The sequence below is a fragment of the Ambystoma mexicanum genome, chromosome 6q (assembly GCF_040938575.1).
Source record: "Ambystoma mexicanum isolate Mex_15411 chromosome 6q, UKY_AmexF1_1, whole genome shotgun sequence".
In the NCBI taxonomy this organism is placed as follows: Eukaryota; Metazoa; Chordata; class Amphibia; order Caudata; family Ambystomatidae; genus Ambystoma; species Ambystoma mexicanum.
The window spans coordinates 1,310,479,130-1,310,551,218 of NC_090937.1; positions in this window are offsets into that span (position 1 = coordinate 1,310,479,130).

Here is a 72,089-nt window from a genome sequence, read left to right on the forward strand (position 1 = left end):
CATCTCCCAGTCATTGTTCTGGGGTGCCAGACCCTTGGTTTGAGGGGTTCTGAGTCGCCATGTTCATCTGAGGGTTCTGCTGAGCCCTCAACATGCGACTCAGATCCTGTGTTGGGTTCTGGACCTGCCACTCCAATTGGGACATCCGTTCTGGCTGGTACGGTGCTCTTAGTTCATACCTAGGGGGTTCAAAGGAAGAGAAACTATCCCTTCTCCTGAAGTACCCTGGGTATTGGGGATTCTAGTAACCCTCCGCCCTTGGCCTCCCCTCTCTCAGATTGGGTGGTCTGGACTGAAAGAAAGGAGGTTTCTCCTGTAGCTTGGGGTTTTGTAGATACCGGGAAAAGAAACCTAACCCAGGATTTGGGGGATTACTGCCCTCCTGAGTGAAGTTAGGAGGGAAGATTTCCAGGGAAGTACTTACCTGGTTGGACCCCCCCCCCCCTTGGACTGGGGGAGTCCATACATGCCCCCAAGATAGGCTGGTTGTCCTTGTATCTGGGATTTATATAATCAGGAGAGTTAGGGATCCCATTGGTGGGATTATCCTCCCTGACTGCCAGCTGTTGCTGATTGGTTAGAAAGCCTTCTTTGCCTCAGATTTTGCTGGTTTTGGGTAGGTGCATCTTTAGGCCCCTCCATTTCTAGGTCCAAAATGGGGGCAACCTTCACCTCCGCCACCTTAGCAGCAGCAGCAGTGTTGTTGGTTGGTTTGGGTTTTTTTACCTGATTTTTATTTTCTGCAGGTTTTTGGACCTCATAGATGCAGGTAGACTGCTCTATTACCCAGTCCAGGGTCCTTTTATCATGAAAATCCCTCACCAGCTGGCTCATGATGTATTTTGGAAGCGCATGAAAGTAGGTAGTTATAAACTCTCTGCTATCCGTGCGCACCCTCCTGGTAGTTTGAACAAAGGTGCGTTTTAGCTGCTGCACAAATTCTTGTGGGGCCTGCCCTTCCCCACATTACAAATTGTAGGCTGCTTTGCGACCCTATTGGGGGTTTCTGTGGGTATAAAAGTGCTTCAAGATGGCCACCTTGTAAGTGGGCCATCTTGAATGGTTTTGGTCTTCCAGTCCAGCAAAGAAGCTGGAGTACTCCAGAGAGAACGTCCATTTGACATAATCTATGCAGTTCTGGCCATATTTAGGGTGAAAAGGGTCTATCATTTGTTCATAGAGTTCCAAATGCTCTCAAAAAGAATATTTTGCGTTTTTGTGGTACTTTGTTATGAAATTCCTAATGGCCTTGATCTGCCTAATGGGTTCTTTCACCATAACTCTCCTCTGTTTATTTGCCTTCTTTTGCCGCATTACCTGAATCCACTTGCCCTCAGACTCACAGGCCCTACTATTTGACGTCCCCTAAGGATATTTTAGGTGCTCCCTTATTCTGTGAGATTGGGAGAGGCTCGCAGAATGGTGGGGCCTAGTTTCTTCTCCCCTGTGGTGCACAGGAGAGTAGTCATGAGACTCCTCCCTGCTACCAGGGTTGGCAGAGGATCCTCCCCACTGCCCTGTTTAGGTGGAGGTCTGCAGAATGCTCTTTTGGGATCTGATCTCCTGCTGTTTTTGTGCAAATCAAACCAAATGGTCCCTTTGGAGATAGCGCTTTTGCAGATCTAATTCCCTGACTTTCTCCTCATAGGAGGATTCCTGGTCAGAGACATCAACCCAAATATTTTAGTATCCATACAGGGACGCCTGTGCATCAATTTCCGAGGGGCGCTGACCTGTCATCTTGTTACGTTTTCCACGACATGCCCTGTTCCTGCCAGACAACCCACAGGAACACGTGCTAGCCCCATACGTACCAACCCCTCTACATTTCAAAACAAGGGTATCCCACGCACACTTTCTGGTTTACGGAGGTTGCGGCCTCTCACCCGTTATGCCAGGACATGGTCTTTTGGATCAGGTGTTTACCGGCCTTCGCATCGCTGGCGTCTACAGGGGAAACATCTGCTGGCCCGCAACGCTACACGTTGTCAACGAAGATCTACACGTCACGTGATCGGGCCAAACGTCATGTGACGACAACATCTCACCTGACTGCATCACCTGACGCACGTCATATGATCATTCCAGCATCAGGTGACCTTCCCTATTGGCTTAAAATGGCGTCCTGAAATCGATAGCGTTGCTTCACAGCTGTTTACCTTCAGGACTTTACGGCGTTTGTTCGCATGCTTGAACCTCGTTACTACGACCTCAGATATAGTCTACCGGATTGCCTTGTCTACCTGGACTGCTTTGTCTACTTCTTGCTTCTTACACGTTACCAGACCTCGGACTCTGTTTACTGGATTGTTCTGTCCACCCCTGGCATTTGTTACCCAACCTTGGTTTTTTGGAATTGGACTGTCTTACGGATTTCATTTTTTTGGATTCAGTGACTTTGGCCATTGGCCTTCTGCTAGGCGGTTGCCTGACCTACATTACCACAAGCCACGTGTGTGCCGCCATCCAGGGTTTGGATCCCACCTACATTCCTCACCGAGAAGCTCACCAAGCCCTTTATCTCGGGTTTCACTGCCTCTTCCATCAGGGTGTCACCTTCCGTATTTCTAGGTAAGAGGTGCTTTATCTCTCTGCTGGGTATACCTTATAACAATCGCACATTTTCTGATAACCACTCATTGCCTTACAGCGCTCAAGGGGTCCTTCTGGCAGTTCCCGGTTCCAGACCTGACGGCTCACAAACAAAACCTGTGGCCTCAAAGACTGCACAGACATTCTATACCAATTGTCTGTGTGGTACTTGGGGACGGAGGCATTATTAATCTGCACGACCATCAAGATCTTAACAGTCTGTGAAGCCTCTGGTCGTGCTGATTATGGAGGCCTCTGCCGGGGACCCTGTGACCGCTTTAATGCAGGCTGTTGTGGCCCTTAGGACCGACATGGCCGCCGCCACCTCTGCTATCCACCATCGTCTTGACGCTTTACAAAGCACACACCAACCATTGCCCGCTGACGCCGAGTTTGGGGATCCCAACCCTCCTGTTCAGCCTGCCCCTACTCCACCTCCTGCTCCCACTCCTGTGTTACTTCCGACTTCTTTTCCTCTGGCTGCCCCAGAACGCTATCAAGGCGACCCACGTAAATACTGTACCTTCATCAATCAATGTAAACTTCACTTCTTATGTAGACCCCAGGCCTTTCCTGACTCTGTTACCAAGGCCGCCTTCCTTCTATCCCATCTATCTGGCTTGGCAGCCACATGGGCAAATCCATTCTTGGAGAACGACCATCCTGTTTTATACGATTTTGAACTTCCAGTGACTGAAATGGCAAAGGTGTTCGATACTCGTTATAGGGCACAATCACGAGACCTGGAACTCTTAGAATTGTCACAGGGTAAACATTCCCTAATTGAGTACATCACTTGGTTTAACCAACTCGCCGCGGAAACATCCTGGCCAGAACAGAAAAAGGCCATTGTGTTTTACAGAGGGTTATGCAATACCATGAAAGATGCTCTCGCCGTGGTTCCATCGCTTCCTTCCGTTTTCTCTGACCTGTCGATCTCACATTACAGCTAGACGCTCGTAGAACCGAGCGTAAAACAGAGACTTCCTTTTCTAACCTGCCTCCTTCAGGTTCGTCTGCCACTGGCACTGAACCCATGCAAATCGGTGGCATTCGAAGTTCTATAACCCCAGCTGAGCGAGAAGGCAGGAGAACCAGTAACGCCTGTTTTTACTGTGGTATAAGTGGGCATTATGTGAAAGAATGCCCCCGTCGACCAAAAAACAAGACTCCGGATTTTCCGAAGGCTCGCCCTTGAGAGCGGGGGCACCGGCGAGCCCATCATTGACCCCCACTGAACCCATGTTCGGCTCCATCAGGCCCGTAGTGGTCCATGCATTGTTGAAACCCACTAGGGACATTGAGCATGATGTGCGCATCGGGATTGACTCAGGGGCCACTGGCTGTTTTATAGACATCACATTAGCTCGTCATCTCAATCTGCCCCTGGTTCAGAAAGAACATCCTGAGCATGTACAAGCAGTTGACGGCACCTCCTTGTCTTCTGGCCCGATCAGATACCAGACTGCCCCTTTGGAAGTGGTGATTCAGAATACCCACAAAGAAACCATGTCTTTCGACCTTATCACCACACCCCAATTCGGCATTATACTAGGTATTCCCTGGTTAAGACAACATAACCCCTTGATCAATTGGGGAACTGGGCAGGTAACGTTTGAATCAGACATATGCCAACACTTCTGCTTAACAGAACCCGACTCACTAACCTCTCCCTCTGCTATTCTTGGGGCCATGGCCTCTTCCCGACTGGAAGACGTAGAGCCGTGCACTCCAGCACATACCGTGGGAGCTGTGTTGACCAACATTCCTGTTGAATATCACGACTACATACAGGTTTTCGACAAAGCTACGGCGGAGGGTCTACCCCCCGCTTAGGCCTTACGTCTGTCCCATTGATCTGATTCCTGGCACACCTATACCAAAGGGCAGGATATATTCTTTATCTCCCTCTGAAGAAACGGCTTTGAAAGATTATATCCAACAAGCCTTACAGTTAGGCCATATCCGTCCTTCTTGTTCTGCCGCTGCCAGCCCTATCTTTTTTGTGCCCAAAAAGGAAGGCGACCTACGTCCATGCATAGACTATAGGCGGTTGAATGCCATCACTATAAAGAATAGGTACCCTATTATGCTTATATCCACCCTGCTAGATAGACTGACACGTGCTTCCATTTTCACTAAGTTAGATCTAAGGGGGGCGTATAATCTAATCCGTATGCGCCAAGGAGACGAATGGAAGACAGCATTTTGCTCCCGACAAGGGTTGTATGAGTACACGGTAATGCCCTTCGGGTTATGTAACGCTCCTGCCACTTTTCAGCGCTTCATTAACAAAGTCTTTTCTGACATCCTTGACATATATGTCGTGGTGTATCTGGATGACATACTGATATATTCATCCTCCCTGGAAGAACACGTCATGCATGTCAGAGTGGTCCTATCTCGCCTCAAAGACAACGCCTTATTTGCTAAACCAGAGAAGTGTTTATTTCACTGAAGGGAGGTGGACTTCTTGGGATTTCATATTACGCCCGGCGGTCTTTCCATGAATTCATCAAAAGTCAGAGCAGTTGTAGAATGGCCTGCCCCGACCACCATAAAACAACTCCAATCCTTCCTTGGTTTTGCTAATTTTTACCGGCGTTTTATCGCCGGTTTTTCTGCCATTGTTACCCCACTCACGACCTTAACCAGCCCTCTTGTTCCGTTTTCTTGGACACCCGACCATCAGAAGGCGTTTGATACCCTCAAGTCTAGGTTTACCACGGCTCCGGTGTTACAACACCCAGACCCAGAACTCCCTTTTATCTTAGAAGCCGACGCCTACTCTTTCGCATTAGGGGCAGTTCTTTCACAACCTTGTCCATCTACCGGCCACTTACATCCAGGGCCTCATTACACGGATGGCGGAGAACCATGGCGCTATTAGCGCCATGGTTCATGCCGGTAAAATACCGGCACCGCCTTGGCAGAAAGGGGAATTACCGCCCCATTCCAAGGTTGGCGGGGCGGTAATTCCCCCTTCCACCATTGCCCTTCCCCATTCCCATTTTTGCCCCATAGGGCTCAATGGGAATGGGGAAGGCGCTAATTACGGTACCGCAAATTGCGGTACCGTAATTAGCTCCCTGGGTCCCTTTGCGGGTTGGTTTTTAACGCCTGCAAAAAGCAGGCGTTAAATCCCCAACCCGCAAAGGGACCTCGTAGTAAGGCGGTAAGGTTTTACCGGTACCGGTATTTTACCGGTACCGGTAAATCCCTACCGCCATCCATGTAATGAGGCCCCCAGTCTCTTATCATTCCCGGAAGTTCACATCAGCCGAATCCCATTATACGGTGACCGAAAAGGAGTTGCTAGCCATAAAAGATGCCCTCCAGACATGGCGTCATCATCTCCTCGGGGCAAAACATCAGACAGTGATATATACTGACCATAAGAACCTGCAAGACCTAGCCACATTGAAGTGCACAAACAGTAGGCATGTGCGTTGGCATTTATTTTTTGCCGCTTTCGATTTCATCGTGAAACATTGGCCTGGCCTCTCCCATGGTAAGGCGGATGCACTTTCTCGTTCCCCCGGGGGGATTCTTTGCCTCTGTTTCCTGATGCAGTGTTAGAGAAAGGTCACGTCATCTGTGTATGCACGCCATCCCCTCCCATTCTTACCACTATCAAACACTGGGTCTCCCAACACCCTCATGCTTTGACAGAATGGGACGTTCTACTTCAGGAGGGCTTGCCATTTATTCAAGGTAAACCTTTCCTCCCCACTAGTGAGGTTCGCAATCAGGCACTCACCTGGTCTCATGACGCTGCAATCAACGGTCACCCGGGGCAAAAGCGCACCCTAGAATTGCTACAGCGGTGGTGCTGGTGGCCTTCAATGAGAATAGATGTTAAGAATTACGTGAACACTTGTTCGATCTGCGCCCAATGCAAATCGTCTAGAGGCCGACCTCCGGGATTGCTTCAGCCGCTACCGGTCCCACCCAAGCCTTGGCATACGATCTCTATGGACCTTATCACTGATCTTCCCCGCAGACGGGGTTACAACACAATCTGGGTGATCGTTGATTCCTATACAAAAATGGCCCGCTTTATACCTTGCACAGGAATACCTTCTGCCCCCACATTGGCCCGTCTGTTTTTCCAATCCATTTTCTGTCTCTTTGGTCTCCCACGGGTTATTGTTTCAGATCGAGGTTCCCAGTTCACGTCCTGTTTCTGGCAGTCCCTTACTGGACTACTGGGTATTGATTCTCGCTTCTCCTCTGCCTATCACCCTGAAACTGACGGGCAAACTGAGAGGGTGAATCAGGCCCTGGAGCAGTATTTACGCTGTCTTACTCTCCAGTACCAGGATTCTTGGCTTGACCTACTCCATTTAGCTGAATTCGCATATAACAACTCATGGCACTCATCTACTGGTTTTTCCCCCTTTTACTCTTTGTATGGCCAACATCCTCGTACCCTTTCCCTTCCTGATTTTCCCTCCACCACTCCTGCTGCCGATGCCTGCGCCCGCAATTTGGTCACAGTCCATGCCCAAACTCTTATCCATCTACGCGAGGCTCAGGTGGTAATGAAAGCCAAAGCGGACAGGAAGCGGGTGGCAGACCCTGAGTATCGTGTGGGGGACCGGGTTTGGCTCTCGACTCGCCATTTGCACATTCCTGGATGTCGCAAACTACTGCCGCGTTTTGTCAGCCCCTACAGAATTTCTAAGATCCTGAATCCTGTAGCTTTTCGCCTTTCCCTTCCACCCACTTGACGGATCCACCCTGTGTTTCATGCCTCGCTCCTCAAACCCTGTCCTGCCCCTACACGACTCAATGCCCCTCCTGCCTCTGTTTCTGTCTCCTCTCCCGATGAGTATGAGGTCAGGACCATTTTGGGTTCTCGTTTCTTCAGGGGCCCTGAGGATCGCTCTTGGATCCCTTCCCGTGATGTACACGCTCCGGTTCTGGTTGCCCGTTTTCATAGGGATAACCCTTCCAGCCCACGGGGTTGTGGGCCTTTGAGGGGGGAATCTGTTATGTTTTCCACGACATGCCCTGTTCCTGCCAGACAACCCACAGGCACACGTGCTAGCCCCATACATACCAACCCCTCTACATTTCAATACAAGGGTATCCCACCACACTTTCTGGCTTACTGAGGTTGCGGCCTCTCACCCGTTATGCCAGGACATGGTCTTTTGGATCAGGTGTTTACCGGCCTTCGCATCGCTGGCGTCTAGAAGGGAAACATCTGCTGGCCCGCAACGCTACACGTTGTCAACGAAGATCTACACGTCACGTGATCGGGCCAAACGTCACGTGACGACAACATCTCACCTGACTGCATCACCTGACGCACGTCATATGATCATTCCAGCATCAGGTGACCTTCCCTATTGGCTTAAAAGGACGTCCTGAAATCGATAGCGTTGCTTCACAGCTGTTTACCTTCAGGACTTTACAGCGTTTGTTCGCATGCTTCAACCTCGTTACTACGACCTCGGATATTGTCTACCGGATTGCCTTGTCTACCAGAACTACTTTGTCTACTTCTTGCTTCTTACACGTTACCAGACCTCGGACTCTGTTTGCTGGATTGTTCTGTCAACCCCTGGCATTTGTTACCCGACCTTGGTTTTTTGGAATTGGACTGTTTTACGGATTTCGTTTTTTTGGATTCAGTGACTTTGGCCATTGGCCTTCTGCTAGGCGGTTGCCTGACCTACATTACCACAAGCCACATGTGTGCCGCCATCCAGGGTTTGGATCCCACCCACATTCCTCACCGAGAAGCTCACCAAGCCCTTTATCCCGGGTTTCACTGCCTCTTCCATCAGGGTGTCAGCTTCCGTATTTCTAGGTAAGAGGTGCTTTATCTCCCTGCTGGGTATACCTTGTAACAATCGCACATTATCTGATAACCACTCATTGCCTTACAGCGCTCAAGGGGTCCTTCTGGCAGTCCCCGGTTCCAGACCTGACGGCTCACAAACAAAACCTGTGGCCTCAAAGACTGCACAGACATTCTATACCAATTGTCTGTGTGGTACTTGGGGACGGAGGCATTATTAATCTGCACGACCATCAAGATCTTAACACATCTCCACCATGCTAGGCCTATTTAATTCTGATGGCCTCATGGTTTCTGGCTCACGTGAACCTGTAGACATGAAGTCAGCAGTGCACAACATATTAAATAGGTTTGAGTCCCTCAGTACAGAGGGACCCACCCTGGGATCAGGGGTAGCCCTGTATCTCTCTAATTGTTCAGGGTCCCTCAAGTTTGGGTTTAGCCTGGCATACCCTCTCTCCAACCTCCCTAGCTTCTCCTTTTCAGCCTCTACCTCTTCATAATAGGCAAAGGTCCAAGCTTTTTGCTCTGCTATCAGGGCTTGACTGGCCTCTGTGATCTGCAGTTGAGCTGCCACCGGCTTGTGGAGTCCCTTGTTCTCCTCACAGAGGGCTTCATTGTCTCTTTGCGCTGCATGTATGGTTTGGGAACAATGAAACAATTTTTGTTGCAGGAGATTCACCTGCGCATATTTAGTTTGGGGGTTCTTTTCCAGAGCACCTTCTACTCGTCTGGTGTGCTCCAATAACTTTTCATATTCATTTTTCAGTTCATTTAGTTTCTGGAGGCCTAACTCTCTTTCCTGTAAATCTGTTTTTAGGTTGCTCACTTCCTGATAGAGGACATCTTTCTACTGATTTAGGGTGCCCCTCTGTTCAGCTAGATCATCCCTTTGTTGCTTGATAACATTTAATTTCTGGCGCTCTTAATCAAATTCTGCTTAGGAGTGGAGTTCTTTAATAATTAATTTGTTATTAACCTCTTCCAACTCTATGATCTGATTTTGTAAAGTAACTATCTGCTCTGCGCAGTCTGTTATATTTTATATGTTGATTCAGTTTATGTTGACTCTCTTTTAGAGAGTCAACCTTTTCCTGACACTCTACTTTTAATGCATCAAATTGGGCCTCTTGGTACGATTTATTCTGTTGTTATAGAGCCAAGTCATCTTTAACTGTTTGATGTAGTTCTCAACTTGGACCTCAGAATCTTGGGTCTTTTGCAATTTATTTTCTGCTACTTTTAGCTCATTCTGGATTTGAGTTAAGAGTACAGATTGATTTTGTGCAAGAGTTCTATTTTCTTCATGCTTTGCTCGCATTACTGCCATATGGAGATATATGTAGGCTGTGATTCTGACCATTTTAATCTGCTCCTCTTTAATTTTCGGAGTCATTTACAACTCGCTCAAAGCTTGATGTAATAGGCCGCCGTCCTGCCACATGTTCATGTCCAAGTCAGTGACCTGTTGCATCATTTCTTCTAGCCAGACTTTCTCACCTTGCTCTGCCCATTTCCCCCTGACAAATAATTTGTGGAGAAGGTGCTCCCTGGCCATATTTATCTCTACTGTGGTCATTTTGGAAAGTGTTGTTTCTTTATTGATTTATTTATGTAAGGGTAACCTGTATTCTGTTGTTGTTTCTTTTATGTCTATTTTGGGGTTAACTTTAATTTTATGCATGGGCGTGGTACTTAGGGTCTTTGTTTTGGGGAGGTGCTTTCTACAGCGTAACACAGTGTTCCAACCACACAAATTATCACTACCTTGAAGGTTAGCCTGCTGTGTTAAACTGTCACGGATGAATACACAATCCCAAATCCTGGACGATCCCTCAATTTGTTAAGGATTCCAATCGGGCGTCATACACCGGACCAGGACCCTTGCCCTTAGCCTAGGATGTAGCGCTCAATTAGAATACTTTTTCTTTATTTCCTCGAATTCAGATTGATCTGGCACCCAACCCGTCTCACACCCCCTTTTACAAATACCACGGGTCACAATGGACCATGAACCCTTGCCAGTTGGTGGGAATACAATATTTATTTATTTTAAATTCAAAGAAAATCACACAATTTTAATATTGGGCAGCAATCACCAATGGGGTGATAATTACAATATAAACTGATGAAATACATTTTGCGCTTGTGTTCCTTTACATTTTAAATTAGTGCCTTTTTGGCTCCTCCTGCTAATTTCGAATCTAGGTACCTCTGATTCATGCGTCTATTGATGTCCCATTGCATTTTAAGTTAGTGCCTTTTTGGCTCCTCCTGCTAATTTCGAATTTAGGTACCCCTGATTCATGCGTCTATTGATGTCCCATTGCATTTTAAGTTAGTGCCTTTTTGGCTCCTGCTAATTTCGAATCTAGGTACCCCTGATTCATGAGTCTATTGATATCCCATTGCATTTTAAGTTAGTGCCTTTTTGGCTCCTCCTGCTAATTTCGAATCTAGGTACCCCTGATTCATGCATTTATTGATGTCCCATTGCATTTTAAGTTAGTGCCTTTTTTGTCTCCTCCTGCTAATGTCGAATCTAGGTACCTCTGATTCATGCGTCTATTGATGTCCAATTGCATTTTAAGTTAGTGCCTTTTTGGCTCCTCCTGCTAATTTAGAATCTAGGTACCCCTGATTCATGCGTTTATTGATGTCCCATTACATTTGTGCCTTATGGTCGCCTACAGACCACATTGATTATTGTGTTGTGCCTTATGGTCGCCCACAGACCCCACTAATTGCTGTGTTGTGCCTTATGGTCGCCTACAGGCCACATTGATTATTGTGTTGTGCCTTATGGTCGCCTACAGACCCCATTAATTGTTATGTTGTGCCTCATGGTTACCCTTTGACCACATTGAATTTATCAGTGTTGTGCTTCTGGTCGCTAACAGACCACACCTGCTACCTTGTGTACTAGCGACGCCACCCACAGCATGTATTGGTACCTATCGACTCTCATCCACCTACTGCATACCTACAGTAGACACTGGTCTAGTCAACCCAACCCACACTTTAATCAAGACACATCCACTAGTTCATCGTTGCCCAGCACCATGACACCCGCAAATCCGTACCTGGATGATCCAGCACTCTGGATACGCCACTTTGCTACTAGACCAACACCTAACCAACCTTGCTCCATTGCCATCAGAAACACTAGACTGAATTCTAGAACTAGACTACCTACTTATCCATGCTCACACCACCCTAGCCTTTCGAATAGAAACGCTAGATTGTATTCTAGAATCGGCCCACCCACCTCTCCCTACTCTCACCACCCTAGCATCTTATCCAGAAACTCTAGACTAAGAGTCCGTAGCATGAAACACTTGCGTACTGACCATAACCTTGGCAATTCCTCCATTGACTCAGACAATCTAGCTCACAGCCTTCGGCATAGTCGACCGATACCATCTGAAAAATCTCCCAAAAAAGACATATTAATTAAAGCAGCTCTGGTGAATGCTAGGTCTCTTCCTGCCCATGCTCTCGACATCGCTGACTTTATAACTTGATCTGGATCTCCTCGCAGTCACAGAAACTTGGCTCAATGCTGCATCCGGCCCATCTCTGGCCCTCGCCATACCTAAGGATTACGCTATCATTAGATCCCAAACGAAGGGAGGTGGGCTCGCCCTCATATTCAGAAATACCTTCGACATTAAAGTCATCCAAGACGCCCAAATCCCTTCTGCTGAATCCCTATCAATTAAACTACCTCTTTCACCCAACCACACAGCAACTGTGCACCTTATTTACCGTCCTCCAGGACCCATCTCCTCTTTTATAGAGGATATTGCATCACTTATAACCATAAATACCAAACCTAATTCCCAAACCATCTTACTTGGGGACTTTAATCTAGGTTTCAACGACCCTAAGGACTCTAACGCCCATGACCTAGCCAACACCTTATCTGAACTGGGTCACACACACATTATCCATGAACCTACTCTTATTAAAGGCAGAACACTAGACTGGCTCTCCCACCTCAACTGCTCCATTGACCTCCTATCCAATGACCCTTGCATCTGGTCGGATCATCATAAATTAACCTTTACTATCAAAGCCAACACACCCCTCCCAGGGCCCAACATCGCACCTGCCACCTGCACGAGAAACAAGAAAGATATCACTCATGACAATCTCATACCTATACTACTCCCTATCTTGAATAATATTGACTCAGACGCCGACCCCACAGTCTTAGTGGATACCTACAACCAGGCTATTCTCAAAGCACTAAACACCATTGCCCCTCTAAAATTGCAGAAACCTAAACCACAGCGACACCTTAACACCTGGTTCACGCCACAGTTAAGAGAATTACGCAAAACTAAAAGAACCGCTGAGGCTCATTGGAAGAAACACCCCACAATACCTAATAAAACTGAGCTAACCCTAGCCTCCTCTAGCTACAAAGAAGCCATACTTCTTGCCAAAAAAGATACCTATAATAAAAGGATTACACAAGTGGTTTCCAACACAAAGGAACTCTTTAAGATTCTGAAAGAACTAGAGTCCCCCAACGCCCCCATAGGCAAATGTGTTACTGACACACTATGGTGTAGCAATATTCAGAAGGCATTATTAGACAAAATAGCTTGCCTTCAAATCAAAATCAACGCTAAAAAATCCTTACTACTAGCTGACCCGTACTATAAACAACTACCGAACAAACCATCTACCTTTAAATCAACCTGCAAACCTTTCAGCTTTTCACCCCTCGCAATCTGGGAAGTAGAAAACATCATCAGGAAACTTAAACCCTCAAACTGCCAAGGTGATGCCTGCCCTGCCCCGATCATCAAAGTGGCAGCTCACAACCTGGCACCATTCATTACCAACCTCATCAATGCCTCCTTCAAATCTGGAATAGTACCTGACAACCTTAAAGACGCTTGGGTCATTCCACTTATCAAAAAACCTACTCTTGACCCAACCAACCCGTCTAACTATAGGCTGATAACTACTGTACCGTTCTTATTAAAAATATTAGACAGAGCAGCCTATTTACAAATACAGGCCTACTTAGAATCAAACAACCTCCTAGGACTCAGGCAATCAGACTTCCGACCAAGACATGGTACGGAAACTGCATTAATAGACCTTACTACCCAGATCCAAATCCTGAAAGACAATGGCAAACTCGCACTCCTCTTACTGCTTGACCTGCCAGCTGCTTTCGACCTGGTCAATCACCACTCTGTCACCATTTGAAATCTGCAGCACACTTTTCAGACGCAGCCACGGCTTGGATTAGTTCCTTCCTGGCGAACAGAACCAGGAGGGTCTTTTCTCCAACGGATTCTGCCGAACCTTCACCTGTACCCTGTGGAGTCCCGCTAGGCTCCTGCGTGTCCCGACCCTTTACAATGTATTCACAAAACCCCTGTTCGATATCCTTGATTATCTGGGTGTCACGTATACCAATTATGCTGATGACACCCAGATACTCATTCCCATCACGGGTGATTACGAAACTGACAGCACCACCCATAATGAAATCTACTCTGTAATACAAGCATGGCTGGCACACCATGGACTGTGTCTCAATGATGAAAAAACCGAGTTGATCATCTTGGGCACTCATGCCAAACTCAAAAATCTTAACCCCTCATTCAAAGCCTTTACCATTGATGGCAATCTTATCCCAGTGTCAAATAACACTAAAACCCTCGGTATCTACATCGATGCCACCTTATCCTTCTCCAAACAAACCAATGCAGTAGCATCATCAGCTGCATACACCTGCAAGCTGATCACTGCATGTAGACCGTTCATCTCTGCACCCAATTGCATTACTTTCACAAGAGCATTAGTCCTATCCAAAATAGACTACTGTAATGCTCTTTACTTGGGCACTAGTCACAAAAATATCAACAAATTGCAAGTTGTCCAAAACAATGCCATCAGGGCTGCCCTCAACATTCCCAAAAAGGCACATATATCTGAGACCAGACGTAAACTACGCTGGCTCCCTGTCGAACACAGAATATCCCTTAATACGCTGGCCCTTAGACACAAAGCAAGGGCCAACCTTGCGCCAGCATACCTTATGAACCAACTTACACCCCACACCTCCTTAAGACCACTCAGAGCAGCACAAACTAACACCATGACCATACCGAGATTCAAACTTCATAACTCCGGTGGAGCTAGCTTCCCTGTACAAGCTTCCAAGTTATGGAACACTATCCCTGCTTCCTTGCGAGCAAAATCCTCATTCAGCCTGTTCAAACACAACACTAAGTGCTGGCTTCATAATTTGGACTCTATGACAGCCTAACCTCTTGACTTTCGCTGACACACCTTGTAATTTAATGTATATCTACGCACTTGCAATACTATGTTTGTACCTATCTGTAACTGTAACGTAACCTTTGTTGAATGTGTTAATTGTAACTGTAACCAGATCTAATTTACGCGCCCCTATGCCCCGGGGCCTGGCTGCGCTTTATAAATAAATAAATACTAAAATACTAATACACTTGGTAGACCTTCTACTAGAACATATCCAAAGCACAGATGACTAGGAGCAATTTTACTGTTCGGGTAGATAGCACCCGAGTTAAGATTTCCCCCTGCAATGCTCCCTCAAATACCAATTAATTTTGAGTGGATAGAAAGGAGCAGCAAGGAGTCAGGGAAACTAGGCAGCAAACAGAATTAAAATCTGACCTTCCCTCACGAAATGGGAGGCAGAATTGGGTTTGAAAACCTTTGCAATTGCATAAATGACACACAGAATGGCTAAATAATTAATTTATCTGTGCGGTTAAATAAATGGGGTAAATATGATTTCTAACACTATCATCGATGTAAGAACACTAGCAACTACAAGGCAAGGTATCAGCAAAGGCCATACAGTTCAAAAATAAACTTGAAAGAAAGGCACGACGCAGCCAAAATCACATGTTCGAAAGTTGCAGTTTCTGCTTTTTACAGGTTTAAATGTCAAAAATGGTTTAAAAAAAGAAAGAAAGAAAGGACACATATTATTTAAACTAGATTATCAAGAAGATAGTGCTGCCCATGAAACAGGTTAAGGGGTGGTCTTAACCCCCTTCACGACGCGTGTCTCTTTATGTGGAAATTCATTGAATTATACAAAATATGACTAAGGATTTATGCAAGACGGAAATGAATGGAAGAATTGCGCTAACACTAGAAAATCAAGGAACAGAATACACAGGGGATTCAGACTATCTTCAACAAGTTACCAGGGTATGGATGAGATTACTTAGAAGGTGGAACAAAGACAAGGGGCCTCATTCCGAGTATGGCGGTAAGGGATAGCGGCCACCGGTAACGAGACCGATGGCGGTAATCCCTTACCGCCATACTCCGAGTTCCCTTTGCGCCCTCGCCCTTAACGCCTGCTTTGAGCAGGTGTTAAAGTCGAGGGCGCAAAGGGGCCTCCAAGCCAATAACGGTGACCGTAATGAACGGTCACCGTTATTTGCATCTTCCCCATTCCCATTGAGCCCTATGGGGGCTCATTTGGGAATTGGGAAGAGCCTTGGTGAATGGGGAATTACCGCCCCGCCAACCTTGGAATGGGGCGGTAATTCCGCCATCCACCAAGGCGCTGCCGGTCCGGGTACGGCGTGAACCAAGGCGTTAATAGCGCCATTGGTTAGCGCCGTACTCGGAATGAGGCCCAAGGTATCCAGTTGGGTTATACTATGGGTTGCTGTGGGATGGGGTAATACTCACCATCAGTGCTTGAGTTTGGTATTTTGGGTTAGCCAACCGGGTTCCTGGACAGCAAGGCAATATCTGGTTACTGATCACAGTGGTGGGCTCTCACAACAGAAGACAGCTGGGCAAAGGTCTGGCCACGGCACCTCAGCTGGATGGAGCGGGTAGCAGGGCAAGCAGGCTGCACTGGAGAATCCCAAAGCGGATTCAGCCACCTTTCCCTTTTCTCCCTGAATTTAGTGGGATTTTGTTATGGGGTTAATTCCGAAGGGTGGTTCTGCCAGGATAGGAGGGCCTAAACCAACTATCCCTTTTCTGGCAGTTGAGTCTGGAATCTGCATGGTGTATCTGGAATGTCTGGATACGCAGGTGCTGGAAATTTCAGAAGAGAGTGTCCTTTGTCTCTGTGAGCTCCCCTTTTTATAAGGCGGATGACATCACAGGTTTATACGGTGGGGCAGGCTTAGGCTCGGCATGCCTCTAACAACTGAATTGGTCAGGGGTGATTGTTACCGCCTTGCTGTCAGCCGGTTTGGTTCCAGGGGCAGGACATCAGATTTATGATGTGTGCTTTACAATGCATAGGGTTATCCCTTAGTTACTTTTGCTAAAACCATTTATGGCACAAACATGCACCTTTTTACAGTTGTGGCACTTTTGAAACTTAAATAGGCAGATTACATATTTCACACAGAGCATGGCAGTCCAACTCCCAAGTTTGTAGGACTTTATTTTGTCTGTCTAGTGATTTATCTTCATTTTCAGTGAGAAATATGTTACCTAAAATTCTATACCTTTATACATGGGTACATATTGTCATACGGCATGTTAGTATCGAATCTCAAAGTGGCACCATATAGACTTTCCACAGAATATCCAATTCTTTGCCATTTCCATCCCCAATATGCCAGTGAAGGCTACCACATCTTAATTTAAAGCCACCAAAATTGCATCTAAACCGTGAAACCTTTGCATTACTGCGTTGCCAATTGCAGAGATTAAAGTCTTAAAGTTTATTAATAAAATAGTCTTTTGAGCTAGATGGCCAGCACTGTCTACCAAATAAGGGCATACTTCCAAGGTTGCTCTGGAGTTGGCTTTGAATCCCCCCAAAGTTGAGGGGGGATGTTTTTCTGACAAGTGTGTTACATTCTCCCCATTAGTCCATCCAGAGATTCCCTGGGGCTGGCCCTTTGGGGGGCAGTACATTCTGTTCTCAGAAAGCAAATGTCCTTTGAAGCCAAGGGTCTAAAAACCTGTTTTGCTGGTTCCCCAGTACAGCAAATGCATTTTTGAAATACATTTTTTCTGAGCCAAATGCAAGGCTTTTGGAATAAAACATTATATTAGATTTCAAACGACCCCCCCTTACATTTCTAGGCAAGGACAGGGCCTTATTCAACATTACACTTTGAAAACAAACTTGTTTGCAAAAGCAACCCTTTTTACACATGGTGAATTCTGCCCGGATGTCACTTTCATATGCGGCCTTCTTACATCCATTTTCTGAATCTTTCAAAAGCCGCAGTCATGTTTTCAATGCACAAGCATCTGTCAAAATAAAGATCCCTTGAAAATGACGTATGCACAGAGAGATAGGGTTTCTTTTGAAGAATTGATCTGGGATATTTTGTAGCAAAGAGTCAAGCATTTTTCTGTACGGTTGGGAGTAAAGTTGTTTGTGATTTTACAGATTTTTCCTGCCACCGTCTGTCAATCAGTGAAAAAGGCTTTCCTTTGCTGTGGCACAACCTGCATATGGCTGGGCATAGCCGGGTCTCACTGGATCAGGATTGTGTGTTCTTAAACAGATGAAAAAAAGCACCTGGGCGGTATCATTTTAAATGTAAAATATTTCCTTTTGCAATGGGAAATTCTGAGCTAGCAGCAAAGCAGCACTGCTTTTAAATTATCTTCTTTGGTGCGCAGTAGGAAACCCACTGGCAGCCTTTCCCGATGTGTTCCCTGTTTCATCTTGCTCCATAGGTGCTTGGCAAATACAGCGCAGCCATTATTTTGGTGAGTGCAAAACGCAGTTTTAAGGCAAGGCAATAGAGCTCAACAGTGCCAGCACAGCCATTTTGCCGGTAACTGCTGAAGTGCAGATTGGTGGTGAGGGGAATCCTACTGGGTGGGTAAACGTACCCCACAAATTCTACCCAAAGACCTGCCAATGTGCCAGGTACTGTAATAAGTAATGCGTTCATCATCAACGCATCAAATCCATGTTGGCTCCATACAGCAGAAAGACTCAATCTTTCACATACGTGCACTTTATAAAACCCTATGCATAATGCAGCAGAAAGAGGAAGCCCACCAAGGTTAACTTCTGGCATCAAAACTCCAAAGGTTCATCATATCTTGTTACCGTTCCGTTGTTCCTTGGTGGTGTCCGGGGTCAGGAAGTTTCCTTGAATAACGGAGTCTTCAGAGTTCTCCTGGAGCCCAGGAGGCTGCTACAGCTTCTCCGTTGGGGTGGTTCAATGTGTTCCGAAGTTATTGCATTCAATAATAATTACTCACCTGGTAGTCGTCCTGGCCAAAAATCAACCAACACCCAAATTAAGGGCCAAAGCTCAGCAAGGGTGCTACACGTAAACTTGGCAGCACTTTTAACAACCTTGGCGGCCTGCCAGGCATTGAAAAAAGACAAGAAAACTTTGGGAGCGGTGAAGGAGAAGCATATGAGGTGTCAGGCAAGTGCATCTTGTTTTAATCGTAAAAGGCAGTTAGGAGCAATGAAAATAGCGGGCAGTGGAATATGAAGCTGGGAACTAGCATGGAACGCATGGCATGCTTATGCCCGAGAAGAAAGCTAACAATGACTGGCCAGTGGCTCCCCCCTTTGCCATGTTTCGGTAGCTGCTGGGCGTAATCGGGTAACCCACTCCAGGGGAGATAAAGGCAGCCTAGAAATGTAGAACTGAGCAAGAGTGGTGAAAATGAAAAGAACATTGTAACTCATCACTATATTAGTTGGAGATAATACTAATGTTATATAGAAAATGCTTTATCCCAGTAATATCTTATGGGTTAGAGGAGTTAGTCATTAGTGAACTTAAATGGTTAGATACAATTGAAGGCTTTTTTTGGCGAACAACCCTACGATTTCCTTGTTCCTGTTCTATACAATATGTGAGTCTTGAATTAGGATTACGTTCGCTAAATGCAATGATTCAATTACGTAGAGACCTTCTTCTACTGAAAGCCTCCACCCATCTCAATTGCCCAGTATGGAAAGTCCTGGGAGAAAACATCATGTCAACTGTTAAACCGAGTTACACAGACCCATATTAGAAGCTTGTTGATGAATTAAACTTAAAAATAAATTGGTCTGTTGCTAAATTATACTGTGGCAAATCCAAAACAATGAAAGGGGCAGTTACACAAAGACTCAAGAAATGGGACTGGGTAAACAACCATAGTTACCTAAGTAATTTACACAATTATACCCAAACCGAGGGATTTGTACACATCTTTTTTCACCCTCAAATGTATCTGTTAAAGTGCCCAGACCCTGCCGTGTGTACATTTAGACTGCTTTTGCGCACTAACCAACTTCCTGTTAGAGCACTTTGGGGTGAAAAGTGGAAATTACCTGAGGACAAGAGAACATGCTGCATGTGCAAGACTGAAACTAATATTGAAACGAAAATAATGTTCTAGCCCAATGTCCCCACCTAGGCTCAATTTATATGACATTGTTTGCGCCCTTCGTGTATGACTAAATACGTTCAAAACTCTGGAGCTTTGGCTATACTGCTTAAATACTGATTTAGGAGCAATGCACATTGATATGATATGATATGATATGAGAGTTTATTTATATAGCGCCTATACACAATGTGTTTCAAAGCGCTTCAAGGCAAGGGAGGGAAAAAGGGAAAATACAATGGGCCTCATTACGAGGTGGGCGGTAAGGGATTACAATGAGAGTTGAGAAAGGGAGACACACCGTGAATCAATGAGGTCCATAAAAGTCAAATCCAGCATTGGCCACTAGACGGTGATGGTTGAAACCAGAATGTATCAGGACAGACACCTGCAGAAGTAGGCTGGAGGGGAGGCGGAGACAGGGTAGAAGAATCAAGCAAAACAGGCAACACCTGTGAGCGGGAAGGGGGGGCACAAGGGAACAAGGGAACATCACAGGGGGACCAGAGGGGGTGGGGATGGCATGTGGGGACAGAGGGAGTAAACACATTTTGGTGCATGTCTATCTGCTGTCTGAGCAGGGGTACTGGCCCTGGGTCCTCCTGTTCTGAAGAGGTCTGAACAGGAATTGCCCTTTTCTTGGTCTGCCATTTGCTTCGGACGCCCTTTTTAGGGAGTGACAAACGCACTATTGCTTTTAGAGAATGATTCATGATTCATGAAGAATGAAAAGGAACTAAATCCATGAATTCCATTTTTTATGCTTTGAATGTAAAGATTTGTAAGATCGACAATGAATTGCACATGTTTTAAAGGAATATGTTTTAAGTGTAAACACACAATGGGCCTCATTATGACCCTGCCGGTCCGGAAACAAGGGTGCCGGAAAGCTCACTGGCACTGTTGTTTCTGGACCGGCATATCACAGGTCTGCCTGCCGGAGCCGCTGTTCCCGACAGGTCTGACAGTGCCGGGCACAGCAGCCATGGTAGGCAGACCAGTCATGGAAGCACCGGCACTGTTAGCAACGGTGCCGGTGCTTCCGTGTCCCCACTACCATAGAGTCCTGTCGGACGCTATAGGAATGGTGACTTACATTTTACCGGCGCCTGACTTTCCGGGCCGCTGGAGTTGTAATTCCCGGCTGGCCTTTTTCTTTATTTGTATGGCAGACCTCCGCCAGACATCCCTCTATCTAGAGATGCAGGGTTCAACAACCTCGCACCTGAGGTGCGAGGGTGATGATCGATGGAAAGGGGTGCTTGGCAAGGGACCGACGTTGCAATAAGCGGCAACACTTCCCTGACCTGAATGCCACCTCTTAGGCCATGGCACTTTTTGCAAAATCGAGTCAGGGCTCTTACGGGAGCCTTGACCGAAAAGGGGCATGGCCTTACAGGCAGGTCAGGCAAGAGTTGCCTCTTAATTGCGGTGCTGACTTCCTGCCAGGCCATTCCCATTTTCAGCCACGCTCCCGTAAGAGCCCTGGCTCGATTTTGCATACCACTTAAAGCACCGGAAACTAGACATCAGCAGAGGTTACACTGGCACCTGCATGATAGCAGGGAAGCCTGGCTAAGTTGCCTACCATTGCCCTCTTCTACCTGACCTCATGTAAGGCGAGGAGCGTTTAGTTTAGTTTTATTTATTTATACCACGCGCCGAACACTGTGGTAACTGGGCACCGGACACTTAGAGGAGGTTACAGCAGTATATAGACGCCCACGGAGACAGCGTGAGGGGTCGCCTTCTCAGAATAAAAGTGTGTCTCAGAGCACTGTGCATAGGAAGGCATCTTCCTATTTTATATTGTGCCACCCCTGCGCTACCATCTCCCCAGAACTCTGACTGTCCCAATCCTCCGTTCCTGACACAGGAGTTCTGTGGTGAAGAACTAATGTGAGCAAATTAACCCCCCTTCCTCTTGACCTCCTGTCATAGACAGGCAAGCACAAACCCTGGGGGTCTCGTATCCCATTACTCTACCGCCACATGGTTCCAATGACCTGACAATAAAAGAACGTGCCACCTACCACCCTTCTTGACATCTTTACTCTCACCTTCCCGACGCCCCCTCAAAAAGAAGCCACCGGGCACCACCCCTCCCCACTATGGCTTCAGTATCCCATTCCCCAACAGCGGGTTGACTCAATCTTCCACCCTTCCCAAGGTGATTCATGGAGTGCTGTTAAATGAGGTAATTATAGAATAGTGCACTGCAGCGCTTAGAAGAGGGAAGAATCTGGCATCAAGTGGTAAATAAAAATGTGATATTACATTATTATATCCTGCTGCCCTGCACCTCAACCTTCACCCCTGTCCCTCTGCAACAGAATAAAAACATACACAGGCAAGTCAACAGTTTTGGATTTTCTAGTGGTTCACGCCATATTACATTTATAGGAAAGAGTTTATGTTGGATAAAAAGAAATGGGCCCATCTTAAAGAACATGTTAGCTGAAATTTCATCACGTGACAGATTAGGTGAGCTGATAAATTCTGCTGGCTGATTCAATGCTTCCAACATTTTAAATCAGTAGCTGAGGCGAAAAGCCTTCCGCTTACACAGCCTGTCACTTTGTCGCTGTATCACCCAGAATGGCATCATCATCCAGCCTGTCACATTGTTCAGTCCCAATTACCAGGCCCAAAATGTAAGTCTGTGCCACTGTAAAATAGAAAGCAGTCCCAGGAGCAGGTGGTGTGGCCTTAGCCCCGGTTGGCCTGCCACAAGGCCAGGCAAGATCGATGCTTCCAGGCTGCAGATGCCAGGTGCGGTCCAGGAGCTGGTAGTATAGCCACTTGAAGTCTGCCTACCCGGTTGCAGGCGGGCGGGGCAGTGAAGCGCTGGAAGTCCCAGTCTGCTGCATCCTTGCAGCCCGGTTGAAGAGTGGAGTGCGCTGCAGCGCCGCAAAGAGAAAAGGAACGGAAGATGGAGGGGTCCTGGGAGGGAGCTATAATAAGGCACCAGCAAAGCAGTGGTGGAGATGGCATCTCCAAGGCAACAGGACGCTGACTTAGGTGGAAACAAGCGACAGAGGCATGGCAGTGAGTATGGCGGCCACCCAGGATGTGGGGCCACTCTTAGAAGGGCAAAAGAGCATGGGCTGCATGGCCGTGACTGCGGTGCCCCCTAGGTATGGGGTGCCATGTAAAAAACCTGTGGCACATGGCAGTGCGTGCAGCGCCACACTTGATGCACAGTGCGCCACCATGATGAGAACAGTGCCTGGGGGCTCGGGCCAGCCCTTCAAAAGCAGAAGGGAAGGCCCCACCCTATGGCACCACAACAGCATACAAGGTATGACTACGACCCATACAATGTATATGACATTTTTGTATGCATTTTATATATATTAATTTACTTAAATATAAATGCCTTCGTGCTAGCGCAAGGCATAGTTAAGTTTAAGATGTAGTCTCTATAGCATTTCAGAAAATGACTTTTCTCACTAACGTTCGAACACTTGCATGAAAAAATCTGAATATATTCCAGAGTAATATTTCGAGGCAGCTGCCTGTTCATGCCGAATTTCAAAAGGTTACATTAATAGCTTCATAGTTTAAAAAAAATGTCTACTTTGATCTCATTTTGAACAGCTTTGAACATGCAATTTCCCCATAGGAAAAAATATTTGTCCCAAATATCTAAAAATTGGCCACTTCGAAATTCACAATCGTTTGAAGGCGCCTAGATCTCATCTGGAATTTGTGAACTGAAAAAATGTTGATAATCAGCTCAGCCAATTTTGAGAAATTAACGTTTGAAATGTATCTAAACATGGCATATGTGCAGAATGAAAATGCATATTTCATACGAACTGTACACAGAGCATATATATTTTTTTTTATTGATTTAGCTGAAATAAATCAACTTTACAATCATTTGTCATAAAACTAGAAGAGAAAAAAATATTTTATCAAATAAATACATAAAACATAAATCCATAATTCTACACTTAATGGTATGAATTTCATCATCACAGTTAAATTAATTGGTCAACATAAAACATCAATGCTTTCAAATTTCTTAAAAAACGATTTGCACCTATTCTCAGAGGAGTAGACAACCCCCACATAATCATCAGATCCAAGGTTTCAGAAGTGATTTCTCTGTACTCATTAACAGCTGGTTTTAAGTGCAAGGAACGTTCATCACATAAAGCTGTACATTCTACTAATAAATGACGCAAGGGGCCTCTTTACAACCCTGGCGTTAAGGGGTTAATGGCGCCGTAAAAGGCTGCGGCGCCATTAAACCCTTAATGCCAGATTCACACTTTAACGCCTGCTTTTTGCAGGCGTTAAAGTCCATCCCGCTAAGGGACCTTGGTGCTAATTACGGCACCGTAATTTACGGTGCAGTAATTAGCGCCTTCCCCGTTCCCATTGAGCCCTATGGGCCAAAAATGGGAATGGGGAAGGGGCCATGGTGAATGGGGATTTACCGCCCCGCCAACCTTGGAATGGGGCGGTAAATCCGCCATCCACCATGGTGGAATCCGGCATGGACCATGGTGCTAATAGCACCATGGTCCAACGCCAGGGTTGTAATAAGGCCCAAGGTCTCAGTTTGCATTTTGTATTTTACAATAGCGACAGAAATTTTCATGTTGCAAGATGATCTTATGTCTGAGTAATACCTCCTGAGTCGGCCATAAGGTGAATCTCAACCTTAAGAAATCTGATCTATGTTGTGCCGATGGACATTTGATCATATAAGATTCAGGTGCACTGTATTTCTTGTGCATAAAGACATTGCCATCAAAATCACGATATGAGAGACACGTAGCTCTGTTCCTTGACCAGTCCCATTGAAACAAATTTGTTTTAACATGAGTAGGATTCTGTATGAGAACATCAATAGACACATCAGCATAGGCCAATGAATTTATTACTTCCTGGCGCCATTTTGCGAGCAAATTCATCTGCAGACAAAAGAATATATCGTGCAAGTGAGCCTATGAGCATGCCCGATTTGTTGGCTAAAAGAAACTTTCTACATAAGGCTATCAATTGCCACAAGTACCGTGCATACAAGGATACTAAACCCAGCTCATCATGAATCAAGACAATTGGAGTACAACTTGGAAGACCAAGGATCTTTCTCCAAAATTTTGACCCCATACAATTTCTGGCAAAATCGGTAATGTTTCTGAGCCATAAAACAAAATTGGGGTCACTTTTTGTCGAAAGTAGGTCAAAACCGGATTTATAGAGAATTTACCAAATTTTGCTTGCTTGACTGGGAAATTGTCATACCTAGTTTTGCCTTCCAGTTTGTCAATTGGGCTTCATTCATGACACCATATATCACAACCCCCAAATATGTGTATTGTTGAACACACTCTAATGGTTCCTTTTATACTAGCCATTTGATCTTCCTGGTATTTGGTCTTGAATTTGGATTGCATATCCTCACTTTAGTTTTGTCTAAATGAATTGTGAGTACATTTTCTTTGACATAGACGGACAGGGCATCTAAAGTATTTTGCAAGCCCACCAGTGTTTTGGATATTAACACCAAATCATCAGCGTAAAGTATTGCTGGAGTTTTTTGGTGGCTAGCTTGGTAGCATCTGACAAAATACCACTAAACATCTTACAAATATCTGCTATAAAAAAGCTAAACAACGCAGAAGCAAGAATGCACCCCTGCCGCAGACCTCTATAGGTCTTAATAGAGGTCGATAAAAGTTTAATCTTATTTGGATGCTGGTGTTAGTGTGCGGCACATTGATAAGCGCAATGATGTGGGATGGACATCTCTCACGAACCAAATTTTCTAGCAACAATTCACGTGAGACTGAATCAAATGAAGCACGGAGATCAACAAATATGAGATGCAGTGGTTGTTTGATGGATTGATGATGCTTTATAATAGATGTAATTGCTAATAAGTTTACCGAGGTCCCCAAGCCCGCAATGAACCCTGTCTGACAGGGATCACATTTAGAATGATCTGAGACCCATTTGTTAAAGTCTCTAACAAGGAATCATGCGAAAATCTTGCCAGGGGCATCCAGCAGGGTAATCGGCCTGTAGTTAGACGGACATGACCGATTGCCCTTTTTGAAAATAGGCACTATGACAGATCTCCACCACGAATCAGGAATAGTGTTTGATCTAAGGACCTGGGTATATACATCATAGAGGATTCTAGCCCATAGCTCTGGGGGTTGTTTGAACATATAATTATTGAGCCCATCGGTCCCATGAGCCCTTGAGCTGCTAGATTTAAGTATAAAATGTAAAACATCTTCTTCCAGTATCTGCATGTGATCTGCACCAGGAGCATAATGTATTGTCTTGAGCTCCTCTAAGTCAGGCCTGGCATACGAGGCTGTGTAATATGATACCCTATCAGCCTCCAAGACCCCATTAATCTGAACCAGTTGCTGTCTTGAGTGGTTTGCAACATTAAGAAGAGCCCAAACCTCGGCTATGTTTTTGGAGCTAATCGCTGACAACATGACTTCTCCATCACCTTTGGTATAGCCACGCTTTATGCGCCCTGATCCAGTTACTATATGTGTTTTTTAGGGATTTGATGACTTTGAATCTCATATCAATCGGCAAAAACAAGGCAATTTTTTTTCTGCGAAGGCAAGCTTTATGCTGTTGTACTTCTTTATCAAAAACGTGCCTTGGTGCATAATAATTGTGCATATTAGTACTAGAAGACAGTTTATATATTTGTAAAGAGGCAGCGTAAGGTTCCCCTGTCTAGCCCACTCCTTTTTCAGCTTTCAGAATGTCCCTATTAAAGTTTTGTAAAAGAAATGCATTCCATCGAAATCCGGTTCTTGAGTTGTTAACTGTCAAAACAGGTGTATATCCAGTAGTAACGACATCAGGAGCCACCTCATGTAAGCAAAATAAGCAGTAAGCATGTCGTGATCAATATGAGTTTGATGTATCACCTCAAATTTGATTATCAGGTTAAAAGTGTTGGTGTCTACATATATGTAGTCAATTATGGACTTGCTGGATCCCCTCTGCCAAGTGTTTTGAGCTGGCATGTCACTTTTAAATGAGCCATTGAGCATAACTAGATTGTGATTTTCCATAATTTTCTCCCACTTCATGCATGCACCATTTTTCTTGGCAGCCACCTTAGTCAAACAGTGCAGATTTTAATCACCCACAACAAAGATATTTGTTACTTCTCGAGCTAATGCAATAGTGATTAGCTGCTCCTCTAAGTCACTAAATAATTTCACATCTGCTAACCCCACTGGGTTGCGATACACATTAATCAAAGCAATCGTACCAGAGGCATGTACTATTTTGACCATTTGTAAAACCGAATTAGGTGCTGCCCAAGGAAGGATACAAAGTCCCAACCCACATTTAACAGCCACCAACAACCCTGAGGCTGGTCTTCCTTTTGGCCTCTTAATAGCTGGTGTTAATAGGATGTCGTAGCCATCGCATATGGGTGTTGTAGGAAGCCCCATTTCCTGTAAAGCTATTATGTTTTAAGCTAACAAATTCGTACAGTCATTTAGCAAGTAAAAATAGCCACAGGTGTTCCAGCTACCAATAGAAAGTTCAACCGGATGTGACTCTCGCGGAAGTTACGAAGAAGTGTTATGACTTAATTGGCCTCGGCAACTCCTTTGTAACATCCCAAATGGAAAGCTTTGTGAATGAATTTTATCATTGGCATGATATAGTTTTATCTTCTGAGCCCGGGCGAAAGTTGTACATTCGTCATTGGAACATGAGTTTCTTTCATTCTCAGAGTTCACAGGGTCAATAGCCAATAAAAACTCAGTGCAAAAAGTTCCATTCGTGCTTGCCAAAGGACGTTACGAACCAGGTTAGAGGATATCCACTATCTGACTACTGACAGATTGTCATCATTTAAAAACTCAACCTGCGTGATATCACTTTAAGTATTGTCACAAAGACTTGATAAATCACTGCAAATGGCCAAAATGATAGTTCTACAAAGGCCATACACAGGAAAAGGAGCAGCACGGCATTCAGAATGAATCTATGGTGTGTGCCTGGATCAAGATTATGTCTTGAATCCTTAGAACTACACACCTGATTCTTTGACTGTGGAAGCACCTTGACATTGGATAATTGTCATGGAAAGGTGGTGGAATGAATCATCTCAGATCACATCTCAGATCTTTTACCAGATGCAATATCACTGGGATTACGAATCGGACCCATTTGGTATATTTGTAAATAATCATCCATAACTCTTCGGATTTCAGCTCTGATATCCATAAGGATGTGATCAGGATGACTAGATACATGGGCAACATTTTTAGTAATTTCAGGATTCCTGATCATAACTGATGGTTTCTTACTTAGTAATTGAGAGGACTGTGATGTTTTTGCAACACTAGTGGAACATTCTATTGTTAGACGTGCAATAGTCTCTACTCGTGTATCCTGATTTTGAGCCGAAGGAACAGCTACCTGACTGGTTGTAGAACTCAAATGTTTGAAGTTCATGTACTCATCTAGAGATCTTATTTCCGCCCTCACATCTCTTAAGATTTCCTCAGAGTAAGGAGATTTGTTAGTCGCTGTGAGTGCTTTTGGAGATTATAGGGTTTAATGTTGTTTTATTTGGTGATGATTTCTCACAGCTCTGGTGTTGCGGTTCGGTCAGTACAAGCCCCGTCGTTACTGAAGCAAGGGGCTGATGAGTAGTCGTTTGCGTCACCTGAATGTTTGTGGAAGCCTCAATCATGGTTATTATATCATTAAGAGGAATGTAAATCTGGACGGCGTTTGTGAGGGACATCAATTGTCAGAGGCGAAACAGAAGAAGAGCGGGGGCATAAACCTTCCGAGGCGCGGGCCATGCAAACAATCTTGAGCAGTCCAGCGGGAGATCATCAGGATGATCAAACAAACTGGGTGATTGATATAAACCTATCTCAACATTGTGCGTAATCACAGCAGTAGGAGATGTAAGTTCTACCGCAAGGTCTAGGCCAACATTACTCTTCAAAGGAATCTCAACAATTTCATTAGGTATAACACAACCACCAACAAGCCAAGTCATTTTCGTTAGAGTCCACACATTTTCCTAAATTGCCCAAAGGGCTACAGCCAACCAAAATCACCTGTGGTTCAATATTAGTGCTGTTTTGTGAGATTAAATCCACTACAGGAGTATCACTTGGTACATCAGCAATTGCAGTCATAATCTGAGTATCAGAAATGGTAACGTTAGATGTAGAACCATCATTGTTTCGATCATACAAGTTACCGGGCGCTTCATTACTACAGTGCGTAATAGATGTAATGTCAGTTAACGCACGTAGTGTGCAAAACTCACAATTGTCTCTGGTGGCTGATCTTTTATCGGGCCCCAGGGTCGGGTATCCACTGATCTTCCTTTTGATGGCTTCTGAGGAGTCGCTTGCAGCATTACCGAAGCACAAGTAACCACCACGCAAGGAAGCATGGCGGTTTTCAGAGAATAGCCTATACCTTTGCCCGACATCTGTAGCTCTTTGAGCACCACTTCAACCGATTTAAACAAGGAAGCAGCAGTTCCAGAGATTAATATACCAGAACCCAAAAAAGAGAAGTGGCGTCACGTTACACTGCCAGCTGATCAGCTTATAACAAAGGAGGTCCTGGGAGGCTCTCTGCCAGACATTAGTCCTGGTACCAGAGCCTTACCCACGTGTCTGGGATTGCTGTTGGTACTCTTGTTCAGAGGGCAGGACAAAGACTGATATGTTTTGGATATTTCCCCTCTGGGAAAGATAGTGAGCTAAAGACTATGGGTAACCTAAGACCTGTAGCTACATCCACAACCAAATGCACTGTGAAACAGTGTATTTGACCCGTTTGTATTAAAAATCGCATAGTGAAATTTAGGCGCAAATTTGCATTTTTGCAAAAGTTTTACACGTGTCTTTTCCCATTCAAAGAGTTTCTAACTTCCATTCTGATTTGAAGTGTGTTCTGTTGCCTGTTGCTCATCTTGTAGCTCATGTCGGTTAGAATCTGTACAGTGTTGCTCTCATAGGAATTTACATCAATTTAAGCATTTTGCACACTTTTCATTGTTTTCCAAGCCATTTTCAACTGTAATTTTAAAAAGTGTAAATTTCCCAAAAAAGTTTTTCCCTCTTGTTTGGTGAGGGAAGATTGCATTCAAACTCTAGACACTGTTCTTTCATTCCTGAGTACCTGCTGCTTACTTACATCTGTGTAAAATTGCTCATTTGTGAATTAAGAAATTTACAGGGAGAATCTTAACCTTAACGCTATCTTTTCACAAGCCAAAACTGTTCTATTTCCTGTGTTTTGTATTCTGTATTGCTATAAGTGAATTCAATTGCTTTACTTACCACTTACTTTTGTCACCACATTGGTGATTGCTGCACCATATATATGTATATATATATATATAAAATGTGTGTTTCATTTGATTTTTAAATGATAAATAATTATTTACCTTTACCAACCAGCCTGATTCCTGGTCCAGTGTGACCTGGGGGTATTTTGAGAAGGGGTGTGAAATGAGTGGTATATCACTCAGAATATGAACCTATAAACACAATAGATAAGTATTTCATCTGTGCATTACATGCTAGGCGAGACCCGGGTGTATTGCCTGATTGAAATCATTAACATATTAATATATTATCATCATAATATATGTTCTGATGACAAGCACACCTACTACACACATGCCTACAACACATAAAATGTGGATATATGACATTTGTTTTTTGACACATATGCCACCCACACACCCGTATGATGCACATGCTCCACACACACACTCATACAACACCTGCTCCTACATCTTGCACTCCTACAACACATGGTCCTACAACACACATACTTACAACACATAATCCTACCACACAGGCATCTACAACATGTGCTGTAATCAGGTACGCAAAGCGTTCACATTTTACAGTTGGTATTCATACACGGACAACACTCAGATTATAGTTCGACTTGACCTTAATCTGCAGTCTGTGCTGAATGTTGTTGTTCCTGTCTCCGTGCTATCCACATATGGATGTGTAACAACTGGCTTTGCGTCAATGGAGACAAAACAAAAGTGTTGGTAGTGAGCCCATCATCCACAGTCTCTCTATTGGCACCTGATTCTGGCCTGCGACACTCGAGTCACTACCTTTACCGTTTACCATGGTTAAGGATCTTGGCTTTAAGATGTCTTCTTCTCTGTCTGCCGAGGTGCAAGTTAGTACCATCTGTCAGAAGATCAATTTCAAACTTAAAATTCTTCACAAAATGTTGCCATTTCTCCCCATACATCTCCGTCCACAAGTTGTGCCTACCCTTGTTTCTGGGGCATTGGATTATTGCAATTCTCTTTACCTTGCTCAATACGTTTACCTTGTCCAGCTTCTCCAAATGTTACAGAACACGGCTGCCATAGTTAACACAGGTTCCGGTCTCTGTGTTTCCATTTCTCCAAATCTGCACTGCATTGGCTTCCTGTTTCTAAGCACGTCAAATTTAAAGTGTTTTGTATAGTCCATCGCGCTTTTTATGAAAGTGGGCCAGTTAACCTTCAGGAGAAATGTCATCTTTATGGCCCTACCCGTTCCCTAGATCTGCGACTGCTTCTCTGAATGCGGTACCCCATTTTTCGTGATCACGCATTGGTGGGCAAGCCTTTTCAGTGGCTGCTGCCCAGCTACGGAATAGGCTCTGCCCTCTTCTTCGTGCTACTAAAGAGCATTTTGCATTTCACTGACTTTTGAAAGCTTTTCTGTTTTAGCAATAAACAAGGGGAATCTCCCCAAAAATCAGGCGCTCAGCATCATTAAGCAGCCGTGGAGACCCACCGATGCTGTCCGGTAACGACCGCATCATTACTGGGTGAATTCAACCCCCATTGAAACAAAGTCAAGCACAATAACAAATCTCTACTAGGACTACAGCAATTGCATTGTGGACTCCCAATTTGGAATACCAATATTAAAGATAACGCTCAAGGACCACACACACATGATGGTATCAGCATAAAGAAAAAAACATATTTTAAGTGAAGGCAGCAACTTCCTAAGCACCATTAGCACCATCCAAGGAGGGCTCCTTCCCAGGACAAGGGCTCTTAGCAACGATGGCCCACGACTGAGAGAGATTGAACTATACAATCTTATGTGAACTGTTTGAAAATTATTGAGTGCCATGAGAATGTGAATGAATCTGGTACTAATGAGAATCAGATTTCAACTATGTAAATATATTTACAAAGTACAGACAATTGTGCATGATTGTGTATGCAGTAAGAGAACCAACTAGGTCAGATGTAATGAGATACATGAACCCCTTTGCCAATGGGGGAAGAATCAGCCAAAAATGGATGCGTTAACCCCTGTGCGTGCCAAATCTGCAAAACTATGCATGGTTCATAAATCACAAAAGGATGCACACCCCTGCCACACACAGTCAAAGATGTTTTAAAAACAGAACTCACTGCTGGAGAATGCCAGTGGGTGCTGTTACATGTCACATGAAGCAAGGCTACAGAAGTGGGCTAAAAAACCGAAAATGCCCTTTAAAATGCAGTTCCCCAATCAATTGCAACCTTCAAAGTGCTGTCTTGGTGCTAAATTCAGTCATTTTCCAAGTGAACCATTAAAATGAAAAGTGTGCTGAAACCACAGATCATCCAGTGCAATCAGAAGAAACCGGGCCTCGCTGAGTGACAGCAGCTTAGAAATGTATTTTATGAAACACCAGTCCAGCAACAGTTTGTTTTCAGTTACACGGGAAAAAAGGCAGATAAAAGTGGCAACATTTCAATTTCAGCTGTGCAGAGAAAACTCCAAGCATAAGCTGAATACTTACTACCAGGTTGCAAACAAATCCCTGCACTAAAAGACAGAATAATGCTGAGTTGGATGTGTGTGTGTTGCATAAGACAATTAGATGTAAAAAAAAACTGTTTAAATGTGCTTTTTCCCTGAAGAATTTGCAAAATTCACCTATTCAACAGCATGTTTGTGAAGGGCTTAATTATTTTAAAGGTCCAAATCCCTTATAAACTGTGTTCAGTTTTATATGTTTAAATGAAAGACCTTAAAGTGAATTTTAAAGTAACCGAGTTTGGAGTTAAGTAACTACTTAATTCTAACATGACAGTGCCCAGCCTGGGAAAGATGACACTTCAGTTGACACTCCCTTGCTACAGGAAGCCTTAATGGATGCTGGAGGTTCCCGCATATTGACAACAATGAGCTCATCAGACTTTCGTCTCTGGCTGAGCCAAGGACAATGGCAGGCTGCCTTCTGATGACTATAAGGGAGCTTCCCTCTCCAGGAAGAGGACACTCCTCCGTGATCAAAGGAAGTTGACAGCTGTTGCTTGTTGAAAAGAAAATTACATAGAAAAAAAACTATCCAGACCTTTTGGTGTTTAATTACTTATTTGTGATTAAGTTTTAAACTCTTTAACTGTGCAACCTGAAGGAGGACAAATCTAAAAATTGGTAGATGCTAATCTAATTTTAGGCCCTTGCTTTGAAGACATTAATTAACCCTGTACTACCTAAGGACGAAAGTTACAGGAAAACCCTATTTGTAGCAAAACTATTAATGCTGCAAGTCTGATATTGTATACCTATGCTCTAGTGATAATCGCCCAAATATGGACTGAATTAGAACTCATTAGTCCAAACTGCTATGATTAAAAATGATAAAATTCCACAGAATGACTAAGACAGCACTCACAGAGATGGGAATTGAATGTGAAAATAACCCATCAAATATGTAATGTATGTGTCCGATTTTATTAGGGGACATAATTTTATAAATGTACATTTGTGCAAAAGTTAGGTTTTAGTCAAAATCAATGTGGGAGTTCCCAATTCGCATTATAAAAATGACATCTCTTTCTGACTGCCAAACAGAACAAGGCAAGTGCCTTTGGCCACTCACAGCTGTGGGGGTGTGGTTTGAAATTTTGTCCATACCATAAACTTTGTGATATCACTTGGTAGGATAAATATAGGAACTTCACTGCACATAGACAAACACTGCTTCCTGACCACATCCTGATTTCTGCGCAGCACTTTGTTATTAACTTCTTCATCCTGTCCTGATTCCAGACTTCTTTGCAAAAACCAAGGCCCAGCATTTGCTGAACTCTTTTTAGCTAGGCCCAAATTCAATCATCCCAAACTTAAGGGAATTTAATTCTGATCCATCTGGCTTGCTACAATCCCACTTGCCTGCTGAAACTCGCCATCACGCTAATCTACCGTATCCAGTGACAAGAAGGGCCAATCCATTCCAAATCCAGTTGAGGTCCCAGTCCAATTGACCAGACCGCCCGCTGATCATCCTGCCAGAGGTGCCCCACTGCCGGTAGACCCGATCCGATGACCAGAACCCTGAATGTCCAATCTTAATTACAGTGGACTGTAAGTATCAACAGGAATAATAGTCACCCATAATATATTGCCTTGTCTTATCCCAATCTCATCCTATCCCATCTTTAACTTCAGAACCCTAACATTGTCAAAACCATTCTTGCGCTAAGTTTTCCCCATTTTGTTTTGTTGAACCATAACCCATTAGTGATTTGGATTAAATAAAGTAATTCCCATACCGAACGAAAACCAGAGTATCACAGGTGAAGAGTGACAAGCGGCCGTGCGTAACTGTGGGGATTCACGGGTGGCATTCTCTTTTTCATAGTCATTAATATAGTGTAATAAAACCAATCTGTCATTTTTAAAACCGAATTTCTGCTTTTCTCTGCTCTATTTTTTTCAAAGACGCCTCTCAATAAAACTTCCATAACTTCTTCGATGTTATAGATAGAAACCTAATTTAAACTCTCAGTTACACCTAAGATCCTTAGCTACACCCATAATTAAAAACTGCATAGCGGAACAGTGTATTTGACCAGTTTTGATCAAAAATTGCATAGTGAAATTTTCCCGCAAATGTACATTTTTCAAAAGCTTCCCAAGTGTCTTTTTCTCATTCAAAGTATTTCCACACTCCCATTCCGATCCAAAGTGTGTACTGTTGTTTATTTTATAGCTCATGTTTGTTAGGACCTGTTTAGTGTTGCTCCCATAAGAATTTTGATCAATTTAAGCATTTTTGCACCCTTTTGCATTGTGTCACAAAGCCATTTTCACCTGTCATTTTAAAAAGTGTCCATTTCCAAAAATGGTTTTCTCTCCTGTTTGGGGAGGGAAGATTGCACTCAAACTCTAGACATTGGGCCTCATCATGACTTCGGCGTAACCCTTAAATCCGGCGTTGGCGCTATTATCGCCAGATTTAAGGGTCCGCCGAATCAGGGCTTTGGCGGCTTTCGCCCCAGCTCTGAGCTGGCTGGAAATCCGCCGAAAATTCGCGCTATTACCGCCGGCGGTAGTAGCGCGAAGATTCCCCATTGAGCCCAATGGGGAATGGGGCATTCCCGAATGGGCTCAGTGGGGAATGGGGACTTACATTACCGCCGAACTCGTGATCCAGCGCTATTAGCGCCGGAGAGTTCGGCGGTAGGGCTAATACCACCCGCGCTAATAGCGTTACCGTTACCGCCCAAGTCGTGATGAGGCCCATTGTCTTTCATTCCTGAATACCTGCTGCTTACTTACATCTGTGTAGGATTGCTCATTTGTGCCTTAAGAACTTTGCAGGGGGAAATATTAACCTAAACGCCATCTTTTCACAAGCCAAAACTGTTCTTTTTCCTGTATTTTCGATTCTGCTTTGCTATAAGTGAATTCTATTGCTTTACTTATGTTCTGAATTGTATTATCACCACTTGGTGATTGCTGCCCCATATATATACATATTAAAATGTATGTGTGATTTGAATATTAAATAAATTAATAAATATTTACTTTACCAACTAGCCAGATTCCTGGCCCAGTGTGACCTGGGGGGTATTTTCAGACGGGTTTGATATGAGTGGTATATCATTCAGAATATGAACCTATAAACACAATAAATAAGTATTTCATCTGTGCATTACATGCTAGGCAAGACCCGGGTGTATTGCCTGATTGAAATCGTTAAGATTAATATATTATCATTATAATATATGTTCTGATGACAAGCACACCTACTACACACATGCCCACAACACATAAAATGTGGATATACAACATTTGTTTTTTGACACATATGCCACCCACACACCCGTATGATGCACATGCTCCACACACACACTCATACAACACATGCTCATACATCTTGCACTCCTACAACACATGGTCCTACAACACACAGATTTTGGGGGCTCGTACCGTCATTCTGCGTTCGAGATACCCCCGTGACAGTCTAACACAGCATGCTAGCCTGCAGGGTACAGACACCTTGCTGGGTTGGTGTACTGTGCTACACTGTATAAGCACCTCTCAAAATAAATATTCCAAAAATCGTGCCTGTTTGTAAAAGTAAATGAACCCTGAAATAAGTCATAAGGAAATTGATATTTCCAAAATGGTGATACCAGTAGAGATTAATATAGCTAGGGAACACTTCCTGCACAAACTGTTTGTCAGGGGTGAGTGGCCCGAACATGATGAACAGAAATGGTTGCAGAAAATCAAAGAACAGGTCACTGCCATAGACCTAGATACATGGCAGGACAAGGGCCCATTACACCAAGCGCTTAGTGAACTGTACATGGCCCCAAAAGTAAAAGAGGAGCAGTGCAAAATTGCCAAAATAGTGGCCTACCTGTACCTCCACATAGGAATAATACAGGAAAAGCATGCAGAAACCATAGTTCTGGCAAAGAAGCAAGTGGAAACACTAGGGAAAATCCAAACTAATCTGGACTCTGCAGAGCAAAGGCTACAGAAGAGCCAAGAATCAGAGACAGAGGCTAGGAAGTACTTGACAAAACTAAAGGAAGATCTGGCTCTCTTACAGCAAGAGAAGGCAGAGCAAGATACCCAAGTACAGACACTGCAACAGGAGTGTCAGGAAAGGGTGGACTCTTTAAAACAGAGTCAGCAGAAGCTGGCGCAACAGTTAAATTATAACAGAGCAAGAGCAGAACAGATGGTCACTTTACAGAACCACATAGAATCCTTGAAAGAGTTAAATAATACATTAATTATTTAAGTCCTAGAATCTCAAGCAGAATTTGATGAGGAGTGCCAGAAGTCCAGCGCATTTAAAAAACAGAGGGACGACATGGCTGCACAGAGGGGCACTCTAAGTCAGGAGAGGGATGCCTTAGGCAAGGAAGTGAGCCAATTAAAAACTAAGGTAGAGGAAAAAAAGCTGGCCCTACAGGAGCTTAGTGAAGCTAAAACTGAATATGAGAAGCTACTAGAGCACACCAGACGGGTGGAGGATGCTCTGGAAAAGAACACCCAGACCAATAATGATAAAAACTCAGGAGGTGAGTCTCCTGCAGCAGAAATTGGACCAGTATTTCCAATCCAGACAGGAAGCACAGAGAGACAATGAGGCTCTCTGTGAAAAGAACGATAGGCTCCACAAACAGATAGCCATGCAAGAGCAAATCATGGAGACCAGTAAGGCCTTAATAGAGGAGCAAAAGAGTCAGGTTTTGGCATGTCACCAGGGAATAGGGGCTGAAAGAGAAGAGGTAGGAAGGGGCAGAGAAACCCCTGAGCATAATATCAGGACCCCTGCAATCAGGTACTCTAACCCCTTCAGTACCATGGATTCTGCCAGCTTCATGTCCACTGGCTCATATGAACCAAGGGTCATGGGGATGGTAGACTTCAGCAGAATTGGCAACAGGGGACTGACAGATCAGCGCCTCCCAGAAATGGATGGACGGGCGTCTCTGTACAGATTCCAAATATTAGGGCTAGTCTCTCTGATCAGGAAGACTCCTGTGAGGGGAGAATCAGGGAATTGGATCCTTAAAAATACCACCTACCAAAGGATCAGTCTGTCAAATTTGGTGGAGAACTCCAGGAAAGCAGGCCCACAAAGAATATCCTAAAGACCTCTTTCCAGTTAGGGCAGTGGGGGGGAAGGGTACTCAGCCAATCCTGGGAGCAAGGTAGAGTCAGAATACTCTTGTGAGCGCCACAGGCATCAAGAAACTAGGCCCCCACATTCTGCAAGCCATTCTCAAGCTTGCAGAATCAGGGAGAGCCTAGAGGATCAGATAGCCACCTCATGCAGTGCCTCTGACTCAGAGGATGAGTGGACATGGGTGACTAAGACCAAAAAAGCCAACAAAATTAAGAGGACTCTACTAAAAGATCCCCTGAAACAGATCATGGCCATTAGGAGCGTCATAACTCCCTACCACAAAAATGCCAAGTATTCAGTCTGGGAGCACCTTGAGTTATACGAGCAGATGATGGATACTTTCCATCTGAAGGATAGCCACAGTTGCATCCAATATGTCAAATGGACATTTTCCTCTAAGTACTCCAGCTTCTTTGCGGGGCTGGAGGCTCAGAACCACTCAAGATGGTCCACCTATAGGGTGCAAAGGATACCACAAGTGTTGAGAATTGGACTAAAACCGACTTTGTGCAAGGAAAACAAAGAGTTTGTGCAAAAATGGGAGCAGATATTGAACAAATGCTCCCTCGACCTGATCTTGCTGACCATTAAAGAACTTTTTGCTAATTTACAGAATCTGGAACAGGAAATACAAATCCTATCTGAAGAAATCACAGCACTTACGAGCACAGATACACTTGGAGAGATACTTGTAGACATCAACAAAAAACTGGAGGGATACAAAGCTGATCTAGAAGCCAGAAAAATCTGAAAAGTTAATACGTTTGATTATCTACGTGACGAAGTGTATACATGGGCAGATAAATACCAGAACCAACCACAGAGACCACGTAATCCTAACCCTAATTCAGATAACAGCAGCTCAGAAACAGACTCCAGCAGAGACGAGCAAACCTCACAAGCACAACAACAAAGAACAGAAGGAGCAAGAGACGCCGGTAGGCCCACCCCAAGCACCAGCACCACATCACAACAATCTTCTTTTTCAGAGGATCAACCAGGAAGAAACGAACAAGGAGGGGCAAGAGGAAAAGGTCCCGGAGTAGAGACAAGAATTCAAGCCAGAACAACTTAGTGGTGAATATTTCCAACAGAATACTGACTAAACAAGAAGAGCAAGTTCTACAAAATGGCCTCAAGTTTTTACCTACTTACAACACCAACTTATTTAACACCAAAGTTGAGCTACATAAGCTCACTAGAAAATTGAAACTCAAAGTCTTTTTTGCAGAAATGGAGAATACCGAGCCCACACGTGAGCCATCAGATTTAGTTGAGGTCAAACCTAAAAGCACTTTTGTACCTCCCATCAGCATCCCAGCAATAGACATTTTTGAAAAAATGATTACAGCAGATCTTTAAAAAATCAAGTATGGAACATCAAAGAATAGAAACCTTAGCAGAGGAGAAATATCTATAATCCAGAACTTATACTCAGATTGTACAATAACCATAAAACCAGCAGATAAAGGGGGATCCCTAGTGCTACAAAACACACAAGACTATGAGAATGAATGCAAGAGACAACTGGACAATCATTACGTCTATTCTAAAATTGATCACAATCCAATTATAGAGATAGGAAAAAATTTGGAAGAACTGCTCACTAAAGCAGAGGAAAGAGAGATGATAACAAGGAAAACCAAGGCATTTTTACTCAATCAGAAACCCAATACTCCTCACTTCTATCTGCTGCCAAAAATACATAAGAGTCTTACCAATCCACCTGGAAGACCAGTAGTGGCCGCAACAGGCGGCATTCTGCAACCACTGGGGACTTACATTGACTAATTTCTTCAGCCTCTAATACAAAAAACAACTACTTACGTAAAAGACAGTACTCATTTTCTAAACATTCTAGAAGAAGTATGGCTTACTGAACAGGATATCCTCTTTACCATCGATGTGACTAATTTATACACAAGCATTCCCCACAACCTAGGGTTAGAAGCAGTAGAGTGGCTACTTTTACAGGAAGGTGAGATAGGAGCAGTGAAGGAGTTCATCCTAACGCTACTTACTTTTATATCAATGAACTCTTATTTTGAATACAAGGATGAATACTACATTCAAACCTCCGGCACTGCTATGGGCGCTACAATGGCACCTGCATACGCAAATGCGTTTATGCATCCATTTGAAACAACTCATATACTACAGAAACCCGAATGGCAAAGCAAACTGAAAAAATGGGTAAGTTACATCGACGATATTTTTGGCATTTGGCAAGGAACAAGAGAGTCACTTGATGAGTTCATGGTCTAGATTAACAACATAGATCCATGCATCCAGTTTACTTCAGAAATTGGAAATCCTGGGATACACTACCTGGACATTAATATAAATGCAAACAACCAACAGATCACCACCTCCCTGTTTACTAAACCAACGGACAGGAATAATTTACTGCATCGTATGAGCTTTCATCCTCAAAACACTTTGAAGAACTTGCCCTACGGACAAATGTTATGCTTGAAAAGGATCATCAGTGACTAAAGGGAATGTGAACAGGAGTTAGAGAAGCTGAGTAAAAAACTCAAGGAAAGAGGATATCCCAATGAAGATCTGCAAGCAACAAAAGATAAGGTATCTTTGACAACGAGAGCGAGCACACTCATACCAAAGGATAAAAAACAACCCCCGGCGCTAGTATACATGTCAAAAGTTTCCTCACAAAGTGTGCATATTAAGAGATGTATCAATAAACGTTGGACAATACTAAAAAGCGGCGAAAGAACTAAAAATGTATTTTCGGACAGCCCCACGTTCGCCTACCAGAGATCAAGCAATTCAAGAGACCTGCTAGTGAACACCAGAGACACTACAAGAAAAAGGAACAAACCAAAGAAAATAGGAACTTATCCTTGCTTATACTGCAGTAACTGCAATAATATCATCAAAGGCGGACTAGTCCCACATCCATACACTGGTGAAAAAATGACTGTTAGATGCTATGCCACCTGTTATACAGAACATTGCATTTACTGCATTAGGTGTCCATGTGGACTTTACTATGTAGGAGAGACAGGAAGAAAACTAAAAACTTGCATGAATGAACATAAGTCGTGCATTCGCAACCACAATGTGAACTCTGCTGTCGCAAGGCACTTTAATGAGAAGAAACATAATGTTTCACAAGTTAAGTTTCAAGTTCTGGAAACTATTCTAGTACAAGGTTCCTACATGGACTCGAAAAAAAGAAGACAACAAAAAGAAGCGTACTGGATAGACCACCTAGAAGCATTGTCCCCACGAGGACTCAATGAGGAGTTTGATCTTAATTGCTTTTTATAATAACAAGGTCGTCATGGTTATACTTACTATGACCCACATTGTACTGTTATTGAAATCACTAAGCAACACTGTAAATATGCCAAGCACATGACTTTGCAGATATGTAGATATGTTAAGCACTGATCTGATATCACTAAACAACACAGTAAATATGCCAGGCACATAACACTGTGGATACATAGATATATTAAGCACTGACCTATTATATCTTAAACAAAATGAGCCATGGCAAATGTATTATCACATTACATACAAACATCAGACTTCACGAGCCCTAACTTGCTCGCATAAGGTTAACACAGAAGCCTCTAAATCAATAAACGATGGTATTGTTCAGTTACCACCGGCCATATCGAATACAAGTGTCTACTCCTTTAAGTAGCGATTACACACATAATCTTTGGATAAGAAATATATGTTGTACAAATACACAAAGTGGATTACATTTGTTTTAATACATAACCGTATTAAACATAATCATGGCAGAAATGCAGAAGCCTTGAACAGTCAAGAAAACGTAAACACAAGTAATTTGGCCCCACCAACATGGCCGACGCGTGATGATGCGCACGGCCATGTTTGTACCAAACGTTGTCATAGCAACGTAATGAACCGAGACCGGCATTCGCCGTTCTTGCGAGAAGGAGCAGAATCGAGCGTCTGACACTGGCACTACAAGGTAAGACATTTCTCAGCAGAAACGACCAGCAATCGTTTTTGCAAATATAAAGGTTATGCTGACATAATGCTCAACAGTTCTCTAATGCGGGCTCCATTTACTGTCTCGCAGTGCAGTGAGATTAACGGCATCTACTAATGATAGTAGTAAACACGGCAAACAGGTCAGTGACTTCAAGCACTATGCATACAGTCACAATAAGTTATAACTACACCTGAAGTGCTCGGGGTATAGCATGGAGAAACACTCAAATTAGAACCGGATGCACGGCACCGTATACTTAGATTCACCAATGAATGCGACAACTAAGGGGTGAACATGATGACAATATCGAATGTCTCTTTCAAAAGAATGCACGCAAATGACACTGGGTGAAGAGGACATTGAGGTTTGAGAGAAGTTATGTCACAAATTAGCTTTGGAGATTAAGAAATCGAATGGACTGATAAAAGTTGCTTTTCTCTTCTTTCTCTTCTATGTTAAACATTAGTTTGTATACGTGGGCGCCCTGTCTAATTGAAAAATGAAAATTGAAAAATGATTTATTGTTTTGCATTAATGCTTTCTACCTAACCATGCCTCTGTATTATAATTTTGAAACGTGATAACTCATTAATCAACATAATACAATGTGATATGTGGATATTACAATGTTAGTATTTATAACCCGGCTCTGAAGAAGGAAAACATTCCGAAATGCATTAGCCATATGGGTTTTTTTGTTTTTTTTGTTTGCCTCAGCTACAGCATTAACCTAATTGGTGAAGCTGAACCAAAAAAAATGTTGACTATCTAAAATTACCTTCTGAAAAAATAAAGGAATTTGAAAACGGTTAAAGTGGAAAGAAAATGTATATGTACTTGTAAAGAACCTGTTTAACCCTAAGTGGGCATCAAGGGTGTGCGGCCCGCACCGAAGGCCCATAAGGCTAGGTCTTTTCTCTCTCACCACCTATAGGGCGGCCATCTTAAAACATTTTTCTGTACATAGGAACCCCCAAGAGGCCCGTAAGGTGGCCTATAATCTGCAGTGTGGGGAAGACCAGGCCCCACAAGAATTTGTGCAAGAACAAAAACGTGCATTTGCGCAGACCACCAGGAGGGTGTGCACAGACAGCAGGGAGTTCATTAATACCTTCTTCCATGCATTCCCTAAATACATCATGACCCAGCTGGTGAGGGACTTTCATGAGAAGAGATCACTAGACTGGGTCATTGAACAGGCGACCCGTATTTATGAAGTGCAGTAACTGGTAGAAAATAAAAATACAAATAAAACCCCCAAACCGACCAACACCCCTGCTGCTGGTGGCAGAGGTGAAGGTTGCCCCCATTTTAGATCTGGAGATGGGAGGCCCTAAAAATATTCCTGTACAGAACCCATCTTCTAACCAAAGAATCATAAGGCCCTCGGGCCAATCCCAAACAGGTAGTCAGGGATGTAATCACACAAATGCGACCCCTAACCCCCCTGATTATATTAGCCCCCATTACAAGGGCAACAAACCCATCCTGGGGTATGTGTGGACTCTCCCAGCCCAAGGTGGGAGGGGGGGTCCAACCATGTAGCTACCGACCCGGGAAACTTCCCTCCTAAATTTCACCAGGAGGGCAATAATCCCCCAAATGCGAGATTAAGCTTCTTCCCCCGGTACCCGCAAAACCTCAACCCACAAAACAACCCTCCTTTCGTTCCTCACTTTCCTGAGTCCAGACAGCCCAATCCGGGAGAGGGGAGGCCAAGGGTGGAGGGTTATCAGAACTATCCTAACTCCGGGTATTATGGAAGAAGGGACAGTTACCCTTCCCGTGATCCACTTAGGAAGGAACAGAGACCCCCGTACCAGCCAGAGCGGGTGTCCCAACTGGAGCGCCAGGTCCATAACTTGTCCCAGGATCTGGGTCTCATGTTGAGGGCTCAGCAGAACAGTCAGATGAACATGGCTGCTCAGAACTCCACAAATCAAGGGTCTGGTACTCGAGAGCAATGACGGGGAGAGAACCCCGTTAATCCACCAGTTCCAAGGGAGGAGGCACAGGGGGTGGGGGGTTTAAAGCCTCAGAGGAAGCTTCCTTCCCCACTTGTGAAAAGCCCCTGGAAACCCAGGAACCGGAGCCAAAATCTCCTGCCCCCGAAAGTATGCAACCTAAGGAACAGAGGGCGGGTAGGAGAAATAAAGGACCTAAAAAGACCCATTTTGTGGAGGAGGATAGTGTCTTCCAATTTGAAGGAGAGGGGTCCTCAGAGGACTCTGGGAAAAGGATCTTCTCCTTCAGGGATGGGGGGAACTCCTCCCAAAGAAAATGGGTCCCGAGAGAGCCTAATCAAGACTGGGTAAATGTGGGTACTGAGTTAGGACCGCCCATCATTGAACCCCAGCATGATAAGCAATAAAATCCCCTTACCCAAACATATTCTGGGGACTGCTTCCAAAAAGGGGGGGCGGCCCAGAATCAGAAACAGGAGAGCCAAAAACTCTCCCAATATCCAACTGCCATATTTTTCTTACAGATTCCCAAGCTCCCGCACCGAATCCTGCCCAAACTACCCCGTTTCAGAATCAAGAGTCAAGAAATTAACCCACCAAATGGCCCAAAATGCACATTATCTTTGCCCCCTTGAGGAGAAGGAGGGAAGATTTTATGCCCCGGTCCAAGTACAAGGGCAATGTACATTTTGGATCCCAAGCCACCCTTCTGTCAAAGAGGGCCTTTGATCAGCTGAATGCAGGAAGGGGAGAGATATTCCAGATCCCTCTCACCCCTCTTCCTGGACAACTTCAGAACTTCGATGGGAATTAAATTCCTGTCGAGGGGACTGCGGATTTGGAAATTAAAATTGGGTGACACAAGGTGAAACACCTGGTCATAATTGTGACTCCAGAGGGCACGCCATGTTTACTGGGGAATGACATCCTGCTTAGATTGTCTCCCCTAATAGATTGTGTAAACAAGTTCCTCTGGTCCCAGACTAACCAACCAATAAAATTAAAACATAATTAAAACATAGTGTCAACCATGTTAGTTTAAATGGCACATGCCACATGGTTGAACAAAAATCTAACCAAATTAAGTTCTACTTTCAAAACAACAAAATCCCTGATGTGACTGTAATTGCAGTAGAACAACAAACTGGTGATGGAAATTCCTCTCTATTTCTGACAATCAACCTCCCTTCCAGTCTCAAGTGGCATTCCACACTGGAAGGAAATACTCTGAAATTCTATACCAATTCACAATCAGAAAACTCCACTTCCATAGTCCAAAATGATGAGAAACCAGCTAAAAGCTTGGCTGACATTCAGAAGATTGGAGAACAGTTGTTAATCCCTATTCAGTTAAATGAGGGGAAGGACTCTGTTCTCGTCCGAGTGTGCGTGCGTGTACGGTAAGAAATTCATCAGCAAAGCCATGTTCTGAAAACTCCCAAAAGATCCAGCCATTCCCACCTTTAAATTAATAGACAAATGGGAAATGGACCTGAAAACTCCCAATTCCAAACATCTTCTGCCTAGCAGGTGCATGCTCAAAATTTCCATAGGCAGCAAGAGCATAGTACATAACTGTTGGGTCGTGGGAGATGTCCCTGCTGCATTTTATTTAGACAGTGACATTCTCCATCGCTTTGCCATTTGTTTGGACCTGATAAACTTCAAAGCCTGGTCCCGATTAGCGGGTAATCCCATGGACTTTGATGATCCAGAGAAGGCATTTCGGTCAGCTCAACTGCTGCCATATGCAGTGGAAGTTAAGATTGGAGAGGAAGTTACCATCCCAGAACGGACACGACTATTCCTACTTAAATTAAAATTAAAAGAGGACAGAAACTGCAAAATCCTGACGCATATGTCCACCTCAATGCCCATCTCCAACAAGGATTGGAGTTAAACCCAACACCACTAGTCAATACAGAACACACCACCATTCAAATAGTGCTGGATAACAGCGACCTTAGGAGTATCACTCTGGGCACAGGCACCATTATTGGAATGGCGGTTGATGACCGACATTTTTCCATAGATTTAGGTAATGAACTCATAGGACCAATCCCCAATGACTGTTTTGTGACAGTGATAGCGACAATGACACAACACAAACAGGATCTTCACTGGTATGGGGGGAATTACCTGGTGTGCTTTTCCTGCCCTTATGGTAAGGAAGAGGTGACCTGTGACTTCAGGTGGGATGAGGTGATCTTTCAAGTCCACTAGGACTGCCTTCCCCATCTGAAGCCATCAGTCCAAGTCAGTACTTTAACCAGGGACTTCTCCACCCAGCTGGAGGAGGCTGCCGAGATAGCCAAAACAGAAGTCTTACCAGGCTTCAGCAAATGTTTGAAGAAAGAATCAACCTAGCTGATGCCTGTGAGACTCTGGAGCAAAAGCAAAAATTGAAACAAGTATTCTTAGATTTTCAGGATCTCTTTGCGGTGGACTCATGTGACTGTGGTCGCACCGAAATCCATACAACAACAATTGCCACAGACCCTGGCATGACTCAAGTGTTTGTGAAGCAATATCGCTTGCCTCTCGCATCCATGGAGTCCCTCACAGAAATAATTAAAAACCTTGAGTCCCGTGGGATAATTCGTCCAGTCCACAGTACCTTCAATAAACCGGTGCTGGGGATTTTGAAACCAAACAGCCAGTCGATACTCTGTGCTGACTTGAGGGAGCTAAACAAATGGGTAGACACTTCCCAATGGCCTCTTCCCTACATTGACCAAGGGCCGACCCAGATCCAGGGGTCACTGTATTGACCTGACCAATGGGTACTGGACCGTACCTGTCAGTAGGGAGGACCAATAAAAGCTGGCCTTTACCTTCAGGTGGCAGCAGTACACATGGACCAGGACTCCCTTTGGATACATCAACTCCAGCAATAAATTCAATATCTTCTTGCATAAGGCCATGCCCAACTTTGGTGAAAGGGGTAACCTGGCCTATGTAGATGATGTTCTGATCAAAAGCTCAACTGTGGAGGAACACATAGCAGAGATCTGTTATGTTCTGACACAGTTAAGGACTGCTGGAGCAAAACTATCCTTCTGAAAGAGACAGTGGTGTAGGAACCGTGTCAATTTCTTGGGACATGAGATAACTCCCAAGGGTCTCTGTCCGCAAGAAAAAAAAAAGTGGAAGCACTCCTGAAACTAAAATACCCCACAACTCAGCGTGAGCTAAGGAGCCTCCTTGGACTGACTAATTACAGTAGAAAGTTCATTGAGGATTATGCAGAGATCACAAGACCCCTGATCCATCTGTTGAAGGGGGGGCCAAGTGGGATGGGGTCCAGAACAAGGCGAGTCAGTAAGACAACTCAAAAGAAGCCTCTCACAAGCACCTTGCCTAGTTTACCCTGTCAAAAACAAGGAGTTCTTCTTGGAGACAGGGTTCTCAAATACGTATTTGACAGCAGTCTTATACCAAAAGCATGACAAGGTCAATAAAGTCATCGCCTATGCGAGTAAGACTTTATCCTTTGAGGAGGTAAAATTCAACGATTGTGAGAAGGCACTCCTGGAAACAGTGTGGGCATTGAAGAATTACCACCCGTTCATCCAGGGGGAACACATCATAGTGGAGACTCCACATCAGCCTCTGTAATATCTTCAAAGTGACAGAATCCGGCCCGGAAATGTGAGTAATTCCCGAATTACTTCCTGGATTCTGTCAATGCAAGGCTTTCCTGTGGAGGTCAGATATGGCCAAAACAAGAAGAGTCCCCTCGTGCAAGGTCTGGCTGACTTGCATGATTGTGCCAGAGAAAACTGTCTCAAGGATGAAAGTCTTAAAATCAAGGACAACATGGAAGCGTGCCTAAATTGCCCACACAAAGTCTATAAAGAAGACAAGTGTGAGGGATTTCCGACTGTCTATTTGGATGGGTGCTCCGACCATGTTGACAACAACGGGGAAAAAAAACTAGTGGGCGGCATGGGGAGTGCCTGGTTAATTGATGCCCTGGAACCCTCCGCTGGGTACAAAATCGGTCTCTGTAGTAGTTAAGTGGCAGAGCTGATGGCTGTGTATCAAGCCATCCTCACTGCTGTCAAACACCAACTCCACAAACTGGTCCTAATCACTGATTCAGATTATGTCCGGAACGGGTTCGTGGAAAACCTGGTTAATTGGAAGCCCGAGGCATGCTATCTGCTAACAATAAACCACTAAAACATAGAAAACTAATACAGAATATTGATGATCTGGTCACCTCTAGCGGGATGACAATCTACTGGAAAAAGATCAAGTGTCATTCTAAAGTAGAGGGACCAGACAAAACTGGAAATGACCTAGCTGATCAGTTGGCCAAATCCGGAGCCATCCAAGGGGATCTACTTGAGATTGAGTCCCTGTTGGGGGAAATCCAGGTCACTGCTATCACTAGGTCCCAGACAAATACTCACAATGAATTCTCAACTGCCCAGTGGAGCAAGGAGACCCCAGATGCTGATTTTGTTACGGCTCAAAAAGGGGATCCAATGATTGGTAAGTTTTATCAACACATTGAGGACCCTGAGAACTTTCCCCTGACGAATACCGATTGCTTTGGGAAAGAGGACCTCAGAGTGTTGATGAACTATCCAAAAATGTTCTGAATCCAAGACGGTTTGTTGGTGGGGAGATCCATATCTGGCTGTGACCATTGAGTGGTCCCTACCTCATTCCAAAGCCTGATGCTAAGTCACCCCCATGATGCGGCCACAGCCGGTCATCGGGGGTTTCATACAACATTAGAAATGTTGCGAGAGGTTGCATACTGGCCACACATGGGGCAGGACCTCGACCAATACTTGAAGGGGTGTCTTGTGTGTGCACAATATCACCCAACATTACTCACACACCGTGCTCCCCTCCAAAAAAGGGGGATGACACTGCCTTGGTCAAATTTTCAAGTCGATTTCATCGGGCCCGTGATTCGCTCCTCTAGGGGGAAAAAGTACATGTTAACCATAATATGCTTGTTTACAAAATGGGTGGAATGTCTCCCGGACCCAAATTGCAAGCAAGAAACAGCAGCTGCCCTGATGATCAATCACATCTTATCGCATTTTGGACTACCCCAAAGAATTGAGTCAGACCGAGGTAGTCACTTCACCAGTGAAGTGATGAAAAAGATGTGGGGGATACGTGGGGTAAAAAGGAAACTACACATTGCGTACCGCAATCCTCTAGTGGTGGAGTTGAGAGGTACAATAAAACCATTGTGAGCATATTAAAAAAGTTTGTGGCAGACTCTGGGCCAAGTTGGGATATTCAATTACTTCTTGTCCTGATGGCCATCAGATCCACCCCTTCTTCTGCAACAAAAATGTCTCAATTTGAGCTGATGACTGGATGAAGGGTGGTGCTACCCCAGCATCTACTCTATAGAACCCAAGAGCAGACATTAATAAATGCCTCCACAACTCATTAGTATGTTGAGAATTTGAGAAAACACCTTCAACATGCTTTTGCATATGCTCAGTGGAATCTAGAAAGATCTGCAGACAGGATGAAGACCCACTATAACCTTAATACTACTAAAAAGGAATATCAAGTAGGAGACAGGTTCTACTTGTACAATTTCCGAAGGAACCAAGCCAAGGAGCCAAATTCCTGTCAAGCTGGCAGGGTCCTTTTGAAATTGTGGACAGAATCTCACCAGTCGCCTACAGAATCCGCATCCCCAAGGGAAATTTGACAGAGGGGGAAGACAAGTGGGTCCACATAAACCAGCTAAAGAGTTGCCATCCCAGGCACACTTTGCGGCAAATAGAAGAGCTTGCCGGAAACCCAGAGGGGGAAAATCCGGACATCTAGAAAATTATTAAATGTTCATTGATTACATGTGAGGAAATTGGTAAATTATCATTGAATATATGCGGGGAATATTATCAATTGTTATTAAATGCATGCGTCGATCCCACTGCTCAAATCCCCCAGGGAACTGTAGTGGGGAAAATGTTCATAACCGTGCTAGGTTCTGTTTTCTAGTATTGCTCCAAGTACACCTAATTGCAAGGAGGACCTCCACGGGGACCGGGAGGACAAAAACCCAAGAGATCCAGACTGTCGCTCCACACTTCCAACCTGAACCAGCAAGGAGAGCGTGTTGCATCAATCGCTGTCGGGAGAAGAAACCCGATTTCTGCACATGGACAGAAAGAAAAATCCCATGTGCCCGACTTCCCCACGACTGGAAGTCCAGCTGAAGTCAGGGGAGGGGGATTTGTGGGATATTTTTAACCATGCTGATGTGCCCACTGCAACCCTTTGCCAATGGGGGAAGAATCATCCATAAATGGACGCACTAACCCCTGTGCATGTCAAATCTGCAAAACTGCACATGTGTTACGCTCACCTGGTCTCTACGGGGACTTTGGGGCACGGTTGGAGCTCTCCCAGGAGTTGACTCCCTTGGATCGCTTCTCTCCCCCAACTGCAGTAGTATCGAGGACCCGGGGTGCTGGTACTGGTCCTGAGAGAAGATGAGAGGCAGCGACAATAGGATGGTGGTGCTGGGATCCCCTTTGACCCTTTCGTGCCAGAATGTAGTGCACAAGATTTTGCCCATGCAAGCTCACCTGTTTTGATGTAATGATGGGCTTTCCGTCCTGCTTTCCTTCAGCAGGGGTGCTGTGGATGGACCTAGTTGCGTCACTTGTCCTGTGTGTAGAGGTCCAGACCGGCTGCGACCATTCCATCTTGAAGGTAGGTTTATTACTACGATTATTGTCCGTATCCTTTGTGTTAATTTTCCCCAATGATTATTGTCCTGTCTCTCCCTAGGAATGAAGATGGCCCACGAGCGCGTGGAGAAGAAAAAAGTATATTCCGGAGGATCTACTGGTGGTAAGTAGACTGTGCCCGAAACTGCGCCAAGTTCGTGAGTTGCGTTGCTTAATGTGTTATAGTCTATGCGACTTGCACACCTTGTGTGTTCTATTCCCTTTGCAGGTGCAGCTGGTCGGTATTAGCTGGTGAGCGGTTTTTGAACTCCTGCCAGCTGCCGGAGATGAAGATCCACTTGGATGCTGCGCCGGAAGATGGCGCAGTGTTGATTGAAGTTCGGGACAGGTAAGAATGCTAGGCGGCACCCGCAGAGGACTCGAGAAGACTGGTAAGATAAGCGCGGCTGCTGCAGAGTCAGAAGCGGTAGAAGTGCTTCTTCAAGCAATGGCAAGGCTGACTCAGGTAAGATGCGCGCAGCGGCTGCAGATGGGAAGCAGATGGCAGTGCTTCTAGCAATGGTGTGGCTGATTCCAGGTAAGACGATGGAGAGTTCCAGAGATTGAAGATGCACATGCTGAACCAGGTAAGAGTCTTATGAACAGCGGTAAGCGTTACGCTGCTCTAGCAGAATAACGCAAAGCGCCAGCATGCAGGTGGGGCAGGCTTATATAGCCTGGCCCGAGCCACTCCCCTTAGGCCTCGCCTTGTGGCCCCACCTTGCCACTCCTCCTGTCTTCTGCACGTGCCTTCCCTGTATTGGTAGGGCCCCACCCAGCCTAGAGGCACTTGCTTTCTGTATTCTGTGTGCAGAGCACACTTTGTAATGAGCTTGGTGCCATAGGCACCAAGACTGGGTCCATTGGGACCCTGCAGGTGGTGAAGTACTTGGCCCTAGACCAGTGGCCATGACAGCATGGTCCATAAATCACAAAAGGCTGCACACCCCTGCCACACACAGTCAAAGTTAGTGTAAAAACAGAACTCACTGAAGGAGAATGCCAGTGGGTGCTGTTACATGTCACATGAAGCAAGGCTACAGAAGTAGGCTAAAAACCCAAAATGCCCTTTAAAATGCAGTTCCCCAATCAATTGCAACCTTCAAAGTGCTGTTTTGGCGCTAAATCCAGTCATTTTCCAAGTGAACCATTGAAATGAAAAGAGTGCTGAAACTACAGATCATCCAGTGTAGTCAGAAGAAACCGGGCCTCACTGACTGACAGGAGCTAAGGAATGTATTTTATGAAACACCAGTCCAGCAACAGTTTGTTTTCAGTTGCACGGGAAACATGCGGATAAAAGTGGCAACATATCAATTTCAGCTGTGCAGAGAAAACTCCAAGTATAAGCGGAATACTTACTGCCAGGTTGCAGACAAATCCCTGCACTCAAAGACAGAATAAAGAGTTGGATGTGTGTGTGCGGCATAAGAAAATTAGATGCAAAAAAACGGTTTAAATGTGCCTTTTCCCTGAGGAAATTGCAAAATTCACCTATTTAACAGCATGTTTGTGAAGGGCTTAATTATTTTAAAGGTCCAAATCCCTTATAAACTGTGTTGAGTTTTATATGTTTTAAATGAAAGACCTTAAAGTGAATTTTAAAGTAACCCAGTTTGGAGTTAAGTTAGTACATAATTCTGACTTGATAGTGCCCAGCCTGGGAAAGATGACACTTCAGTTGACACTCCCTTGCTACAGGAAGCCTTAATGAATGCTGGAGGTTCCCACGTATTGACAACAATGAGCTCATCAGACTTTCGTCTCTGGCTGAGCCAAGGACAATGGCTGGCTGCCTACTGATCTCTACAGGGGAGCTTCCCTCTCCAGGAAGGGGACACATCTCCCTGATCAAAGGAATGTGACAGCTGTTGTCATTTGAAAGGAACGTTACAAAGAAAAAAAAAGTGCCCAGAACATTTGGTGTTTAAATACTTATTTATGATTAAGTTTGAAACTCTTTAACTGTGCAACCTCAAGGAGGACAAAACAAAAATTTTCAGCCCTTGCTTTGAAGACATTAATGAACCCTGTACTACCTAAGGCACCAAAGTTACAGGAAAACCCTAATTGTAGCACAATTATTAATGCTGCAAGTCTGATATTGTATACCGATGCTCTACTGATAATCGACCAAATATGTACTGAATTAGAAATCATTAGTCCAAACTGTTATGATTAAAAATGATAAAATTCCACAGAATGACTAAGACAGCACTCACAGAGATGGGAATTGAATGTGAAAATAACCCATCAAATATGTAATGTATGTGTCTGATTTTATTAGTGGACATAATTTTAGTTCAAAATCAATGTGGGAGTTCCCAAATCGCATCATAAAATATGACAGCTTGTTCTGACTGCCAACCAGAACAAGGCAAGTGCCTTCGGCCACTCACAGACGTGGGGGTGTGGTTTGAAATTCTGCCCATACCATAAACTTTGTGATGTCCCTTGGTAGGATAAATATAGGAACTTCACCACACATACACACATACTGCTTCCTGACCACATCCTGATTTCCGCACAGCACTTTGTTCCTGACTTCTTCATTGTGTCCTGATTCCAGACTTTTTTGCAAAAACTAAGGCCCAGCATTTGCTGAACTCTTTTTAGCTAGGCCCAAATTCAATCATCCCAAACTTAAGGGAATTTAATTCTGATCCAGTCTGGCTTGCTACCATCACGCGTGCCTGCTGAAACTCACCATCGCGCTAATCTACAATGTCCACTGACCAGAAGGGCCGATCCATTCCAAATCCAGTTGAGGTGTCAGTCCAATTGACCAGAACTGCCCGCTGATCATCCTGCCAGATGTGCCCCGCTGCCGGTAGACCCGATCCAATGACCAGAACCCTGAATGTCCAATCTTAATTACAGTGGACTGTAAGTATCAACAGGAATAATAGTCACCCATAGTATATTGCCTTGTCTTATCCCAACCTCATCCTATCCCATCTTTAACTTCAGAACCCTAACATTGTCAAAACCATTCTTGCGCTGAGTTTTCCCCATTTTGTTTCGTTAAACCATAACCCATTCGTGATTTGGATTAAATAAAGTAATTTCCACACCGAACGGAAACCAGAGTATCACACGTGAAGAGTTACAAGCGGCCGTGCATAGCTGTGGAGATTCACGGGTGGCATTCTCTTTTTCATAGTCATTAATGTATTGTAATAGAATCAATCTGTCATTTTTAAAACCGAATTTCTGCTTTTCTCTGCTCTATTTTTTCCAAAAATGCCTCTCACTAAAACTTCCATAACTTCTTCAATTTTATAGATAGAAACATAATTTCAACTCTCAGTTACACCTAAAACCCTTGGCTATATCCAAAACAGTGTATGTGACCGTTTCTATCAGAAATCGCATCGTGAAATTTGCTGTGAATTTACATTTCTCAAAAGTTTCCCACGTTTCTTTTTCTCATTCAAAGTATTTCCACACTTCCATTCCGATCTAAAGTGTGTACTGTTGTTTATTTTGTGGCTCATGTTTGTTAGGACCTGTTTAGTGTTGCTCCGATAAGAATTATTTATCAATTTAAGCATTTTTGCACCCTTTTGCATTGTTTCACAAAGCCATTTTCACCTGTCATTTTAAAAAGTGACAATTTCCAAAAACGGTTTTCTCTCTTGTTTGGGGAGGGAAGATTGTTGCCCCATATACATATATATATATATACATATTAAAATGTATGTGTGATTTGAATATTAAATGAATATATAAATATTTACTTTTACCAACTAGCCTGATTACTGGTCCAGTGTGACCTGAGGGGTAATTTGTGACAGGTGTGATACAAGTGGTATATCATCCAGAATATTGAACCTATACACATAATAAATAAGTATTTCATTGCGCACTACATGCTAGGTGAGACGCGGTTGTGTACTTGATTGAAATCCTTAACAAGTGAGGTCAGGGTGAAAAATCACTGTGGTCTGATAGTGTTTTAAACTGGACAGTGGGCACAGCCAAAGGCCATGGCTAATGACCAGATAGTGATTAAAAAAACACAGTGGGCACAGTGGTCTGGTAGTGTTCTAAAATGGACATTGGGTACGGCTGGAGGCCATGGCTAGTGGTCTGGTAGTGTTCTAAAATGGACAGTGGGCACGGCTGAAGGCCATGACTAATGGCCTGGTAGTGGTCTCGGCTGTGCCCACTGGCCATGGCCAAAGGCAATTGCTAGTGGTCTGGTATTGACTTCAAAGGTACAGTGGACATGGCCAGAGGCAAAGCCCACTGGCCATAGCCGAAGGCCATGGCTAGTGGTCTGGTAGTGATTGAAAAATACAATGGGCAAAGGCCATGGCTAGTGGTCTGATAGTGTTGTAAAATGGACGGTGAGCCCAGCCAAAGGCCAGGCCCACAGACCATAGCTAGTGATCAGGCAGTGATTTAAAAAATATATCGGCTGTGGCCACTGGCATTGGCTGAAGGCGATGGCTAGTGGTCTGGTTGTGTTCTAAAATAAACATTGGGCACTGACGAAGTCCGTGCCTACTGGCCATGGCCTTAAGTAATGGTTACTAGTTTGGTAGTGGTCTAAAATGGACAGTGGGCACCGCCAAAGGCCATGACCTTTGGCCATGGTTAGTGAGCATGTAGTGATTTAAAAAATACAGTTGGCACAGCCGAAGATCATGAGTAGTGTTCTGGTAGTGTTCTAAATTAACAGTGGGCGCGGCCTCAGGCAGTGCTCACTGGCCATGACCGAAAGCCATGGCCAGTCGTCTGGTAGTGTTCTAAAATAGACATTGGGCTTGGCCCAAGTCCAGGCCTTTGTCCATGGCTAGTGGTCTGGTAGTGTTCTAAAATATACAATGGGCACGGCCGAAAACCGTGTCCACTGGCCATCGCTGAAGACCATGGCCAGTGCCATGGAAACAATCTACAGAATAACAAAACCCCTGAAATTCCATGAAAGAAACTTTAGTTGCAGGGATGTTAAGGTGAGCAATACATTGTAAAAAAACCTTTGAAATTCAAGGAAAAATGTTAGTTGCAGGGACGTTGAGGTGAGAACTTAACGCAACAAAACCCCTGAAATTCAGCTAAAGCCACCTTAACTTCGTGTCCCCTGCTGCATAGCCTATGGCCACAATGATGACAACACTGATGACCTCACTAATTGCACATTCTATGATATCACTGATGACAGCACAGATCAAATCACTGATGCCATCACTGCTGACAACACTAATTACAATATATATAACAGATTACATTAGTAATGGTGTTAGTCATTACATAATTTATAGGTTAGCTCACAAATAATTTGATTATCTTAATAATAAAATGTAGGCCGTGGACTTGGCCATGATGGAGCCTGTGGTCACTGGCCATCAGCAAAGGCCATAGATAGTGGTTGGTTAGTGTTGTAAAATATACAGTGGCCATGGCCGAAAGCCATGCCTAGTGGCCGGTTAGTGTTTTAAAATATACAATGGGCAAGGTCAAAGGCAGTGGCCACTGGCCATGGCTAGTGGCACATTAATATGTTAGAATATACAGTGGGCACAGCCAAATGCCATGACTAGTCACTGGTTAGTGTTGTAAAATATACAGGGCCTCAGTCATAGCGCCATGACTAGCACCAACCTCAGCATGGGGTTGTTATATAATATACAGTGGACACAGCCGAAGGCCATGGCTAGTGGCACGTTAGTATTTTAAAATATACAGTGGGCACGGCCGAAGGTTGTAGCCACTGGCCATGGTGGTCATTTATATGTTAGAATATAGAGTGGGCATGGCAGAAGGCGGTGGCCGCTGGCCAGTGTTGTGCTGAAGGCCACGGCTAGTGGCTGGTTAGTGTGTATAATATTCAGTGGGAACGGCCGAAGGCCATAGCCACTGGAGAAGACCAATGGCTATGGTTGGTTGCCTGTTAGTGTTCTAAAATATACAGTGGGTACAGCCCTTTACAGGGTGTTGAAAGCCCAGAAGCTCCTTGGGATAAAGTAAGACTGAACTTCATAGGCTATTAGCGCCATGACTAGCACCAATACTGGTACCGCCACCGACTTGGTGGTATGGGGACTTACTGGTCTATTCCGACCATTGTGGGACCGGTAAGTCCCCATTTGAAAAGCCATTCCCGATTCCCATTCAAGTACCCATAGGGCTCAATGGGAAGGTGGCAATAACGGTATTGTAAATTACGGTACCGTTATTGACCCCGGTATCCCTTTGCGGGTCCCGTCCTTAACGCCTGCTAAAACCAGGCGTTAAGGAAAGACCCGCAAAGAGACCTCGGAACAGGGCGCAAAGGGATTACCGGCACCGGTGTCATTACCGGTGCCCGGTATCCCTTTGCGCCCAGCTTGTAATGAGGGCCACAGTGTCCGAAGGCCATGGCAAGTGACCCATTAGCATTTTAAAAGCTACAGTGGGCCCAGCTGGAGGCCATGGCTAGTGACTGGTTAGTGTTATATAATATACAGTGGACACAGCCAAGGCCATGGCTAGTGGCACGTTAGTATTTTAAAATATACAGTGGGCACGGCTGAAGGTGTTAGCCACTGGCCATGGTGGTCATTTATGTTAGAATATAGAGTGGGCATGGCAGAAGGTGGTGGCCGCTGGCCAGTGTTGTGCTGAAGGCCACGGCTAGTGGCTGGTTAGTGTGTATAATATTCAGTGGGAACGGCCGAAGGCCATAACCACTGGCGAAGACCAATGGCTATGGTTGGTGGCGTGTTAGTGTTCTAAAATATACAGTGGGCACAGCCCTTTACAGGGTGTTGAAAGCCCAGAAGCTCCTTGGGATAAAGGCTGAACTTCATAGGTCCAATGGAACAGAAGGAAGCAAGTAGCCTATATAATGTGATTTTAGTGCAGTGGTCTGCAACCTTTAGCTCTGGAGTATCCCCACTTCAAGCAATAACTGGAGTTTCCCCACTTCAAGCAATTTGAGGTAGGATAGTTAATTCCACCTTGACTGCATCTAGCTATGTTACAGAACATCAAGGAAGATGCAAAACATTGACGGAGTGTATAGTAGCTACTGGGTTGAGGTGTGCCAAAGGAGCATATGATGGCAGACATGCTGTAAAAACACTTAGTGCATGTTAAAGGCTAGTCCTGCTCTCCACGATACCAGTGCTCATCCAGCTCCCCCATGCCACCTCAGGCATTCCAGGCACTCGGCACTCAGACACAAATAATACACAAGAGACCAGAAGTAGAGAGAAACGTGCTCTAATGGAAACACACACCAGTGCATAATAGGGCTGTATTCTGCTCTCCCCCTCCCAGCCCTGGCTCATCCTTATGTACAATGGAGTAGCTAAATCTATTCTCCACCCATAAAACAGCACGTATAATGCATGTATGATAACAGACAGGTCCTTTCACTGAAGAAAGTACATTTCGCAACTGCAGGCTTCACAGCATTCCACATCTCAGCTGTGCTGTGCTCTGCTCTGTGACATCACTTGGCATGGGTGTTTAGCTGATAGGCCAGTCACCTCGGTGAGTCTGTATGCCAGTCCATTTGCATCCGATCAATCTCAAAGAAACCAAAAGAAAGTGCAGACAAAGGTAACAGTGTAAAACTTGGTAAATGTTCATTTTAAGATAAAGGTGAATCACAATGACAGGGGCTCCCTCTCGTAGTACTGTAGTTCCATAAATAAGAACAGGGAGAATGTACATTCTCACATAAGACCACAGAGCATGTAACATGGAAAGTGTCCCTGCATGAAATGCAAGTGATCAGGCATGCTTCCACTGGAGAAGTTCCTGAAGCAGAGGCTGAATGAACGAAAATGTGGAAGCAGTTGGAATTAGTTCAAGAGCAAACGGACGGGGACGTGCTTTCCCTGCAAGAGCGGCTCAGGCATGGAACTGTTTACTGAGTTCACTAAGACTGGAGGCAAACTATACGATCTTTAGAAAGAAACTTAAAACAAGCCTTTTCAAGTAAAAAGCTCTAGCACTACTTCATTAAACCACACAGTTATCCCGTTCACTATTTGTTGTCAGTGTCTCTATGTACACGCCCTGATGCCTGCGGGCTTCTGCGCGATATAAGTAAATAAAATAAATAAATGAAAGAAAAAAGAAATAGAGAGTCCAACTTTAAAGAAGCGCATAATACGGCTGTGGGGAATAAGATGTATGGACCAACTGAGGAATGTATTTGCAAAGACAAAAACCACACTGTAGATAACATTGTTTGCAAAGGGAGGTATGTGGTGAAAAGCTCAATAGGCAGGTCCTGCGCGAGTGAAGCAGGAAGAGGTGGCATGCAGTGCTGACTTATCAACGAAGTGCAGGAGCATGATTGAGCAGGGTGAATGCAGCTGCACAGCTGCGTGCACTGCACAACTGTTGGGTCTTCCCATGTCCTATATATATATGTAAAGATATTCTATAGCACAGTACAATAATAAAGGTTGATCAGATGCTAAAAGTATCTAGTGTCTTTCTTCTTCCTGCATGGTCTGGTTTACTACAGCCTGTCTCTGCAACACTTCCAGGAAGTTGCCTGCTGAGCTATGTGGCTTCCTGCTGGAAATCCCCTTCTTCAGACTGATGAGCACTATGGGTGTGCCTCTGTGTAGAATATACTGGATGCTGACTGCTTTGCGCAATGGGCGTGGCTTGCCATTAAGAAACACCCTAAGGCAAATCTGTGTAATTGTCTAGATCCTGCATCTTCCACTTCCTCCATCAGTACACTTGTTCAGTTGTTTTGTTGATACTGCTTTTACAGGCATTGTCCTAAAATGCGCTAACAAAACACATTCAATACATAGGGCTTCGACATTTTCAACACAATTAAATAAATCAAATATTTTACATTGAATATGCTATATTTTGTGCTTTTCTTTACAAGTTGGTCAGTGTTATCAAAGAAACTACCGTTCCTTCATGCAGTACGAGTAATTAAGCAGGGCATTAAGAGTCTTGCAGACAGGGCCGGTCACTAGGCAAGGTTAGGTGTTTGCCTATATTTGCAAATGTTAGAGCGCCAAAATACTCTGTAAGTCATTTAACCACTCTGCCTGTCATAGCACCGGCCCAGTTTACACTGTCTGCAGCCTGCAGGCTGAGGCTGGCTGTAGCAGTAGCAGGCCAGGCAGCGCAGCACCAGGCCGAGACACTGTGGTGAAATGAATGATTGGTGTCGTTAAGGGTCTTGAGTGGGCATGGGCGTGGCAGCGCTCGCTCAAGTGCTGGAGCCTGTGCATTATGAACGGAGCACTGCACGTGCCACTGCCCCTTTTACGTTTGATTTCAGAGCCATATGTTTGTGTTTTGAGAGGGGCACCGTGGACCCCGCTTCAGCACCAGGACGGATACGAGAGCTGTCTGCTAGAGCTTCTCCTGTGCGGGGCATTGCACAATGGGGCCGTTCTTCTGCAGGGGTGAGCGTGCTTCAGAGAGAGAGAGCGTGAGAGAGCGAGAGAGGTGAGAGAAAGAGCAATATCAGGTGAGATTACCCTGTGAAAACTGTCAGCATCTCATTGATTCTCCTATTGGCAGCTTTTGTTTCACCGGAAGCCTCTGTTTACAGGCGCGCCTCTCAGCAGCCTCTCAACAGTTCCCGATGTGAGTTCATCATTCTTAATATTGTGCAGCATTTTATATACACACGCGCGCAGTCTTCTGAGGAGCTGCCCCAACCCCCGAAGACACAGATGCGCACCGCTGGCTCAGTAGGAGACGAGTGAGGGGCGTGCTGAAATGTGCAGTTACTTTTAACAATGTGTTCTTGTTTGATTTGGGTATTTTGCTTGGAAAGGTCCTAAGTAACTCTCCAAGTTTGGGTGATCAAAAAATCTGCTATCTGCTATATGCAGATGATCTTGTACTTATGTCTAGGACACACATTAGATTGCAAAAGTTGTTGAATGATCTAGATGCATATGCGGCAGTAAACCATCTTGTGATTAATACAGACAAGACTCAAATAATGGTTTGTAAACCAAATGCTGTTAGGAAAACACGGTTGTATAAATGAAAGTTACAGTATGTAGAACTCCTCAGAGTAACCCAATACAAATATCTAGTAGTGGCAATATCTGACACCATGATAAGTGCGGGTTATGAGCAAGAGCTGAAAGGTAAATTATGCACCTTAATCTCGCAAGCAAAATACTCATGGGAAGATATGGAAAATGTTCAGTACAACATGTTATGTCTTTTTACTAGCAAAAGGTGACTCCAATCTTAACCTATGGCATAGAAGCCTCAAAGCCAAAAGACCTTAAATGGTGGGACAAATTAGAATCCCGCTTTTGGAAACAAGTACTCTGTCTCCCAAATTTTACGCCATTACCAATAATTCGATTTGAAGTTGGTCTACTTTCCTTGCATTCTCAAATGGTGTGGAAACTCTGTGCCTTGTTAAGAAAGTGTCTGTTGGGCCTGAGTTTGCCTAATATTTTGGGTGCAATGGCTCACCATTTACTTGCTCGGAATCAGATCTTTCCAAAGCTTGGTGTCAAAATACTTTAAATGCATTGGCTGATGACTCGGTTGAGTTGGAACTCCTTTTATACGATCCGATATGCTCTAAAGTAAACATTTTCCAGCAGGATTGGGGTGTTAATCGAAGCAAATGTTTACTCTATAAGGATATTGATGCAAAATTATTTGGTCATAAGCAATATCGAATAATGGCAGATTATTTCATTAAATGTCCATCTCCTTCTATACGTAACAAATATTTACGTTTTAGATTAATCTTTGGTCTACACTAGATTTGATGGCAAGAATATAGTTTATTCCAAAAGATCAAAACTTTTGTTGCTTCTGTCGAAATGAATCATAAAGAGAAACTCTGGAACACTGTATAGTAACTTGTCCTCAGTTGAACTGTCAACGAAAGTTGTATTTTATGAATCTACTTGCTCAACATTGTACAATGGAACTGATTGAAATACGCCAATGTATATTCTCTAGCACAAAATTGTCTGTCAGAGTGACCATAGTACAATATTTGGATTCAATTTTTCCAAAAGATCTTGAGTAATTATGTCAGAAGGATGGTTAAAGAATGTATTGTAAAGAATACATTGAAAAGAAATCTGGAAAATGCTGGAGCATGTTACTCGCTGTACTGATATCTATGAGCATGATTTTACATCCGATAACATTTATATTTGATATTTTTCTACTTCGATTATGATTTACATGTATGTTATAATATGAATGTGAAGTTTTGTTATAATTTGAAAGGTTGATTTTATCAGCCAAGCAAATTAAAAAAAAAATGTAAAAAAAGAAAAAGAAATCATAGGAGAGGGACATGTGGCTTCCCCCTCCACAAGGGCAGGAGCCCCAGACCAGCGCTGCCGGAGCAGCTGATCGAGCCGTGTCTGATGCTGCAGGAGCAGCTAGACCTACGATCCCTCAACTCGGCTGCCGGGATCAACATCGCTGAAGGAGCAGCATTCTAAGTAAGCATCCGCGCTTACATGCCTGTAAAACCCTGCTGCCCATACCCACGGCTTCCACGGCCTCCCCCAGACCAACGTGGAGTGCCCATACGAGGTACGACCCTCGCTGCAAATCCAAGATGGCCGCCGCCATCTGATCCATTGTTCGGATCTTTGTTGATACGTTGCTTAGCAACTATCCCCGTGTGCTTTCTTAACCAACCAGGCATCACCGGAGGCGGAAGCCGGCCTCCACCAACAAAGGCCCCATAACTAGGGCTACCCCCCTGTCTGTGCCTGTCTTGGCATGTCGTGCACGAGTGCTCCGGAGTACTACATTTGTAACGCGAAATAATGCAGAGGCCAAGGACGGCCCCCCTGGTGAAATCTTCCTGATTCTTGGGTAAGAACTCAGCTATACTACTCCGCTTCTGATGTATGCCCTCTCCTAGTCTAGTCTTACTTTCCTTAGTCTAATGTTAAGACTATAAAAACGTTGCCCACTGCTTAAGACCACTTCTCCCAGAACAGATCACAGACGCCACTGGGGACAATCATCTTGTTACTTCTACTGTAATGACCACTGTAACTACAATCAGAACGATACCTAAGCTGAACTGACGTGTACTCTTGCAAAAATACCTGCCATGTTCACCTATGAGTACTGCATCTTCTTTACCCTATCACTCAGAATGAATCCTAGGACTTATGCCTGCCTCAATTGCCCTATGATTATCAACTGCTACCTTACTGCATTTTAGTCGCCTGTCATTGTCGGAACAAGTCGCAATAGGAATACCAATTCTTGATGTCTCACCATAATATACCTGTACCTTACTTGTGAATAGGAATGCCAAATTTAGGTGACTTGTGGTCTGCCTCACGGTCGCTAACAGACCACACTTGATTTGTGTTGTGCTCTATGGTCGCTAATAGACCACATTTGATTTGTGTTGTGCCGCTGGTCGCTACTAGACCACATTGATTGTATTGTGCCCTCTGGTCGCTAACAGACCACTCTCACTGTGTTGTGCCCTTGGTCGCTACTAGACCACATTGATTGTACTGTGCCCCCTGGTCGCTAACAGACCACTCTCTCTGTGTTGTGCCTTTGGTCGCTACTAGACCATATTGATAATGATGTGCCTCTTGGTCGCTAACAGACCACACTCACTGTGCTGTGCCTTTGGTCACTACTAGACCACATTGATTGTATTGTGCCCTCTGGTCGCTAACAGACCACTCTCAGTGTCTTGTGCCTTTGGTCGCTACTAGACCATATTGATAATGATGTGCCTCTTGGTCGCTAACAGACCACACTCACTGTGCTGTGCCTTTGGTCACTAATAGACCACATTGATTGTGTTGTGCCCTCTGGTTGCTAGCCAGATACTACCCAAATCCATATTCAAACTATGCCAGCCTGGCTAATACTCATCATGTTCCCCTTCTGCATTATGCCCGACTGCACACCATGTAGCAGAAATAGCTATATCCCACTCAGTAATGGACTCGCTAAGCTTGGCTGTCCTAGACATCACCCCATTCCCTGCCCAACACCCTTCCTACCTTCCCTACCTCCTTTCTCCCACAGCGCACCCACAGACCATAGTACTAAAATAAGCATTACTTTAGGAAACACCCCACTCAGCCTCATTACAGATGACCACTCTGACAACATCCAGAACCTGCGCAGCTCGATTGAACATTACCCTGTAGCCCACCCCAACCTCATGACACGTAACGATAGACTAGGTTGTAGACTCCCTACCCTACTTAGCAAAATGACCACAAATCATATTACTAAAATCACCAATAAAAACACCATTTCAAACTCTGTGCCACTTAAAGGAGCCTTACTCAATGTTAGATCCCTTGTGGCCCACCCCACGGAAATTGCAGACATCATCTGCTCAGCAGACCTGGATTTCCTCGCCACCACAGAAACTTGGCTCCATACTGCAGCAGGCCCCTCTCTATCTCTCGCAGTTCCAGACAACTACTCCATCCTCAGGGCCGACAGACCGGTTGCCCGTGGAGGAGGTGTAGCACTCATTTTCAAATCCTTGCTTGACATTAGATCTGTGACTGCCCCTCCTTTAAAGTCCTGTGAATATCTATCCATAAAAATTCAAACCTCCCCCAAGAATTCCATTACCTTGGATCTATTATACAGACCCCCTGGGCCCATAGGTTCATTCGAGGAAGATATAACCACCCTCATAGCCGATAAATCCAAACCTCTATCACAGAATATTATTCTCGGTGACTTCAACCTGGGCTCCAATGACCCCCATGACACTCCAGCATCCTCCCTCGCCAATGTACTTGGTGAACACAGCTACACTCAACTTAACACCTTACCCACACATCATAAAGGCAGAACCCTAGACTGGCTTGCTGCCCACAACTGCAACATCATCTGCAGGGACCCACAACCACTGATATGGACCGACCACTTCCTACTCTCATTTGATATCAGTACTAATAACCCCCTCCACAGACAACACCCTCCAGCACCAGCATGCCTGACGAGAAACAAACGGAACATCACCGCTGAAGTCCTCATCCCACTGGTTCTACCCACCCTTAACATGATCCCCAACACATCAGACCCTAACCTACTAGTAGACACCTACAATAACGCCATGACCAACACTATTGACCGTGTTGCCCCACTAAAATTACGTAAAAGTAAATCTAAAGCACACCTCAATTCCTGGTATACTCCAGAACTCATAATACTAAGAAAAAATAAGTCCAAAATGGAAACCCTTTGGAAAAAGAATCCATCAGCGGAACATAAAAGTCAATCTCACAAATGCATCTTCCCTTTATAAAAAAGAAATTATTCGCACAAAAAAGGAAGCCTACAACACAAGAATAAGTAATGCTAGCTCCAGTACCAAAGAACTATTCACTATCCTGAAGGAGTTAGAAAACCACAATCCACCTATGGATTCGTCTGTGAAGGACCAATCCTGGTGCACAAGTATCCAAGATGCCCAGGCAAACAAAATTACTGGCCTACAAACTAAAATCAAAAACAAAAAAGACTTCAACTCTCTAATAGTAACCCCACCCTTAGCCCCCTCATGCCCAGCCCACCTACCACCCCTAACACCAACCAGGGCTTCACCTTCAAAAATCTAACCGCACTAGAAGTGCAAAAAATTATAACAGCCCTCAAACAATCAAACTGTAAAGGGGACAGCTGCCCTGCACAGATCATAAAAGATGCAGCAAGAGACCTCGCCCCCTTCATATCCAAGCTCATAAACGCATCTTTCTCCACTAATTCGGTACCCAACAATCTGAAACAATCATGGGTCCTCCCGCTACTAAAAAAACAGACTCTGGACCCCTCCATCCCCACAAATTACAGGCCCATCACAACTGTTCCCTTCCTGCTGAAAATTCTCGATAGAGTTGCTTACCTGCAAATTCAGCATTACCTAGAGTCTAACCAATTACTCGGATTGCGTCAGTCTGGCTTCCGGCCTCAGCATGGAACAGAAACTGCCCTTGTTGACCTTAAAAGTCAGATTGACGAAATTAAAGATAAGGGCAAGGCTGCCATCCTACTCCTCTTAGATCTCTCAGCGGCCTTCAACCTGGTTGACCACAAAATACTCTGTAACTGTAACGCTCACCTGACTCCAACGGGGGCGCTGGCCTGGTTCGCGCTGCTGTGACCTCGTCTAAGGTGATGCGCAGGGTTCGGAAGACGGACTGGACCGGGCCCCAGATCTGGCTTGTCTGACTCGCAGAAGTATCCTTCTGTAGGTGAGAATAGGGGGTTAACAGTCTGCGGGGTAATGCAATCGGCCTCCCACGTACCCCTCTCACCCTCCTCAAAACCCTTCTGTGCTTCCCCGTAGCGTCTCACCTTAGGGTCTGGAAGGAAGAGCTCTCCATCCTGCTTCTGATGCAGGGGCGCGTTGGTATCCAGTTACGTCACTGGATTTTCGGATGGGTGAGAACCAAACTTGCTTGGCTTCCAGGTAAGTTTTTCTATAAGTGGTTCCCCTTGTGTTCATGCATTAATGTTCTAATGCTAGTGTCTTTTTCCCCATAGGGGCCGGGGTACGGAATGCCGGGGAACAGGCACCGACCCGAGGTGAGCGGTGAAATCCTTGTGGAAATCAGGTAAGTCTTTAATGAGTGTTTTGGTAATGTCTTTTCATTCACTCATTAACGCTGATGTCTTTTTCCCCTTAGGGGCCGGGGTCCGAAAATGCCTGGATGCGGCGCGGACCCGAAATGAAAAGGGATTGACCCTACAGGTAAGTCTTGACAGGGAGTTTTAGCTTCCCTTTTCCCTTCTTTCTCTCACCTTTGTTCTTGTCTTTTTCTCCCTAGGCGCGGGGGCGCGACTGCGAATCCAGATGGTCGCTGCTGAACATGGAGGCGCCCTGTAAAGGTGAGTAGAATGCGGCGCTGCAGCGATCGATGCGATGTGCTTCTAAAAATAAATGTCTTCCTTTTCAGGATTGTCGGCAAAATGTCTCTGGGATGCAGATTTAGCAGGTGAGGCCTTTTCCTTCTTCTGTTCTCTTGTTCCCTTCCTTTGCAGGTGATTCAGGATGCTGGCAGGTGTGGCAGAAGTCAAGATGCAGGAGCAGACACGGTGAGCGTCCAGCTGCTAGATGCAGAACAACTCGAAGCACATGTGGCTGATCGGGTGTGGTTTAAATAGCCTTGGAAGAAGTTCCTAGAATGTGTCCTTCCTCCAATCAGGTATGTATCCTTCCCCGACCACGCCCGGGTGGTAAATGAGTCCCACAGGTAAAGTAGTTCCTTTCAGGCCTCAAGGAGGCCGGGGTTCTGCACCATGGTCTGCATCAGGTAAGTGCACCCAAACACTTTCATAATGAGCCTGGCGCCTATGGCGCCAGGACTGACGTTTTCTATGAGCCTGGCGCCATAGGCGCCAGGACGCTGTCCAAAGGGCCCCTATAAGGGGTTGCTGGGACCTTCCCCGGGGACTTGATGTCCGCTTTCGGGGACACAGAGCCTGAGCCGGCTCCTCGGGAGCGGGCATCGTGACAGCACTCCCCCCCAAGGCCCCTCCCAAGGTTGTTCCCTCCGGGGGTTTTGGTTTGTTTGGGAAGAGTCGGTGGAATTTCCTGACTAATCGAGGTGCATGCACATGGTCACTGGGTTCCCACGACCTCTCCTGAGGTCCGTACCCCTTCCAATCAATTAGGTAGAAAAGCTTTGACCTAAACATTTTTTAATCTAAAATGTTCTTCACTTCGAATTCGAGTTCCCCATCTATTTGAATAGGTTCTGGAGGTTTGAGTAGTCGGGTTCCGGGTACCACTGGTTTCAGAAGTGACACATGAAAAACAGGGTGAATTTGCATATTAGCTGGTAAATCAAGTTTAACCGCTACTGGGTTAATTATTGCTGTAATAGAATAAGGTCCCAGATATTTTGGGTTAAAAGTTCGAGGCCCTTTGAGCGGTAAATGTCTGGTAGCTAACCACACTTGATCCCCAATCTGATACGGAGGTGCTTCACTCCGATGTAGGTCAGCATTCTCCTTGTATTTTCTCTTGGCTTGTTGTAAATGCGTGGTTGCTTCTTTGAAGGCTCGGGTAATGGTAGAATGCAGATGTTCTACTGCGGGCACTCCGAGGTTCTGAGGTGAGTCGAGGTTTGAGGTTCGAGGGTGATGTCCAAACAAGGTATAAAAAGGACTATGGCCAGTTCCAGAGTGTACCGAATTATTATATGCGTATTCGGCTATCCAAAGAATGTCTTTCCAGTTGCTTTCAGATTGATGTAACATACACCGTAAGTACTGCTCAAGGGTCTGATTTGTCCTCTCGGTCTGACCATCGGTCTGAGGGTGGTGACTGGTCGATAATCTTACGTCGATTTGTGCCATTTGACAACATTTGCGCCAGAAGTGGGAAATGAATTGGCTTCCCCGGTCAGAGATTAGTATAGATGGGAATCCATGTAGCCGAACAATATTTTCGAGGAATTCTTTGGCTAGGACAGAAGCTGAAGGTAAACCTTTCAAAGGAATGAAGTGGGCCATTTTGGAAAACAAATCCACAATTACCAGAATGGTATTTTATCCCGAACAAGCAGGCAAGTCCATAATAAAATCCATTGATAGGGTGTTCCAGGGTGCTGGCGGTATGTCTAGAGGTTGAAGGAGACCGGCTGGTCTTTTCTTTTGACCTTTATTTTGGGCACAAACACCACAGGACATCACAAAAGATTTAACATCTTTTCGCCAAGAGGGCCACCAGAATTGTCTTTTCACCTTTTCCATTGTCTTGGCAATACCAGGGTGTCCCTCTATTAATGTATCATGATAACCTGAAATAACTAGTTCGTGTAAATCCTTGTGCGGCAGGAATAAGCGTCCTTGGTAATAAGGTAAACCATTATCTATGGTAAAGTCTGATCCCTTTTGTATCCAATCCTGTAGGACTGTAGGGTCCAGGAGTTGTTTCACTCTGACTTGAATGTCTTTAAGCGTCTGTAACGAAGTCATGCCTAGAATTCTCTGTTCGGGAATTATTGGTACTGGTTCTGAGTTTGTATCAGATTCTCCCATTCCAATTCGGGATAAGGCGTCTGCTTTGCCGTTCTTGCAGCCAGGTCGATAGGTAATCACGAAATCAAATTCAGCGAAAAACAAAGCCCATCGGAGCTGCCGTGATGACTGAGCCTTGGCGGTTTTCAAATACTGTAAATTCCGGTGATCAGTGATCACCGTGATGGTATGTCGAGCGCCAAGCAGGTAATGCCGCCAGGCTTTAAAAGCTGACTTTATGGCTAACAGTTCTTTGTCAGTGATTGCGTAATTAATCTCTGGTGCCGAGAATTTTCTGGACCAAAATGCTACGGGATGCAGTTGGTTGGTTTCAGGATCTCTTTGAGACAGAACTGCTCCCATGGCTAGGCTGGATGCGTCAGTTTCGACGACATACGGGAGATCTGGACGTGGGTGTTTCAATATAGGTGCGGAGGTAAACTTAGCTTTTAAATCCTGGAAGGCCTGCTCGGCTTCTTCAGACCATTCAAAACGTTCATTTTTCCTCAAGAGTGCAGTAATGGGTTGTACTATGCGTGAAAATTCCGGGATAAACCTGCGATAGAAATTGGCAAAGCCGAGCATGCTTTGAACCCCTTTTACAGAGCTAGGTGATGGCCATTTGAGGATGGCATCCACAATTAGTCTATTAAAGGTTGCAATATAGGATAGGAGGTCCCGATTGCCCTGTCGCAGGGATAGAAGTTCGTCATCCAGAGCCTGCCCCTGAGAGTGTCGAGAAAATAACCTTTCCATGCTTGCTTGAAATCCTTGAAAATCACAGAGAATCCGGTTATCATGAGTAACCAGTGGAACTGACCAATCCGCAGCGCAGCCGCTGAGATATGACAATACAAAGGCTACTTTGATCTGATCATTAGGGAAGGCCCCAGGTCTGCATAGGAAGTGCAAACGACACTGATTCATGAATACGGCGAATCGTTTGGGGTCCCCAGCAAAGCGTTCAGGTGGGGCCTGCGGCATGTTTCCAGGTAGATTAATCTGCACAGGGTTACTGGGAACCACAGGAGCGGTGTTCCCTCCGGAACAGGGTAGAGGAGTTTGTCCAGCTTGACCTTGCAAAAGCTGTCTGGCCAGGTCATCAGTTCTTTCCTTTGATATTATTAATTCCCTCTTGAGGGCATTAGTCTCTTGACGAGCGGCATGTACTTCGGCCCGTAAATCCCCCAGTAATTGGGCCAACTGATCAGTCTCAGAAGTTTCCATAGCGCCTGGGTGGGAATTTGTAGGAAGGCTTCGCGTTCTGTAACGCTCACCTGACTCCCACGGGGGCGCTGGCCTGGTTCGCGCTGCTGTGACCTCGTCTAAGGTGATGCGCAGGGTTCGGAAGATGGACTGGACCGGGCCCCAGATCTGGCTTGTCTGACTCGCAGAAGTATCCTTCTGTAGGTGAGAATAGGGGGTTAACAGTCTGCGGGGTAATGCAATCGGCCTCCCACTTACCCCTCTCACCCTCCTCAAAACCCTTCTGTGCTTCCCCGTAGCGTCTCACCTTAAGGTCTGGAAGGACGAGCTCTCCATCCTGCTTCTGATGCAGGGGCGCGTTGGTATCCAGTTACGTCACTGGATTTTCGGATGGGTGAGAACCAAACTTGCTTGGCTTCCAGGTAAGTTTTTCTATAAGTGGTTCCCCTTGTGTTCATGCATTAATGTTCTAATGCTAGTGACTTTTTCCCCATAGGGGGTATGGAATGCCGGGGAACAGGCACCGACCCGAGGTGAGCAGTGAAATCCTTGTGGAAATCAGGTAAGTCTTTAATGAGTGTTTTGGTAATGTCTTTTCATTCACTCATTAACGCTGATGTCTTTTTCCCCTTAAGGGCCGGGGTCCGAAAATGCCTGGATGCGGCACGGACCCAAAATGAAAAGGGAATGACCCAACAGGTAAGTCTTGACATGGAGTTTTAGCTTCCCTTTTCCCTTCTTTCTCTCACCTTTGTTCTTGTCTTTTTCTCCCTAGGCGCGGGGGCGCGACTGCGAATCCGGATGGTTGCTGCTGAACATGGAGGCGCCCTGTAAAGGTGAGTAGAATGCGGCGCTGCAGCGATCGATGCGATGTGCTTTTAAAAATAAATGTCTTCCTTTTCAGGATTGTCGGCGAAATGTCTCTGGGATGCAGATTTAGCAGGTGAGGCCTTTTCCTTCTTCTGTTCTCTTGTTCCCTTCCTTTGCAGGTGATTCAGGATGCTGGCAGGTGTGGCAGAAGTCAAGATGCAGGAGCAGACACGGTGAGCGTCCAGCTGTTAGATGCAGAACAACGCGAAGCACATGTGCTGATCGGGTGTGGTTTAAATAGCCTTGGAAGAAGTTCCTAGAATGTGTCCTTCCTCCAATCAGGTATGTATCCTTCCCCGACCACGCCCGGGTGGTAAATGAGTCCCACAGGTAAAGTAGTTCCTTTCAGGCCTCAAGGAGGCCGGGGTTCTGCAGCATGGTCTGCATCAGGTAAGTGCACCCAAACACTTTCATAATGAGCCTGGCGCCTATGGCGCCAGGACTGACGTTTTCTATGAGCCTGGCGCCATAGGCGCCAGGACGCTGTCCAAAGGGCCCCTATAAGGGGTTGCTGGGACCTTCCCCGGGGACTTGATGTCCGCTTTCGGGGACGCAGGGCCTGAGCCGGCTCCCCGGGAGCGGGCATCGTGACAGTAACCACCTCTCCTCTGCCGCCCACTTCTCCCCCTCTGCTGTCACGTGGATACAGTCCTTCCTAGCCAACAGAACCATGAGGGTCTTCTCTCTGGCGGCAGCAGCAGACCCTATCCCTACTTCCTGTGGTGTCCCACAAGGATCATGTGTTTCACCTACCCTTTACAATATCTTTACAAAGCCCCTCTTTGATAAACTGGACCGCCTGGGTGTCACCTATACAAACTAAGCGGATGACACCCAGATACTCCTCACTATCTCGGGCAACTACGATATTGATGTAGCCAGGATCAATGAAATCTTCTCCGTCATCCAGGCATGGATGGCCACACATGGCCTCTGCCTCAATGACGAGAGGACCGAACTGCTCATTGTTGGCTCGCCCAACAACCTACAAAAATTAAGCCCCAACTACTCTAACATCATAATCGATGGCAACACCATCCCGGTCGCCAAAAATGTGAAAACACTTGGCTTCTATCTTGATGCCAACGTTAACCTCACTAAACAAATAAACGCAACTGCCTCCGCCACTGCATATACCGGAAAACTCATTAGAGCCTGTAGACCATTTCTCTCCCCTAACAGTTGCCTCATACTAGCCAGAGCCCTTATACAATCGAAACTAGATTATTGCAATAGTCTCTACTTAGGTGCCAACCAAGCGATAATTAACAAGCTCCAAGTCCTTCAAAATAATGCGCTATGGGCAGCGCTAAATATCCCCAGACGTGAGCACATCTCGACCACCAGAACCACATGCAGATGGCTCACCATCCAACATAAAATTGACCTAAAACACTTTGCCTGACGTACAAAGCTCTCAACAATCTAGCACCCCATACCTAACCAACAAACTCACCATGAAACCCTCCGTTAGAACCACGAGATCCTCCAACACCTTATGCCTAACAGTACCTAGATTTAACTCTAAAAGAGCCGGAGGCTCGAGCTTTACTGTCCTCGCCCCCCAACTCTGGAACTCCCTGCCACTGAGCATCAAATCCTCCAATTCCTTCCAGTCATTCAGGAAA